This window comes from Gossypium hirsutum, chromosome D08 (genome assembly GCF_007990345.1).
Source record: "Gossypium hirsutum isolate 1008001.06 chromosome D08, Gossypium_hirsutum_v2.1, whole genome shotgun sequence".
NCBI lineage: Eukaryota > Viridiplantae > Streptophyta > Magnoliopsida > Malvales > Malvaceae > Gossypium > Gossypium hirsutum.
In genome coordinates, this window is record NC_053444.1 from 58324069 (window position 1) to 58385016 (window position 60948).

The 60948-nt window shown below is 33.0% G+C and overlaps 6 protein-coding genes, 1 long non-coding RNA gene and 1 pseudogene across 13 annotated transcripts in view; 6 read left to right on the forward strand and 2 right to left on the reverse strand.

The window, feature by feature from the left end:
- LOC107929331 (protein NONRESPONDING TO OXYLIPINS 2, mitochondrial) overlaps nt 1-2179 on the forward strand; it is a 3077-nt gene extending 898 nt beyond the window's left edge. Inside the window, exons 3-5 of one of the 5 annotated variants that reach the window (XR_005916921.1) lie at nt 751-815; nt 1417-1428; nt 1799-1925. Coding sequence is in view for 2 of the 5 variants with exons in the window: in XM_041098586.1 (XP_040954520.1) it covers nt 1417-1428; nt 1799-1824 (38 nt within the window). In the remaining 3 variants the exon portion in view is untranslated. Of the gene's footprint in view, nt 1-750; nt 816-1416; nt 1429-1747 lie in introns of those variants that run through there. The other 4 variants (XM_041098586.1, XM_016860726.2, XM_041098587.1 and 1 more) reach the window with 4 other exon arrangements.
- Nucleotides 2180-3418: 1239 nt separating this feature from the next.
- On the reverse strand, nt 3419-16458 carry LOC107929355 (S-norcoclaurine synthase 1-like; annotated as a pseudogene).
- Nucleotides 16459-33506: 17048 nt separating this feature from the next.
- On the forward strand, nt 33507-34499 carry LOC107929354 (uncharacterized). The gene is made up of 3 exons (XM_041100054.1): nt 33507-33980; nt 34069-34180; nt 34295-34499. The coding sequence occupies exons 1-3, from the start codon at nt 33605-33607 to the stop codon at nt 34497-34499; spliced, it is 693 nt and encodes a 230-aa protein (XP_040955988.1). The 5' UTR covers nt 33507-33604.
- A 68-nt stretch (nt 34500-34567) lies between these two features.
- On the forward strand, nt 34568-35220 carry LOC107929322 (protein RKD1-like). The gene is made up of 3 exons (XM_016860709.2): nt 34568-34644; nt 34752-34901; nt 35001-35220. The coding sequence occupies exons 1-3, from the start codon at nt 34579-34581 to the stop codon at nt 35151-35153; spliced, it is 369 nt and encodes a 122-aa protein (XP_016716198.2). The 5' UTR covers nt 34568-34578; the 3' UTR covers nt 35154-35220.
- Nucleotides 35221-35540: 320 nt separating this feature from the next.
- On the forward strand, nt 35541-37906 carry LOC107929321 (WAT1-related protein At5g47470). Its single transcript, XM_016860708.2, has 7 exons — nt 35541-36011; nt 36140-36205; nt 36440-36556; nt 36666-36897; nt 36988-37149; nt 37393-37544; nt 37628-37906. Exons 1-7 carry the CDS (start codon nt 35812-35814, stop codon nt 37755-37757), a joined length of 1059 nt encoding a protein of 352 aa, XP_016716197.2. The 5' UTR covers nt 35541-35811; the 3' UTR covers nt 37758-37906.
- A 6123-nt stretch (nt 37907-44029) lies between these two features.
- LOC107929334 (zinc finger protein ZAT1) lies at nt 44030-45475 on the forward strand. Its single transcript, XM_016860732.2, has one exon. The coding sequence runs from the start codon at nt 44206-44208 to the stop codon at nt 45112-45114; it is 909 nt and encodes a 302-aa protein (XP_016716221.2). The 5' UTR covers nt 44030-44205; the 3' UTR covers nt 45115-45475.
- A 6907-nt stretch (nt 45476-52382) lies between these two features.
- LOC107929389 (uncharacterized) lies at nt 52383-57687 on the forward strand. Of its 3 annotated transcripts, none has more exons than XR_001692803.2 (9): nt 52383-52484; nt 54108-54217; nt 54413-54533; nt 55043-55110; nt 55376-55418; nt 55544-55758; nt 55851-55933; nt 56718-57085; nt 57164-57609. It is a non-coding gene; the product is annotated as an uncharacterized lncRNA (long non-coding RNA). The 3 variants fall into 3 exon arrangements; XR_001692804.2 differs by having other exon boundaries at nt 57169-57609; XR_005916923.1 differs by having other exon boundaries at nt 54413-55418; nt 56718-57687.
- Nucleotides 57688-58020: 333 nt separating this feature from the next.
- On the reverse strand, nt 58021-60577 carry LOC107929353 (cytochrome P450 CYP72A219). The gene is made up of 5 exons (XM_041098590.1): nt 60446-60577; nt 59491-59711; nt 59132-59345; nt 58655-59036; nt 58021-58561 (listed from the first exon to the last, which is right to left on the reverse strand). The coding sequence occupies exons 3-5, from the start codon at nt 59305-59307 to the stop codon at nt 58406-58408; spliced, it is 714 nt and encodes a 237-aa protein (XP_040954524.1). The 5' UTR covers nt 59308-59345; nt 59491-59711; nt 60446-60577; the 3' UTR covers nt 58021-58405.
- Between the last annotated feature and the right edge of the window lie 371 nt (nt 60578-60948).

A 60948-nucleotide genomic window follows, 5' to 3' on the forward strand; every position in this document is an offset into this window, starting at 1 on the left:
AATTTCTAACTAACACTAACTCAAATTAATGTATTTGATCAATGCCATTTTTATTTTTGAATTCTTCATATTTCATACTTTTTGACAACGCTTTCCTTCATCCCTGTAGAAGTAAGAAGCGAGTAGCAATTCTCTATTTCTCTGTCTTTGAGCTGAGTATTTGCAGTAGACTGTAGACCATGCACTTATCAAAAACCAAGGAATATTATGATTTTTCTAGAAAGTGAGTTATGGGAAAGATGCATAAACTTGTATCTTCATAGCTGTTCATCGAGTTAGCCAGTTAGGCGTAGAGGTAGCTTTTCTTCTAGGGTATTTGACAAATACTCACCCTGAAATGGATAGGCAATTCATGTACCCTTATAAACATGTTTTTATCAAATTCAGGCTTATTAGTAAAAAAGAAGACTGCAAAGATTATATGGATATATTTTTAAGATGCAAGATTTCATGAATTGAATGATCTGGTCCCAGCTTATATCTTGGATGCTACTTGGATATCATATCACAAATGCTTTCTATCTCTGATCCTTATAGTAGTTGGTTGAGGTTAAAGGTGGCAGTTCCTATTGTAGATAACATAGCTAATTAGAAGTAAATTTCAAAACTTTTGTTGCTTAAAACTTGTGGAGGCTATCAGATCGTTGAACTTGCCTTATCTGAGCAAAACAAAATAGGGTCTATGAAATGGGGCTGGCACTTTCATAATGTATCTTAAAGATATCTGACCTGAATATTTGGTTCCTGCAGGCACATAAGTTCAATAAGAGAAATAAAGTGGGAATTTACAGTGACAGGCTCATCCTCATACTCAAGTACGAAATCATGAGTGCCTTTTTAGTGATCTTAAAAGTATTTAATTATGTCAGGATAGAGCCTTAGTCTTACGTTTGTGTTTTTATAATCTAAATCAGTTCCATTTTTTATACTCTTCCTATTTTCGCAAAGAAAAGCCTCTGTTAGACCTAACTCGTCGCTCTCTGTTGTCCTTGTGGGAATGGAACACTTCCTCTTGTTCCCACATTTGTGCTGTGATTGGATTGTTTCTTCCTGCCTTCCTGATAATTAGACTTGCTTATGCTATATAGGGAAAGATATAACATCAAGATTTTCAAGTAGCATCTGCCACCCCACCGACCTCTTCCATCCAGCTTTGTCCTACAATTGCTTCATTCTTTGCAAATTCTTCTTTTCCCTATCTGTTTAAACATCAGGGTGGATCATTAGCCTATCCTCAAGTGTCGTAGACACATTTAGACTGAGTGAATGCATTCTAAATATTTCTGTAATAGAGGTCAGGATATGGTTAAATCACCTTTGTAGAATCATATATTTTACTTAGATTTATTGCACTTAAAAGTGATTCATTATGAGTGATCTAGTCCATGATGGTAACATAGCTGCTCCTTTTCCCAGATGGAATTGATGGTACGTGAGACATGTAGCTGTTTTCGGTGGTGGACCTGTCATCTATTCTTCATTTGAGTTTTATAGATTGAACACTGTTGAAACTACTTTAGATGATCTATTCATAATAACTATTTGAAGTTTTGGTATATTTATAAGTTTGTACAAACCTTCTGGAAAGTGTCCTTAGCTATTCTATTAACATAAGTTCAAAACCAGATTTCATTAATGCCATTCATAAATATTATCTTATTTGTTGAGATTAGGTTGCTGCACTTGTTTGTTGGTTGGGATTAAGTGATATTATTATCATCATCTCTGCTTTATTTTCACATTGTAGAATGGTTTCTGCTGATAACATTCTGATTGAGTGCATTCTCTGTTGGCATAGAGTTTGGTCAATCGGTTCCGAGGTGACTTGTTAGGGATCATATGATAATGAGGAGTGTTCAAAATCAATATGATGGAAGCAGCCAGCAAGGACATGTAGATTGTTATTTGAAAACGAAGTGACACTTCTAACAGCAGAAAAGCTGATTTTGATTCTTACTAGTAATGAGATTGTTTTCTCTAAGGTCTGAAATAAGAATTTTATTGTTATTTAACTTTATTCTTATATGATCCCAACAGACATAACCATCACAATCATCTATCACTTTCCAATTTACTTGCTTCTTGTGATTCTTTCCCTCCTCTGCTGGCTGGCTGGCTGGTCACTGTGAAATTACAACATTTTGCTATTAATACATGTGATGGTCCGGGTGCTTCTTTACTTCGTATGACCACTGAGGTCATGTTTTTTTTTCTTTTTTTTCTATACAATATTGGGGCTGTGGGGATGGGGATGACATGATTTAAAACTCGAGTCAAACGGATGTGTGACAAGAGCATTAACCACTACTTGACAAGATCCGATGTCAAGTTTTCAGAAATTCAAATAATCAGTTTTCTGTCTGATAAAAGCAAAGCCGAATGTTGAAACATGCCAATCAACAACGTATATGCCGTTTTCAAGGTAGATTTGGAAACCACCAAAAGCTTGTCAAAGTTGTAGTTTAACGTAACTATTATAAAAGCATTGTAGTAAAATAAATTGTTGAATGGAATTTAAGGAAATCCAAACCAATTCTTTATTTTTTATAATACCATGGCCTTTCCTCCCTCTTTTAATATCTTCTCATATTTTCTTCACTGTTATTGTTTTTCATACAGAAAAAGAAAAGAAATTTTTACAACCCATTTTCTATCAGAAAGTTGTTTTTATTTGGGTTGTAAACTCGAGTTATTGGAATAATCTAATACGTAAGGATAAATCGGACACCAAATATCTTATTAAGTTGGTATCACGGATCAATCATGTCCAAATCAGTCATAAAATTATTAAAATACTCTTTCATATACAAATTCAATTATATATTTTATAAGGGAGTGTTTTTTTTTAATATAAATAATAAAATTTGAATAATTAACTTTATCATTATAATAAAAAAAATTATGTATCAATTTACATAATATTTTTCATCTATATCATAAATTTAATTGTTTTTATAAGGATTATAATCCACTTTGGATAAAGAATTGTTGAGCTTCAGTTTTCCAACGTTGTATTAAAGTAAAACTTGGATTGTATTCATAACCCCACTTTCTCGGTTTTTGACAACCTATAAATTTGGTTGGAATTATTAACGAAAATTAAAACTGACTTTAGTTCTTTTCATAATTTTCTTCTTCACTTACAACTTCGTTTTGTTTTCTTTTAGAAAGAGACAAAAAAAGTGAAGAACAACAAAAATGATAACAATCTTACATCAAAGCCTACTTTTATATTTTTCTATACCATTTCTTTTTTATTTTTAATTTAGTAATATCAATTTAGTTCAAGAAAGAAAAATATGGCTAGTGTTCACTTCTTGTGTAGCTTGACAAGTTTCCTAGAAACATACTTGATGTTTCTATACAATCTGGGATGGTTTTGGCATCTATCATTGTTTCAAGTGGACCAATTTCTTGCTCACCATCTGGAAACATGAACATCTTGCAGCAACAAAGTGAAACTTGTGCCATCTGAGTGAGGGCTAATCCCAAGAACAAGATGGGGCCTTGAACATGTTGGGTAATAATTCATTCTTATGCCCCGTTTAAGCTCCCCTTGTAAACTTTTCAACTCATCTCTTTTTAACCCCATTAATACTGAAAGGTTTGCTTGGATTTCCTCACCTATCTTTTGCATTTCTCTCGAGTATTCTTCCAGTGCTTCTCTACAATCCATAGGAAAATCAACACGACATAAGATATGTTACAAGTATATAATACTTGAAATGATACAGACACACGAATTATCAATCCTTTCGGGGATCTACATGGGATTGTTACATACTTGAAACCTGGTAAAGAGAGGGGCCAAAACTTGAAGTTCCTGTTTTGAGAAGAGAGAGTGATTAAATAAATCATGTCAGACCTGTAATAGGCCCAATTTTTTAGGGCCCAAAATCATAAATAAATAAAAACAAAAATAAAAAAAATGTCTAAAATTACAACCAAAATTTAACTTAGCCCACTAAACCTAAACAGACTCTAAACCCAGTTTTCTAGGCCCAAATTAGCCTAGCCCAAACTCGATTACAATAGAAGGGGAAACCCTAGCAGCAGCCTTCTGCCCTTGCGGCGCAACCAAACCAGATCCCCGCGCGTGCTGCGCCTTCGCGCCGAGTCCACGCGCCCCTTCTCCAGACCGTACCTGCACACAAACAAACAAGCAGGAACGAACGAAATAGTAGGAAAGAGATGGATTTTGATTTTTTTTCTTTTCTTTTCAATTCGGCTACATAAGGCCGATTCCAATGTTGTAAAAAAGGCTCCTTTTTTGGTTGGAGAGATAAGAAATAAAAAACAGAAGATTGGAGGGAGTTTTTTTTTCCGTTTTTCACTGTTTTCTTTCTTTTTTTTACTTCTTTGTTGCGAACACACACACATGCACACTAAAATACAGAAAAAGGAAGAAAAAAAAAACAAGTCAGATTTGAGAAGGTGATTTTGAGTTTTATTTTCCTCTCTCGTTTTTTTAGTTCTTTGAGTTATTTTATTTACTGCCTAAGAAGAAGAAAAGAAAGAAGAGTTAAAGGTTTTTACCTTTGTTGCGAAGCCGTACCCTCATCCTCTTTGCCGTGATCAGAGAAAGGGTGGGGGATCGGAAATCTTTTGCGCGGCTGGGGTTGAAGTGGCGCTGAGAGAGGGGGGCGTTTGTTTTTTATGTTTATTTATTTATTTATTTTTCGTTTTTTGAAAAATGAAGATGTGGCTGCAAATTTAGGGTTTTACTTTTGACCCTTGCATGATGTACGAAACGGCGCCGTTTGGAGTCTGATCAGTGTCTCCAAAACGGTGCCGTATTGGCCCTGTAACCCGCGTGTGTGACCCGACCCGGGGAGGATCTGCGTAATTTTATTAATTGGTCCATTTGCACCACTAGTCCCTCACTTTTATTGCGCGCTACAATCAAGTTCTTTTATTTCTTTTTTAAATTTAACCTCTTATTTCATTTTTGTTTCACTTTAGTCCTTCTCATAACGCAGCGTTCCGAGGTGTTGGGATTATTTCCCCTTTTGATCCCTCATGTTATTCGCGCGCTTCATTTTAGTCCTTTCTTTTTTATTTATTTCAGATTTATTCCTAGATTTCTGTTTTAATTCCAAATTAGTCCATTGTTTTATTAATTAGTTTAATATTAATTTATTATTATTATTTGTTGTTGTTATTAACATTATTGTCATACTTAGTTGCATTTTCGGTTACTTATTTTATATATATATATCACTTTATTATGCACTGTTATTTTTAAATTCTTTTATTTTATTATTATCATACATTATCATTTTAAGTTTGTGATGAACTATATGGTTGTTTAATCCAATACAATATATTTTAATAACTTCTATCTTATAATATATTTTTAAAAAAGCCACTTTTATATATTTCATCTTCAAAGATTTATATGATAGTATCCTTATTTAATATTTTTATATTTTCATGTATACAATTTATATTAAATTATTTTTACTATATATATATCATTGATTTCATACTATTCTAGTTACTACCTTTAAATTTCCCTTTGGATTTATTTATATATACACATACTTTATTTTTGTAAACCTTAAAATTATTACTTATATAGAGTATGTTTTATTAACTCTATTTGGAATCTAATACAAGTTCATATATGTTTCTTTTAAATTTCGATGTTCGTAATTTATTGATTATCATTTATTCTCTTGTTTTTTGGTACTGAAGGATTAATTGTCAATGTTATGGTTTTTTTAATGTTGATAATTATGTTTGCATGGTTTGAGATATGTGATTATGGAGGTTATGTACATTATATCATTTCGTTTATGTTGATAGATTACTCGAGTTCATTAGCATGCTTTTTAGGATTATGAGTTATCCTTTCGCGTTGTACATTATTATTCAGTCGTTTTTTTTTGTTCAAAATCGTTTTATTCAAAAAAAAACTTTCAAAATAAAGCAAATACTCGACATTTGGAATCTTCGAAAATTGAGCCCTAACGTATTGGGCTCCAATTGTCTTCGTCGAATCTAAATAATCAAGAATATGCTTTAATCAAAACACATAAATAAAAGCTTATTCTCGGGAATTTGACGCGTTGTGTCCTAACGCATTGAATATGACGTATTGTTTTCTTGAGACGAAGATTTTTATAACAAATAAAAATAAAGACAATATTCGATATTTAGGAATTTTGTGAAATCGAGCCCTAACTTACTGGGTCTTGATTTTCTCATTTAACCCAAATAATCGGATATCCTTCTCAAAATGCATAGGTTTTAAAATTTAAAAGATAAACTTAATTTTGAAGATTAAAAATATTACGCCCTAACTCACTGGGTGTGACATTTTATTTCTTTGAAATAAGAGTGTTTCATTATTCAATTTATTTAAGTTAAAAGAATCATATTTTAAAATCTTTTCAAAATTTCGACACTAAGACATTAAACAATCAATTCGGTACCAATTTTGGGCGTCACGAGGGTGCTAACCCTTCCTCGTGCGTAACTGACTCCCGAACCTGTTTTCTCAAAATTCGTAGACCTAAAATTATTTTCAAGGTGATCTGATCACACCACAATAAAAGATCGGTGGCGACTCCCGTTTTCATTTTAAAAGTCGATCCCCGTTTTTCAAACAGAAAATGGTTTCGACAGCTTGGCGACTTCGCTGGGGAGACATTTAGAGAGTCAAGCCGTAAAATTGATTGTTTCTTGTCTTATTATCGAAAATTGAAAATTTGATTTGAAAATTACGATCCTCTCTTTGCATTTGTTTGTATAATTATTGTTTTATACCTTGGCATCATATTAAATAAAGACTGTTAGTCTTTCCCTTTTAAGTGGGAGTGAGAAGCTACTCCTTCGTGAGGTTTTCACCTTCGTGCAGGATAGTTGATCACTTTCGGAGTACATCCGTACCTATGTCTTCGTGAGATTTTCATCTCCGTGCAGCCATAGGGAAATGTATTCCCCTGAGCCGAACTTGGTCTGTATGAGCCTATAATGGGTGAAGATCGATGAACCTGCTGGTTCGGGTACCTTATCTTTAGAACCAAAACTCATATAGTGGACTTTGGAACTTAACCTAGGTAGAGCCACTCCAAATCTCTAGTGGTCACCCGACTAGGTACTTTTGTTTTCCTTGCTTGTTTACATTTTCTACTAACCCCTCTTGTCGTGTTTTGATTGAGATTACATTGCATTTGCATCTTAGAAAGGAGATATTGATTCAAGTTTGATTACTAACTTAGAAAGTTTGTCATGGAATACGGGTTCTTTGATAAAGTGAAAAATAATACGGTTGCCTGACTATATTATGAGAAGCACAAGAAGAGCGATGGAACAGTTCGTGACCTTACTTCGTGGCCTAAGGATTCAAGACGATCGTATGAGAGCCTTCGACGTTCCAAAGAAGTTGACGAGCCTTAGGAAGACGGATAGATGGTGGATCGCGACCAAGATCAAGAAAAGGAGCTAGCAATGGCATATATTAGCGAGATTACCTCAAACGTGTGGATGAAGAAAAAGATCGATATTGTCTCTTGGAATATAAGAGCGAACCCGTACATGCCTCTGCTTTATGTAAAGGAATTTGCTTTCTAGAAAAGTTTTCTAAATGTAATTGAATCAGATTCAACTTCTCTTTAGGCATTCATTTCATGCATTTGCATTACATGCATGAAAATCCATTAAAAGAGTCTAATTGAATAAATTTATTTCACCTAAGCTGGAAAACCAACCAACCCAACACCCTTACGGTATCCAAGCAAAGGTTAAAGAAATAGAACAAAGGTTGGAAAAATTAGAGCTAATGCAGACACAGATGCAGGAGCAATTGACTGAATTTCAACAGGAGATGAGAGATCAGATGCTAGAATTACGGAGAACCATGATGAGCCAGTTCAACCGATTGCTAGCTAGAGAGTTAGAAAAAAGGAAAGACTCGGTAGTCCACTTTGGGGTTGATAATGAGGATCTTGCCAATTCCCTAGATTATACTCCGACAAGTGTCCAAGTCCAGCCAGATGGGCGTCCACAAGGGGCACTCTTTACTATCAGATCACAACAGTATCAGACTGGTACAGCAACACCCGTGGGTTGCTTGACAGACCCAAGGTCCAATTTGAGGAACAATTTTCTTGTTGCTCTCGATAACCCAGCTGAAGCAAAGCAGGCGAGGGTGGAGTACCTAGGTACTACAAAGGCCCCGAGGAAGAAGGGGAATAAATGGGATAATGCAGGCAGTTATAACAAGGGCCACTCAAAACCAATCACTGCAGGCCGACCAAAGACGAAACCACCAGCCATCAGAGCCCTTTAAAGCAAGAATCTGGAATGAAACCAGGTACTGAGAAGCTCCAATTCATACCAATTCCGATGTCATATAGTGAGTTATATCGAAGATTATTTGATGCATGTGTGGTGTCCCCCTTCTACTTAAAGCCTATAGAGCCCCCGTACCCCAAATGGTATGACGTGAACGCACAATGCGACTACCATGCGGGAATTATGGGGCATTCAATAGAGAATTGCATTGCCTTCAAGAAACTGGTTGAAAAACTCATTAACATAGGTGTTGTCAGATTTGATGATTCGTCTAGTGCAGAAAATCCACTACCCAATCATACTAATAATGGGGTAAACATGAGAGCAGGAAGGAGATTAGTTATCTCTGATTCAGGTGGAAACTATGAAAGACAAGACACCATTGTGAGTTCCATCACGAGAAGGGGTACGAGACCCAAGAGAGTGTAAAATTCAAGGCCTTGGTTCAGGGCATGATGGACGACAAGAAGATGAAGCTCTGTGAGGAAATTAAAGAGGAGAAAAACATACACACAATGTTTAGAGGTGTTCACACAAATGACATATATGAAGACACAAATGAAAAGGGACCTTGTTAGATATCTGCCCTTATAAATCTGGAATGTTCTAAGCAATTAGACTGCAGAAGAAAGCCCTGTAGTTTTTAGAACTTATTTAGAGTAATGTTCAGAACATTTTTGTTGTTTTTAGCCTAAAAATGATAGAAATTCCTTTGTGAAATAGGCTCATGTCTGAACGTTGTTATTTTAATGAAATACATCTTTGCAATTATTACTAAGCCAATATTTTCATTCTTTACAAACAATTCCAGATTCTTTCATTCTTTTAAATTTTCTTCTAAATTGTTATTCATTCATTCATAACCATATGGTACAAATAAGTATTCATGAATTTATGCATTCTTTTGTATATTCTTCGGTACTTATTATGGGTCCCCAGATATCAAATACGTGAATGACTCTGCTACAGACCGTGATTTTCCTTTTGAGCGGGGCATGTGCTAAGAGGGATCTCATGACTTTGAAAATGACAAAGATTGTAGCTTATCTCCTGACTTATTGAGGATGGTTGAACAGGAGGATAGACAGATCCTACCTCACAAGGAATCATCAGAAATTGTGAGCTTGGTGAAGATTAGAATTGATCTGACCGCAAAAATGAAGTGAGACCTCATTAAATTACCTCTAGAGTTCAAAGATATCTTTATAGGATCATACCAGGATATGCCCGGGTTAAGCACTGATAATGAAATCTGCACAACAGCACGATGTCAAAATTTGTATGAACGATGTAATTCTTTGCTGGGGTAATGCCTTTCTTGTTGACTCAGTATAACTTTGCCTGTTTGAAGTCGAGTTTCCATCTCTTCAAGTTTTGTTGGATTTTATCTTGATTGAAGAGGATGATCCAAAGTTTTCTATTGAAGTTTCGCCCCAGAAGGCTCTATGAAAGAAATCTGACACCAAAAGATCTCTTACAAGGTGAAAGTGGAAGATTTTATGTGTAAGACTTTATTTAGAAGCAATGGTTCTAATCAAAAGAGATACCATAGACTTGCTTAATCCCATGAGTTTAGATCCTTTAAAAAAAATCAAAAATCAAAATCAAAATAAAAAATGAGAGAAAAAGAAAGAAGAAAAAAGAATCTAGATGAAAAAATCAAAATAAAAAATAACAAAAAAGAGTAAAGGAGAGGCCAAAGCGAAAACCCGCAAAGGGCGCTTTGTGACCAAATGTGGTTTTGAGTTGAAAACCTAAAAAGGGCGACTCAAATTTTGAGTAAAATGGGGCATGGACATTACCATTATCGAAGACTCCTAATGGGCATTACTTCATTTTAGTGATCATTAGAGGCTGCTTCATACGCCAATGTCATCACATGCTTATCCCAGAGAAGATGGTATTGGAAAATGTATTAAACCTGGACAATAGCACGATAGCTGAGGTCTGAAATCAATTCAGAAGCAGACACCACGACTCGTCACTAAATTGCCTGAAGGTGAACATCGAAAATTGAAGAGAAATGACTGAGACTTACGAGGACTGACATGAGAAATCACCATTTGCCCTCCTTGCTTGCCGAACATCCATCAAATTTTCTATCAGAGAAACGTTGTTCTCTTTGGGTTACAGGATTGAGGTAGTTTTACCTATTGAAATCCCCTCTCTCTCCGGGTATTAGAGTGGGAAGGATTCAATCGCGATGTGATCAGTTGGACCTAGGAAAAGGGTTAAAAGTTATTCATCAGGGTCGGATGTACCAGAAACAAATTATACAAGCCCACAATGAATAGGGTCATCTCAGCGAATTCTATGAGAGGGCTAGATGTTGAAAAAGATCCTTCGAAAAGATTCTAGAGGGAAATGAATGCTAAGCCGGGGATGTCCTTGCGTTGTAAAGAAGACCTTTTTTAGAGGAGCACTAATTCTAAGCGAGATTGCTAATCTTATAAACTCGGATCCAGTCAAAAAATACTTCATTTAAAGAAGAAGAAAGGACCAATTCAAAAAAAATGGAGAGGCTAAGGGGAAAACCCGCAAGGGGTACCTTAGGCCAAAGGGGATTTTAGTTGAAAACCCGAAAAGGGCGGCTCAAATATTGATCGGAATGGGGCATGAGGTGATTTAAGCTGCTCAAATTTTGATTGGGGCATTTGATGATCCTGCTATACCTGAATTAACAGGAAAGGGTATGCGACATCTTGGAGTATTGATAAAGCACTGTAGATCTCCTAAACACATGCCAAACTCAGAATGGTCTTCAGAGAGTTTGTACAGAGAAGTTCAAGCTGCGATATCTGGGGCACCCAATTTTCATACTATTCATATTGAATTTGTTGTTCTTGGAATATTTCATTCTTTTCCAAGATACACATTCCTAATCAATTTCTTAGTCATCCTTCTTTACTATTTTCGATAATTTGTTCTTTCGAGCTATGCTCAGAACCAATTTTATTCTTATCCATTTTTATGACCTTTTTTGCAAACATGTTGTTTGGGATAATGATTAATGGACTAATAAAACTTTCACAAAGGACGTTTTGCATATTACTCTGAAAAGTTTCTAAATAATATAGGAGCCTGAAACAGGACTATTGTTTAGAATGCACCAGGTAAAGGTTGGAAATTTGAGAAGGAAGAATCTAAATTTGGATTTTCTCTTTGGATTTCGTTGTCAAATGCATTGGTTGAACAAAATGATAAGATGACGGGTTGATGACAAAGCTTAAATGAACAAGCAAGCAATGATCATCAGGCAATAGGAAGAGGTTACCTCGGAGAAGAGAACCTTCATCTGCCCATAAGTCTTTGGTACGACACCTTGGGAATGGTGTAAGGAACTAGAATGATTCGGATCCTGTATCCTTGAATTGTGATAAGGAATGATTGAGGAAAGGTCACATATTTCTACGCTTGGATTATAGTGGGAGAATGATGGTACAAATTTTGTGTCCCAGTGGATTTCACAGTGGGGGCAATCTGACTAAAGTCATTCTTTGAAGAAGTCGGTCAAGCGAGAATACGTTGTAGCACGTCAGCGTTAAAGCCTTGATAAACCTTGATTAATGACAACCTAAACGTGATCATTCTCGAAAAAAATAAAATTCTGCATTTATGCAAACACCATTTACACATGTCTAGTTAGGAGCATTTGATTTATTCTGATCATGACATCCTAATGACTAGGCATAATTAAGTTCATAAACGAATTATACAGGTCATGTTCCCTAGAGAACAGATCGGTGAAATCGCTAGCCTTATCTCTCTGAGCAGCAGTGGAGTAGGTGGGAAACTGCAGATCTTGTCTCCCTAAGCAGTAGTGGAGCATATCGAAGATGGCGAATCTTATCTTCAAGTGTAAGGAAGCAAATTTAAGCCAAAAGTCCTATGTCCCTGACCAGCAGTAGAATAGGTTGAAAATTACAGATATTGTCCCCCTAAGCAGTAGCGGAGCAGATCGAAGACGACGAATCTTATCTTCAAGTATAAGGAAGCAGATTTAGCCACAAGTCCTATGTCCCTGACCAGCAATGGAATAGGTTAGAAATTGCAGATCTTGTCTCCCTAAGCAGTAGCAGAGCAGATCGACGACAGTGAATCTTATCTTCAAGTGTAAAGAAGCAGATTTAAGCCACGAGTCATTTCTCTCTAAGGTTGCAGTGGAGCAGACTAAGTAAGCAGGTCTTATCCCGACTGAAGTTGCAGTAGGACAGATCGAAGACGGCGAATCTTATCTTCAAGCGTAAGGAAGCCGATTTAAGCTACAAATCCTATCTCCCTGAAGTTGTAGTGGAGCGGATTAAAACTACAGATCTTATCTCTTTGAAGTTACGGTAAAGTGGATCGCATCGGGTCTTATTTCCCTGAGGTTGCAGTGGAGCAGATTGAAGCCGATAATCCTATCTCCCAGAAGTTGTAGTGAAAGCGGATTAAAGTAATAGATCCTATCTCCCTGAAGTTGCAGTGGAGGAATCAAAATGATGGATCTCATCCCTCTGAAGTTTCAGTAGAGTAAATCACATCAGAATTATCTTTAAAGTTGCAGCAGAACAAGTTGAAGCTACAAGTCTTATCTCCCTGAAGTTGCAGTGGAGCAGACCAAGTATAACAAATTTTGTTTTTTGAAAAACAACAAGTTACAAATCTTATCACCCCGACATTGCGGTGGAATGGATCGAAGCACCCATACCTCTGAAGATACAGTGGAATGGAATGGAGCCACTTGAAGAAGAAGAGCACCAAAGTCCAAGCACGACTGGGCAAAATTGGTCATCTTTAATCTTTGCTCTATTCTCGTTACACGACAACGAGCAAAGAGGGGCAGCTGTAATAGACCCAATTTGCCCGAGCCTAAAATCACAAATAAATAAAAACAAAAATAAAAAATGTCCAAAATTACAACCAAAATTTAACCTAGCCCACTAAACCTAAACAGACCCTAAACCCAGTTTTCTAGGCCTAAATTAGCCTAGCCCAAACCCGATTACAATAGAAGGGGAAACCCTAGCAGTAGCCTTCTGCCCTTGCGCCACAACCAAACCAGATCCCCGCGCGTGCTGCGCCTTCGCGCCGAGTCCACGCACGCCTTCTCTAGACCGTACCTGCACACAAACAAACAAGCAGGAACGAACGAAATAGCAGGAAAGAGATGGATTTTGATTTTTTTCTTTTCTTTTCAATTCGGCTACATAAGGTCGATTCCAACGTTGTAAAAAAAGCTCCTTTTTTGGACGGAGAGATAAGAAATAAAAAACAGAAGACTGAAGGGAGTTTTTTTTCTTTTTTCACTGTTTTCTTTCTCTTTTTTTTTTACTTCTTTGTTGTGAACACACACACACGCACACTAAAATACAGAAAAAGGAAGAAAAGAAAAACAAGTCAGATTTGAGAAGGTGATTTTGAGTTTTATTTTCCTCTTATTTTTTTAGTTCTTTGAGTTATTTTATTTACTGCCTAAAAAGAAGAAATGAAAGAAGAGTTAAAGGTTTTTACCTTTGTTGCGAAGCCGTACCCTCATCCTCTTCGTCGTGATCGGAGAAAGCGTAGGGAATCGGAGATCTTTTGCGCGGCTGGGGTTGAAGCGGGGCTGAGAGAGGGGGCGTTTGTTCTTTATGTTTATTTTTTTTATTTTCATTTTTGAAAAATGAAGATGTGGCTGCCAATTTAGGGTTTTACTTTTGACCCTTGCCTGATGTACGAAATGACGCCTTTTGGAGCCTAATCAGTGGCTCCAAAACGGAGCCGTATTGGCCTTGTAACCCGCGTGTGTGACCCGACCCGGGGAGGATCCGCGTAATTTTATTAATTGGTCCATTTGCGCCACTAGTCCCTCGCTTTTATTGCGCGCTACAATCAAGTTCTTTTATTTCTTTTTTAAATTTAACCTCTTATTTCATTTTTGTTTCACTTTAGTCCTTCTCATAACGCAGCGTTCCGAGGTGTTGAGATTATTTCCCCTTTTGATCCCTCGTGTTATTCGCGCGCTTCATTTTAGTCCTTTCTTTTTTATTTATTTCAGATTTATTCCTAGATTTTTGTTTTAATTCCAAATTAGTCCATTGTTTTATTAATTATTTTAATATTAATTTATTATTATTTGTTGTTGTTATTAACATTATTGTCATACTTAGTTGCATTTTCGGTTACTTATTTTTTTATATATATATCACTTTATTATGCACTGTTATTTTTAAATTCTTTTATTTTATTATTATCATACATTATTATTTTAAGTTTGTGATGAATTATTTCGTTGTTTAATCCAATACAATATATTTTAACAACTTCTATCTTATAATATAGTTTAAAAAAAGCCACTTTTATATATTTCATCTTCAAAGATTTATATGATAGTATCCTTATTTAATATTTTTATATTTTCATGTATACAATTTATATTAAATTATTTTTATTATATATATCATTGATTTCATACTATTCTAGTTACTACCTTTAAATTTCCCTTTAGATTTATTTATATATACACATACTTTATTTTTGTAAACCTTAAAACTATTACTTATATAGAGTATGTTTTATTAACTCTATTTGGAATCTAATACAAGTTCATATATATTTCTTTTAAATTTCGATGTTCGTAATTTATTGATTATCATTTATTCTCTTGTTTTTTGGTACTTAAAGATTAATTGTCAATGTTATGGTTTTTTTAATGTTGGTAATTATGTTTGCATGGTTTGAGATATGTGATTATGGAGGTTATGTACATTATATCATTTCGTTTATGTTGATAGATTACTCGAGTTCATTAGCATGCTTTTTAGGATTGTGAGTTATCCTTTCGCGTTGTACATTATTATTCATCGTTTTTTTTTGTTCAAAAGATTACATCTAATTTCGTTTAAACATTAAAATCGTTTTATTCAAAAAAAACTTTCAAAATAAAGCAAATACTCGACATTTGGAATCTTCGAAAATTGAGCCCTAACATATTGGGTTCCAATTCTCTTCGTCGAATCTAAATAATCGAGAATATGCTTTAATTTGACGCGTTGTGTCCTAACGCATTGAATATGACGTATTGTTTTCTTGAGACGAGGATTTTTATAACAAATAAAAATAGGCAATATTCGATATTTAGGAATTTTGTGAAACCGAGCTCTAACTTACTAGGTCTTGATTTTCTCATTTATCCCAAATAATCGGATATCCTTCCCAAATTGCATAGGTTTTAAAAGTTAAAAGATAAACTTAATTTTGAAGATTAAAAATGTTGCGCCCTAACTTACTGGGTGTGACATTTTATTTCTTTGAAATAAGAGTGTTTCATTATTCAATTTATTCAAGTTAAAAGAATTGTACTTTAAAATCTTTTCAAAATTTCGACACTAAGACATTTAACAATCAATTCGGTACCAATTTTGGGCGTCACGAGGGTGCTAACCCTTCCTCGTGCGTAACCTACTCCCGAACCTATTTTCTCAAAATTCGCAGACCTAAAATTATTTTCAAGGTGATCCGATCACACCACAATAAAATATCGGTGGCGACTCCCGTTTTCATTTTAAAAGTCGATCCCCGTTTTTCAAACAGAAAATGGTTTCGACATACTTGAAACCTGGTAAAGAGAGGGGCCAAAACTTGAAGTTCCTGTTTTGAGAAGAGAGAGTGATTAAATAAATCATGTCAGACCAATCAAGCTTTTGGTGGTGAGAGACTACAAAGTTTTGCCCATATCCTTCAATTTCATTTTTTGCCTTGCCATATTTCTTTTTCTCTTCAATTGTCAGTTCAAAGAAAGCAGCTACTGCGGCTTTCATCTTCTTCAGGATCTCCCCTTTCACCCCATGATTTATTTTCTGTGTTAAAAATTACTTTCAGTTTGAATTGGAAACCCAAGTGGAAATAATATATATATGTAAATAGGGATATGGGATTTACTTGGAAAAAGCCCCAGTCCTCGCAAGCAAGGTGTAGTTTATGGACTTCATCTTCATCACCTTTGGCTAGAAAAGTGAAATCTATGACAGGAATTTGAAGTGAATTAGCCGAATCCTGAGAAACGATAGGACCATCCTTATTATTTTCATGAACGTATCTTTCAGGAACTGATTGAGAATCGCTTCTCACAATCTCTTGGACGCTTGGCACTGGCAATTATTTACCCCAACCCAAATTTTCAACTCTCCCATCCATTTTTTTTATAGATTCTAAATATTGGGGTTCAAGTACTTTATGAACAAAATAATCAAACCTCAATCTTGTTCTGAGTTTCTCATGCTTGCTATTAATTTCGACTTTTACTTGAATTTTAATTTAAATTTTTTGGGCAAAACTTTAAAAAAATCCCATTTTTTAAAAAATTTATCGAAATGGGCCCGGTAATAAATTAATTACCGAATTGGCCCAATTCCCCGAAAGCGCGTCCACGTCAGCGCGATATCAGGGGAAAGCGCGTCCACGTCAGCGCGATATCAGGGGATGTGGCAGGAAAACGCTTCGTCGAGGAAGCGCTTTGCCTACGTGGCAGTAAAGCACGCCCTCAAGGACGCGTTTTCCTGCCACGTAAGCGCTCCCCTAGGGACGCGTTTTGCCCGCGCGTGAACAGTAGCAACGGCTACTTTTTTGACCGTTGCTGACCCCCCCAACGGTAAAAAAAATATAAAACCCCCTTTCATTTTTTTCACAAATAAATCCTTTCTCTAATATTCTCTCAATATTCTCTCAATTTCCTCTCAATTTCCTCTAAAATTTCTCTTAAATCCCTATTTAAAAGAACTTTAATTTTTTTAATTATTTTTAAAAGAATTTAAAATTTTAATTTTTTGATTTTTTTTAAATCGTAAAAATTTGTACGAATTTAGCAATGGCCGGAGAATTGATTCGTTTTGATGACAAGCACATATCCGTCAAACAAATGAAAATGGTAAGTGTTAAATTTAATTTTTAAATATTATTTAAAAATTTTTTATTTATGAAATTTTAAATAATTATTAATTTATTATTTTTTATAAAAGTTTGTAGATCGGATATTACAATGCTATATCCGTAAGATGCATGGTCCTCCATCACCGTTGGTAGAGAATTACCTGCGGGAAGCAGGTTTTTGGCACGTGGTGACGGTAGGCTAGAGATGCAAGTTGGACCCGAAACTTATCAGTGCGTTGATTGAGAGGTGGAAACCGGAGACACATTCCATTTTCCATGTAGAGAGTGCACTATCACATTGGAAGATGTGAATCTACAATTGGGATTGCCGGTGGACGGGTACCCTGTCACCGGGTTTGTTCAATCTGGCGATTAGGGAGTGGTATGCTACAAGCATTTGGGCGCTATTCCGAAGAATATTAACGGAGGTCGGATCGAGATGGGCTGGTTACGAGACACATTCTCGGATCCGGATGATGATTCAACCGAACTAGAAAGGATCCGATATGCTCGGGCATACATTCTTAATATAATTGGAGGTTATCTGATGCCGGACTTGTCACGAAACCTCGTACATCTAAGATGGCTGCTGAAACTTATTGATTTTAGAGCAGCTGGTGAATTGAGTTGGGGATCTGCCATTTTGGCCACATTGTACCGGGAGATGTGTGGGGCGACGCGACCAAGTAAAGCGAAAATCGGAGGTTGCATGTCACTACTGCAGTCATGGGCACGGTTTTTCTTTCCACTTTTACGTCCTCGAGTGGACTACCCATATACATTCTCACTCATAACGAGGTAAATTTTATATTAGATTTTACAATTATTACATAGATTTAAAATATAATAGTATGCTAAAAATTTATTTAATTAGGTAGAATCATCCGGCAAGTTATGCTGGATTACCTAACTCTCTTGAAGATATACGGCTTCTATTAGACCAACAATCGAAAGCACAAGTAAGTATTAAATAAAATTGATATTTCCATCATGAGTTAGTCGATTGGTATTTAGTATTTAGTATTATGTATTATGTATATAACTAATATTTCCATCATGTTCATATAGTTTCAATGGACACCATATGAAGATCCGACAATTCGGGCAATAATTCTGTATGAGTACTTCCAAAATCCAAACGCTTGGCACGCGAAAGTCGCATTTGTCAACTATACGACCGTAGAGATGCACCAGTCAGACTGAGCATTATGGTAATTTGGATTCTGACAACCGATTCCCGTGGCACCTAAGGTGTTGGATGACTATCACAAAATCGACCTACGTCAACTGCATACAGATTGGCCGAGATTCTGGTCATACTACATCCAAATGTGGGAAGATCGGTATGATTATATACCAACTCTGGAACGATGATCGTTCTAGAGTTAGCGTGCGTTCTAGAATACATGTCATGGTTTAGGATCCATGGCAAGCCGTATATCTGCTTGGATTTAAACGGCAATTGCGTGTCCAAAGGGAATGACGTAGCCCTTTAAATCCAAGAAGAAGGGACGACGATGTAAGCCCATCAAGGAGGCCCAAACATTCACCCGGCCCATCATCAACGCCCATACAATTACCAGGCCCAGCAACAGCATCGACATAGTCACCCGACCCAGCAGTTCAATCGACGATACCCACGGCACAGCCTTTTCAGATGATGCCAAGTGTGTATCCTAGCCCTTTTATGTATCCTAACTCTTATATGTTTCCTTTTTCAATTCGTATGGTAGGTTGGAGTCCATGGCCCGGTTCATCTCCATTTTTTGTTACCTCGAGTGGACCGTCGATGTATCAGCCAGCGTTGCACGAGGGATCGCAAGAGGGGCCGTCGTGGAGCTTTTTTTTTACAAATTCCCGTCACCATATGAGTTTCAAACAGCTTCGCCGTTGGTGATGCAAACATCTCTACAGTCACTATTCTATCAGTGTGGCTCATCGTCCCAACACTGACAACCAAATACCCTACCGGAGGAACCATAATCCCCGCCGGAGAAACCACAACCCCCGCCAAAAATGGACAAAGGAGAAATCCAGCGCGTAACCGTCGACGGCCGCCATATGGCACTGAATCCGGCGGGCACGGAGATTGATTTTTATTTTAATATATTTGTACAAACATTTTGAATAATTTGATATTATTTGATGTAATAAAATAGAAATTCTTCTATGTTATTTCATGTACTAAAATAGAAATTTACTTTTACATTTTTAATATAATAGAAATTCCTTTAAATAAGGCAATATGTTGAATAGATTTTCTTTTAAATAAGTCAATATTCCGAATATTTGTACCAATTTTTGATTTAAAAAAAATTAATAATATAAAATTTTTACAATAACGTTCAATTATTACGATTTGAGCATGATCGGCTTATATGGCATGGGTTTCTACACCATCTGCACAATTTATGTTGACTGGCTATTTCTCGGATATCCATATTGTTACGTATTCTAGTCGAGCAAGGTCAACCTTATGGTTTGCGACGCAATTCTCTATCCAGTAACATCTTAAAGGGAGCAAGCGATACAAACGGCCACTTACGTTCATTTGGGATCGGTGGGAATACGTGTCTCCAGACGTTGTACATGTTTTCTAATTTGTACACTTCGTCGACATAGCCCATCAGATCCAGACGGAGATTCTGACAAGTTGCAATTACATGAGCGCATTGATAATGAAGTGCGTCAAACATCCCACAGTCGCAAGTCTTATTTTGCAAGTCTACCCGATATTGCCCGCTAATAACACCTTGGTGCGGTCTGTCTAACTCTGTCACGCGAAACTGTAAGTTGTCTCAGTTGTGACAGACTGTGTGCATGGTGTTCGTCCGCGCCTTTGCCTTGTTAATTTCTTACACTACCTTACTACACCATACATGGCCTCCTTGCATCTGGCCTGCATAACTCCCTGCTCGCTTTGAAAATAACGCCACTAAACGAAAATATGTCTCTCGCACAACCGATGTTATCGGTAGATGGCGCGTTCCTTTTAGAACAGAATTTATGCATTCAGCCAGGTTTGAGGTCATATGATCATGTCGTAGGCCGCCGTCGTAGGCCGCCGTCGTATGCTTATGCCTATTGTTCGAAAGGTATATTGCAAAGGTAATCCGCGCCTTCGCTGTTAATTAAATGCAAAACTGCCAACATCTCATGAAAACAATCTTTATTTATTTCATACCCTGCCAATATAAGTTCATAGAAAATATTACATACCACTCTTTCGATTAGAATAAATTTAAAATGACAAATAGAAATATATTAATAGAGACTAAATATCCATATTGGTCACTTTTCGTCGTTCACTCTTAGATGGATATTGCCTATAATAGTTGGAAGCAACATGCTTTAGGCAATACCGATGGTGTGTGGGCTGCCATAAGCTTGTCTGTCGATCAATTGTAGCTACTATGCCAGTACCCCGATCTGAAATAACACAGATATCAGGTTGGGGCCACACATGCCTCCTTAACCTAGATAGAAAGAAATCCTAGTCATCAGCTGACTCCCCCGGTGTTATTGCAAACGCAAGTGGAAGAATTCTCCTACTACCATCCTGTGCCACTGCTACCAATAGCCGATGGGTATATCTATCGAACATAAATGTACCATCAATTTGTACCAATAGCTTACAGTATGAAAATGCATCTCGGCATTGCTTAAAGGTCCAAAACAGGCGTTTGAACACTTGGCATCCACGTAGCAATCGGTCGTTGTAGTACGCATGTTCAATTTAAAGGTCTGTTATGCAACCTGGGACGTATCTCTCTAGCACTTGACACCACTATCATATTTCATTATATGAAGCGTCTCACCCACTATGCATCTTCTCCAACGCCTTCTGCTTAGCTATCCAAGCCTTGCGGTAACAGGGCGTGTACCTCATTTGGCTACGAATATTGGCAATTAACACCGGCACTGAAGTCCTAGGATCTGCCTTCACCGTGGGCAGTATCAAGCTAGCTAACATAGCTGAATCTATCTTGGGATGATCTTGTAAAATACCTATAAACGGAGTACATTAAATAATGCAACATTACATAATAACAGTATTATTCAGAAACCCTAAATACTGTACCTACAGCACATGTATTTGGACCTTTATACTTTTTAATCTCCCACAATCCTGTCATTTTCCTTAACGCAGCGTAGATTTTTCATTAACATGTACCATCTTGCACTGCACACTTTGCATCAAACTTATCAGTTTTGGACTTAACGACGTGGTAGTTAACACCGTTATTGATGCTATGTAGTTTCAAAGCACCAATAAAACTATCCTTGTTGGAAAAATGATTACCAACTTTAAATTCACCCGAATCCAGTACCGAACTTGTACGATTACGCAACCGGTGTAATAGGTCTTGAAACTCCAACGCATCATCTGTAGACAGATTGACATTGTGCATGTGGACTGGAGGTGAGTATGCCCTGAATCGTGGATCTTCTTCTTCATCTGAACCCCCTTCAACATCTTCAAGTTCGGTTGGAATAGGCTCCGGTTTAGAAAATAATCCAACTTCTGCACCACTGGGCCCGAGCTCCTGAAGTGGATCCACATCAGAGTCATCTTCTAACCCACAATCATCTGCAACGTACGAAGTCCCCTCACCGATGGATGTCGTAAAGAGTACATCGTCCCTTCTTCTAGACGTTTTATAACGTCTCCAATCGGATGTAGATTGCCAACTAGTAGAAGTTGATACCGTTCCCCAGTACATATTTCCAGTATCAAACATCGACCCACCGAGGTGCATGTCTCATCCACCGACAGAGTGTCATGCAGGGATTGTGTATTCCACACCGCTACTAAATATGGGCTGCTCCGTATTTTTTAACTCACTAACCGAGTGTCGAGCAGGGGTCGCGTATACATTTTGAACACCGGTCGCAAGTGCATCATTTGGCGATGTAAATTATACATATAACTCAATGTACGATGCTCCAGTAGCGAGACGAGTCTGCACCATTGCCTTCCAAGCTACGAGCACATTTTATGTCGAACGAGTCATTTGTCACCAGATTAACTGAAAAAGAAATCAATCCGTAATAGACAGAACTTTCATTGGTGTCTTTCCGAATATTTTACGCCTAATTCTTTTACGAAGTTCTGTCAAATATATGTTCTGGTTAAAAACCAGTCGCACTGTATTCTCCGATAAAAACACAACACCGTTCTCGGTGTGGCAAACCTCACAATCATAGTAAATAACAGCACTAATACGTTCACTCATATTTAATTTCTATCCTTCTTAACCTTTCTAATTTTTTTTGCTGTAAGTAACTTATGCAATCTGAGGGAAATTTTGCCTTATTTATATCCTCAGGCCATGCGCCACGTAGCAAAAGCGCATCCACGTGGGAGCTCTTTTCAGGAGCTACTATAGCAAAAATGCGTCCACGTGGGAGCTTCTTTCAGTACTTCTGCTAACAAAGCATCCTGCTTAAAGCGTTTTTGACACTATTTTCTAAAAAATGTCTACTCGAAATTATTTTTTCAGGAGCTACTGTAGCAAAAGCGCGTCCACGTGGGAGCTTCTTTCTGTACTTCTGCTGACAAAACATCCTGCTTAAAGTGTTTTTGACATTGTTTGCTCAGAAACGTCTACTCGAAATTATTTTTTCAGGAGCTACTGTAGCAAAAGCGCGTCCAACCCTAATATGATTTTTAAATAATTTTTAATTAAATTACTCAAGTAACCCTAAACCCTAATTTAATTGATTTTTTCTTAAAAAATAATAAACACAAAAACTAATCCAATTTTAAAAATTTTATAATTAATTTAATTGACAAACCCTAAACCTTAATACTTTATTTATTTAATTTTTTCTCTAAAATTCTAAACTTAAAAATACCAAAACCCTAACCCAATAACTCAAAACCCTACTGCAGGAGACACGGGCAAAAAGCGTCCTTGAGGATGCGTTTTTCCTACTTGGACATAAAGCGCGCCCTTAAGGGAGCGATTTCTGTCCACGTAGGCAAAATCTTCCTCAGGGACGCGTTTTCCTACCACGTCCCCTGACATCGCGCTGACGTGGACGCGCTTTCGGGGAAATAGAGCCATTCTGGTAAATAATTATTATAAAAATAGGCTTTTATATGTAATTTGCCCTAATTTTTTATTCATTTTAAATCTCAATTTTTTATTTTTATTCTAGTTGTTATTATTAGTATTTTAGTTACCACTAAGATTATTAGTAGGGTAAACTACATTATAAGTCACTCAACTATTGCCCATTTTCTTTTTTATCACCTAATTATCAATTCTTTTATTTGGTCACCCAATTATTTCCCTATTTCTTTTTTTTTTCACCCAACTTTATTTTTTTTAATTTAATCTCCCAACTAATCGAGGTTTTCTTTTGTCCATTTCGCGTTAAATCTTTGGCAGGAGGGTGACATGGTAGTTAAAAATCGATATAGTAACAAATTTAGTCCTCAATTTTTACATATCATATCGATTTATTCATAATTTTTAAAAATTAACCCTCAAAATTTACCTTCCTCTTCTGCTTCCCCCACCGTCACTACCATTGTTACCTACACACCCTTCTCTAAAGAAAAAAATTTATTATTTGTTTAATCTTTGTGTACAAGCCCATTTTGCTTGACCCAAAACCCAAAATTTTTACAGCCCAAATTCCCAAACTAACCTAACCCAAACCCAAAATAACAAGGCCCAAATGGCCCAAAATCCAAATTAGCCCTAGCCTAAAAATCAAACACAATTAGAGAAACCCTAGGGTTTCCCTAAACCTTCTGGCGCCGCATCCAACCCTGGTGTCGTACGTCTTCTGTTGCCACCCATGTGTAAGGGTGTTCATTCGGTTAACCGACCCGAAATAACATTAACCGAATTAACTGACCTTTCAAAATCTTTAACCGTTAACCGAACCGAAATTTTTTTCAAAAAAATTAACCGAACCGAAATTTTTCGGTTAATTCGGTCGGTTAACCGAATTAACCGAAAATTATATGTTTTTTTATTTTTGGTTAAAAATTAACCGAATTACCCGAATTAACCGAATTACCCGAATTACCCGAATTAACTGAATTACCCGAATTAACCGAATTAACCAAATTAACCAAATTGAATCACTACATAATTAAATTATTTTTAGACTTTTAGACTTTAGTTTTAGTCTTAGTTTTAAAATTTTATTTTTATTTATTAAATTATTTGTAATTTAATTTTATGATTGGGTTGGGTTGGGTAATTGGGTTGGGTTGGGTTGGGTTGAATACTTGGGTTTAGATTGGGTTTAGGTGAATAGTGGGCCTATTTATATATTATAATTTTATTTATTAATTTTTTCGGTTAACCGAAAAATTTGGTTAACCGACCGGTTTCGAACCGAATTAACCGTTAACCGAAAAATCAAAAAATAATTAACCGACCTCCGACCCAAAAAATTCGGTTAACCGACCGATTAACCGAATTCGGTCGGTTAACCGAAATTTTTCGGTTTTACCCGAATTTTGCACACCTCTACCCATGTGCGCCCTCGACGCGCACATCACCCGAAGCCTGGCAACCTTTCACCAAAATGACAAAAAGCCGCGAACTCCATCGATGCCTACGAGAAAAGAGAAAGAAAACGTAACAGCAACAATATAGTAGAAACAAACAGTAGCAAAAAAAGATGTATTTGGCTATATAAGCCCAAAAACCAAACAAATGTAAGGGAGGTTTTTCAGAAATAAAAATAGGAATAAATAAAAAATAGAGAACAAAGGTGATTACCTTTGATTTTGATTTAGGGTCTCTCGATTTTCTTATTTTATTATTATTTATTTATTTCCTTTTTCTTTTAAACACGGAAATAAAAGGAAAAATAGAAAGAGAAGGGTTACCTGAAATCAGCCCGAAGTATCGTCGTCGGTGGTTCCATCACCGTCATCGGATGCTGGCTCAAAAAGGGTAAAAGATCCTTTCTTCTTTGGTCTGCTGGGTCAAAAAAGGGGCTTTCGAACGGGATTTAAAAGTGGGTTAAAAAACCAAGCTTCTCGACTCCCCGCCGCCGTGCACGGCGGTGCCGGTGCGGTGGCGCTCGACCGGGCCATTGGCTGGACTCTATGACCAGGGGAGAGAGCCTGAGAGAGAATGAACATTTTTTCTGGAAAAAGAAGACGAAATGAGCATTTTTGAAAAAACAATTAGTTTTTATACTAGTAATGAAACGGCACCATTTCGTCCAGGAATATTTAGTGCCCGAACGGCGCCGTTTTGCACGACCCACGCGAGACCCGACCCGCTCCCAGGGATCCGCGTGTTTCCTTTTAAAGTGGGATAATTTCCATCTTGGTCCTCCCACATTTTACACCTGTTTCAATTCGATCCTTCTGATTACTTTTTTTAATTTCTTTTAATTAAGCCTAATAATTTTATTTTCATCACATTCTAGTCCCTAATGGAACGATGCGTTTTGGAGGAGAAGGGAAAATTTCCCTTTTAGTCCCTCCATGTTATGCGCGTGTTCAGAATAGTCTTCCCTTTTATTTTATTTGCAGATTTACCCCCAAAGCTCTGTTTTCAGTTCAAATTAATCTTTTTATATTTTTTAATTAATTTTGATGATGCTGTCATTATTTTTACCATTATTATTTTTAATATTGTTATTATCATGTTTGTTATTAGTTACTCATTCAGACCTTTTCAATTTTAGATTCAATTATATATATATACATGCATATCTTGGATTTATATATACATGCTTCTATACTTTTTACGTTTTATAATTTATATATTATACATGCGTTTTTATAACATATATATGCACATACACGTACATATTTTTATTACTTATTTATATATATACATATATGTTTTTATATACATTATAATTTATATACATAACGATATATATCTACATACACATTTTTCTTCCATAAATATATATATGCATATTTATATATCCTTTATATTTTAAAATATACCCTTTTTACATATATATTTTCTTATTTTTATAATTCATATACATATATATTTTTTATATATATTTTACAATTTATATATATACATATATATTTTTATATACTTTATAATTTCCATATGCATACATATATACATATTTATACTCTTGTATTTTTATAATTTTGTTCACGTTCCTTTTAATTATTTATTCACGTTTTCATCATTATTTTAAAAGAATGTTTTAACTTTACTTGCTTATTATACTTGTTATTTTGCATGTTATTAATTTGACCTTTTTATTTGTTCATTTTTGTTATTGCTCGTATTATTTTTACTTACATTATCATAATTGTTATTCCGTTATATATAATTTTTACCCAAATTCGTAAAAAATAGAAAATTTTGAAAATAAAGGCAATACTCGGTATTTGGGATCTTCGAGAGGATTGAGCCCTAACTTATTGGGTTCCAATTTTCTTCGTTGAATCTAAATAATCGAGAATGCTCTTTAATCAAAAAACATAAATAAAAAGCTCATTATCGGGAATTCAATACGTTGTGACCTAACGCATTGGATATGACACGTTGTTTTCTCGAGATGAGGATTTTTCTAAAAATAATAAAGGCAATATTCAATGTTTAGAATTTTGAGAAGTTGTGCCCTAACGTATTGGGCTGCGATTTTTTCATCTGACTTAAACAATTGAATATCCTTTTAAATTTTATTGCACGAGTTTTTGGATAAGCTCATTTTTTGAGGAGGTGAAATACTATGCCCTAACTCATTGGGTATGACATTTTCTCTCTCCGAAATGAGAGGGTTTTAACACCTACTTTGATTTATACAAGTTTTTTTAATACAAGAACCTTATTTTAAAATCTTTACACATTTTTTATATTAAGGCACTAATTAATCAACAATGTACCAATTTTGGGCGTGTCGAGGGTGCTAACCCTTTCTCGTGCGTAACCGACTCCCGAACCCGTCTTCTGGATTTTATAAGACCAAAATTATCATTTTAATAAATTTAAATTTTTATTAAAATGATTTAATTATAAGGTGATCCGATCACACCTAAGTAAAAAAGATTGGTTGCGACTCCCATTTTTTTTATTTTTAAAATTCAAGTCGACCTCGTTTTATCAAAAAAAAATGGTGTCAACACTTTGAATTTGAAATTGTAGGATGCCATGGCATGAGAAAGGACAAGTTGAAGTTCTTTTTGGAGAAAGGTGAAGGAGGAGATGGAAGGGACGATGGTAGTGGAGGTGGGGAACCAGAAGAGGAACATAAATTTGCGGATCAAATTGAAATCATTTATAAAATTTAAAGATTAATTTTTTAAAATTATAATTAAATAAATATATATAAAAATTAAGAATTAAATTTATTATTATATCAATTTTTTAATTATCATATCACCCTCCCATCAAAATTTAATGGGAAACGGACCCAAAAAAAAACTCCATTTGAAGATGGGATCTCCCACCCTTCATTGAATGATGGCTGCCTCAACTTTCAAAGGGAAGCAACCAAAGGACAACAATTAAATGCCCATGGAAAATGGCTACAATACGTGCCAACAAATAACAAATGAACACGACAAAAAAGAAAACAGAGAAAAGGTACAAAAATTAAAGGCTTAATTCTTAGTATTTAAACTATACTAATTTCTCATCTTGGTATTTAATTTTTTTTTGTAAGAGTAGTACTTAAACTATTTTTTCCCAATTTAATACCTCTATTACTCCAACCATTAGTTAAACTGTTCAATCTTTTTTAAAAGCAATGGTTATATAAAAATTTCCTATATTTATTTATTATGTATTTGTTACTTATTTTATTTGGTACCATATTAGTGACGTTTTTAAAGTTTTTCACGGTGTTTATAAACGCTGCTAAAAAATATAACGGTGAAATTTGAATCGCCGCCATAACAATCATTGCAAAAAATAACGACGTTTGTCCAAAAACGCCACTATAGGTAAAGTCATTCTACAAAGTTTGCCATTGAAAATGCCGCTAATTGTAGAACATTCAGTATAAAACGTTGCTGAGTAGAGGAACTTTTTTGAGGTGCTTGGATGTACAAATGATGCTTAATGCAGGACTTTTTGTGGCATTTTTAAATGAAAGCGCCGCTAAATGTATCTTATTTTGACACTAGAATTTTTTTAAAATTTATGGTATATTTCACATTATTATATAAAATAATTATAATTTATAAATTGCAAATATTACATATACAAATTCTTGAAATATACAAGTTGTAATAAATCAAATATAACATACAATTAAAATTTTATCCAAAAATTTCACTCCAAATTCAATGCAAAACAAAGTTAACAAGGGCATCCCTATTACAACCACAATCAAGTTAAGAAAGAAGATACGTTGTGTTTAGGGTGGTGATCAGTTTTTGGATGCTTGAGCTTCATTGGGGGCGGGTTCATCTTCGCATAGCTTTGCTATGTTCTCTTTTACGTTTCAGATTTATTTTGCTATTTCTTTAGAGTGGAGGTTGGTAGGGGATGTATTAGTTTTCTAATTTTAATATCATCTTCTTCCTTTGCTTTGAAATACCTACCTGAGTGAGAACACCATCAAATTTCTTTATTCGAAATAATTATTAATATTTTCTTTTAAGAAAATAACGATTCGAAGCACAAGCAGAAAGCACCCTATACTTGAAACAAATTCAAACATATGTCCTACCATTCAACTTAAATAATGGCCTCTTGCAAGTCATACATAGCAAAGAATGAGATCTTGTAAGGGTCAAATTTTAATGCCTATAAAAACCCCACTGGACTTCCAATTTCAAATTATGACTACTTTTTATATTATGAAAACACCAAATTTTATTATTATTATCTACATTTTTCATTTACATCTTAATAATTAAAATTTTATTCAAATGTTGATTTAACAACATCTTTTCTATAAATGTTGTAAACTTCTTCTGTCATTGTATCCCTTTTTTGCTATAGCAATGAGAAAAATTATAAAACTAATTTTTATATTAATACCTATATATTTTTATATATTTTATAAATAGTGAAACAAATCATTTAGATGGAATAAGCCAAATAAGACCTGGGCCTAAGTTTTTTTTAAAAGAATTGAGCTCTGACTCAAACTAACTTAACCCATCAACATCTTTAAACAAAACTCATGACAAGCCATTAACACCTTACCCCTCAAAGCTTCTTTTGTTTTGTTTTTTTTTTTCTTTTTTGAAAAAGGAATGGTTGGATTATTGTTAAAAATTAAAACAAGGCCTACTTCTTTAAAACATGTAAACTATCAAAATAATCACTTTTGTTTGGCTCAGGTTACATTTTAGTCACTTATGTTTGAAATGTTACGTTTTAGTCATTTATGTTATCACGTTGTAACATTTTAGTCACTGAGCCGTTAGTTTTTATTAACGGTGTAACGGTAAACTGATGTAGCACATTAAATCATCATTTCAAACAAAAATTCTAAGTTAATTTATACAATCGATCCCCATATTTTTTCGTTTGGAGCAATTTAATTTTTTTCTTTTATGTTTTTTTAACTTTCTTTCTTTTCCATTCTCTTATGCTTCTCCCTTTGTTTTCCTCCCTTCTCCATTTCTTTCAACGTAGTTTTTCTATGTTTTATTTTTTTGAACAATATAATTTTTTCGAATGAGGCGAGCTTGTAGACTAGTTACAAATGGAAAACATAGAAAAACTATGTTAAAAGAAATGAAGAATGGAGGAAAATAGAGGGAGAAGCATAAGAGAATGGAAAAAAAAGTTAGAAGAACATATATAAAAGAAAAATTTTAAATCGTTGAAAATGAAAAAAATATAGGGACCAATTGTAGAATTTAACCTAAAATTTTTGTTTGAAATGATGATTTAACATGCCACATCAACTTACTATTACACCATTGTCGACAATTAACGACTCAGTGACTAAAATGTTACAACACGATAACGTAAGTGACTAAAACGTAACGTTTCAAACATAAGTGACTAAAATGTAACCTAAGGCAAACAAAAGTGACTATTTTGATAGTTTACCCTCTTTAAAACCCATGCACTATCAAAACAAAAGAAACTACAACAGACAACCCAAAAAAACGTAAAGAAACAAAGTCCCTTCAGGTTCCTTTTCTTCTTGGAAAACCACCGAGTGTCCTGCTTTTGTTCATGTCGATTCGTCTAAAAGAAGAAAAATTCTCTTCAAATTTACCCAAAATTTTCTATCTTGCCTTTGCTCCGATCACAAACCTAAAGCCGAAACCGTGAATCAACCTATAAGTATCTTCTGATTTTAGTTTTGCTTGCCAAAGGTGAGAGTTGCCATCAATTACCGTTTTTAACCAGCTAGATTCCGATCTGAAGGAAAGAAACCTAACCCAACTGTCGATAATCCTCGTCAACTACCTCTTTTGCAAAGGAAGGAACCTCACCGATCAAATTAGATTCTTCATCTCTTTTTAAACCTTCTACAACCAATAAATGTGCTACACCATTTGCGTGTCTCAACGCGTGCTTAAAAATGCAAGCTTGATATCTTTCACTAATAGCTCTAGCGTTTAAGATGTAAGCACTTATTACTGACCTTTAAATTCATTTTGTTTGCAGCTTCTGAATCACCAATAAGGCGTCCCATTCTATCTCCACCATCGTAAGTCCAACATGTAGCCACATCTCTGTAATACCCCTTATCCATTCCAGTCGTTGAACTTGAGTAATAAGATGCTACGAACAAATACTAGACAATTACATACAAATTATTTATCAAAATCTCAATTAATCATCATCATATCACATATAATCAAATACATCATGTAATTCAATTTATTTTGGTTTTATATTGAGCATATGGAAGCTTAAAAACAATTTAGTATCAATCGGGATCAAATTGAAGCAAAACAGAAAAATAGGAAAATTGTGCAAACATGGGACACACACCCGTGTCTCCTAGTCTTGTGGAAAGATCGAGGCCGTTTGGGTAAATTACAAGGTTTTATGGGCAAACCGTGCAACAACTTGATGCCATGTGATATTGGAGACACACAATCGTGCAAACAATCGTGTACCCTCATCTAGGCCATGTGAGTCAAAAGTGCAAATAATCAAAAACATGTCACACAGCTGTGTCGTTGGGCCGTGTAACAAATTGTGGTCGTGTGCTCCAAAAATCGACCAAAACTTACAAGCCACACAATTGTGCCTTTCACCGTGTAAGGCACACGATCGTGTGCCAGGCCGTGTATACCTAGAAATTACCTTCTAAAATAAGCTATTAAAACTAAATCACTTATACTACAAATTATCATTTAAGCCACATCTCACCCAAATCAAATCTCATCAAAATCATACCAACATCATCATTTTAATACATAGGTATACCAACATCATCATTTTAATAATTGTTTAACCAATATGCTACAATTGACATCTCAATCAACAATTCAAAACTAATCAAGTAACCAAATTTAATCATACCAATATATAATCAAAGGCACCTCAAAATAACTAGCCAACATATATGCATTCAACCATTCAACCATATCACCTTTGGTTTCATATTAGTCTTATAACCTAAATTCTAGGACAATCAAATTTTCTTCAAGTAATACATAGGTATAAACATAAAACTTACCAAATCATTTCTAAGGCATAACTTAAGCATACCCTTTCAAGCACTAACCAAGACACGTCGCATGGTATATTATTTTCTCTTGCACTAATTCATTAGGCATATAAACCAAACCACCTATCATGACAACATCAACATAGATTTTACCATTCCATACATATATACATATACTTATATACATAATTTTCCAAATTGTCAGCAAAATACAAAAAGATAATTAAAAAAACACATAAGACTTCTTAAGTACATGCCAAGACCAAAATGAGCATATCACTAACTCGAGTTCGGGATTACCATTAGATACTAAAGTTAACAATCGAGTTAAAATGTACTTAACCTGCGCACGTAAACAAAACCTTATGCTGAGTATACTCAGTAGTATTCCTATAATCCGAATATTAATATCTAACCTAAACATAATGATGCACAAGTTAGAATAAGAATTGAGATGTAATACAACATGAATGAATGATGACTTAAACGCAATAAATTAAAAATAACAAGGGTTGGTTATTGAACTTGTATGCTTTGAAAATCAATAATTAAAATTGGGCTAAAACAAACTTATTGTAAAAGGCTTTGATGTAGATATGGACGAAATACAGTATTTACGCCGCATAAACAATATTTTCTGTGTTTTTTTATTCTTTCCGTTTCCTTTTACTCAAAAAATAAGTGTCACGAAAGGTAATATTTTCTGGGTGTTTTTTTTTTACTTTTTGTAATGTTTAAAACTATCACCAATAAATCACTTTTTGTGATATTTTCAAAAGGTCAAAATTATTGCTTGTTGTTGTAACACCCAAATTGCGTCATTGTGCCTGGCCTATGAGGGCTCTCAACCACATGGATAGTTCAATGTAGTCATCAGTGCTTGACCCTGAGATGGGGATCATCCAAGGCACATTAGTATAGCATGCTTCTCCTATTCGAACCAGGGTTTGAAACTAAACTTCTCATCAGGAGGATAGATGGGGCGATTCAGGTGAGATCCAATGTAGATCCAACTTTCTATTCGCTCGTAGGATCTGGGAGGTCCGGGGGGGACCACCACGGCTTCTCTCTTCTCGATAATCCATACATCCTTTACAAGTTTATGGATAGTTATCTCTCGAGCACAGGTTTAGGTTCGACCTCAATGGGAAAATAAAATAGAGCATCTAACAACGTATCTTCACAGACCAAGAACTACGAGATCGCCCCTTTCATTCTGGGGTGATGGAGGGATCGTACCATTCGAGCCTTTTTTTTCATGATTTTTCCAAAGGTCTAGAGAAAGCTGCAATCAATAGGATTTTCCTAATCCTCCCTTCCCGAAAGGAAGAGCATGAAATTAATTTTCCCTAATTTGTATCATATTGGGGATCAAGCTAGTTAGGTTCCTGAGAATGACCAAAGTAATAGTTGTACTTTTATTTTGTTAATTAAATGTGACAGAAGAAAATCACCGAGATCGAACAGTAAAAATGGTTTATAGACTAAATTGTAAGGGAAAGTATTGTGAGAAGTCAAATGTGAGAATAGAGAACTGAAATAAATAGAAAGGAAAAGGGACCAAAGGAGAGGTTGGCCCAAGCCCCTGATAGTAATCACTAGACACCCAGTGTTATTTTTCCCACAACGGTTATTAACTGTCTTTTTTTCTTTCTATTATAAAACTTTGAGATTTTAATTAAATCACAAAATCTAAAGTTCAGTTTTCACACTCTCTTCTCTCAATTCTCAAGCACCCATAGTATCATTTCGCGGTGCTTGACTTGAGAAAGGACGAGTCTGTTCATCGTTTTCTTAACATAAATTGGGATTTTCATATATATTATAGTTACAGTAACACTGCCATTTTTTAGGCATGGCAGATCCAAGTTCCAATGCTCCCTATGACCCCCACTGCATGGATGATGTTTTGAAGTTCCTCGAGATTGAGAATCCTACGCTTGACGACTTCACCAATCCGGAGAAACCCTTTTTACACCCCTCCTCTCCAATGCCTCACTGCACCACCGATCAAATCGATGGTAATACCATTGACCCTTTGGAGGATCCATTCATTAGGGATTTCTATAACAATGACCCCCACAATTCTCAACTGGCTTATGGGAATCAAAGTGAAACAGTTTGTGGGAATGATGTGAATAATTCAAGGCCACTTTCACTTTGGCCAACTGATCCCATCCCATATCATTGCAGTTGTTGCCAGTCATTGAGAGAAATCCTTCATACTAATGGTTCGTTAATTCGTTTCATGTTAATGATTCTAATTGGTTTCATTGATACATTGTTTTTAAGATACCTTTCTTTCTTTTGTAATTGAAGGTTTTGATGTTACGAAACTAGAGATTCATGGAAGACTTGGGATGATCTGTCATGCTGTTCTTACTGTTGAACCAGGTAGTAATACCCCAGGCCCTCAATATCAAATGTTTGAGTAAGTTTTCATATACTTTTTCCCCCTCTCCTTTCTTCTTTTTGTTCTTTAATTATTTGATTATATAACTTTTGGTTATGAAAGAAAAACTCATTTTGATGCACTTCCCAATAGTTTCTGTAAAAAGAGCATAGAGGACGTGAAGCAGTTTCTGACCCAATATTGCATAGATCGAAGCCAAGCCGGATTTACAATGATCAAGGATCCGCTCTCCGTTTTCTACCAAACCTTATGCGTCGGGTTCCCCCGGGATGAAAATTTGTACAACGTCCAACCATCGTCGATTTCAGGCATGTGTTTGATTAATTACCTTATATAATCATCTTTAAAAGTTGGCATACGATTTTGACAAATTAGTGCAACTTTTTTTTTTAATGTTGGTTGCAGGCGGCAATCAAATGGATCAAGCAGGGAACAGTAATAATAATCAAGAGAAACCTGCTAAGCCCTCCTTGGCCGTACAGGTTGTAGCTATCCTGATAATAAAGGCTTCCCAAACTTGAAGCTTAATAATTAGTGTATACACTCTGAGATATTGAGTAACATGGGTTATATTAATTGTGGTATGCAGAGAGAGAGAACGAGAAACCTGACATTGAAAGAGATTGAAAACTATTTTCATCTGCCAATAGAGAAGGCAGCCAAGAAGATGGAATTTTCTGCAACTGTAGTGAAGAAGATATGCCGCAAATATGGTCTTTCAAGATGGCCCCATAGAAAGGTCTGTTTATCAGCCCTATCTCTTTCTTTTTCTCAGTACATTACATACAGATTATGTGAAACTGAAGGTAGTGCATGTTGTTGTGTATATATGAAACAGATTCAAAGCATGGAGAAGAAGATATCGAATTGGGTGGAAAGTTTAAGTTCAAATGATCCAAAAGAAAGGGCTCGTGCTAAAAAAGAAATCGAGAACCTGCAACGAGAGATTGCCAAATTTGGTGAGGGATCCAGCAAGCTAGGTGATGATTGATTGCTTCTAACTATTACTAAGATATGTTATTATAATTGTAATCTTTTCGAAATAAAAGATAAGTGAGTCCACGCAATTTCTTTAGAGTTTTTTGTTTCGAATATCATTTGATATAAGTTGGAATTATATTATCTCATAAAAAAAAATTACCCAACCATAAACAATTTACAACAATTACACCTAACCATAAAGAGAAATTATGAATCATACCAAAATGTATGTTGCATTAACTGTAAACTAGAAATCATGAGAGGGTAATAAAATAATATTTTATTGTGTACCTATTTTAGAAGTAGAAACTTTTAATGTACGTAACGTAAACAAAGCTATAGAAAAGCGAGAGAAGAAAGACATGATCTAACGTCAATCTCTTGGCGAATAACCTGGAGAAGACTGTTAGGAGAAGCCTCTTGAACGTTAGCTAAGAACGACAAATAAACAAAAATGGTTGCTTTGGCTTACAAATAACATGAAAAAAAAAAAGAGAAGTCAAATGGTTTGACATTGAATTTGAAAAGAAAAGAGGGAGAAAAAGAAGAAGAAGAGAGTTTGATAATCTGATTGTTTCAGAGCAAAAATAAAGAAGGTTGTATACAATATATAATATAACCTTCCGGGCTCTTTTTTCCTTTTTCTGTTTGGATAGAAGGAAAGTAAGATGATGGTATACAAAAAGAGAGAGGCGGTTGAAGAAGTGGCAATATATGGAGGATTGATAGGGGTGCAATTTGTTTATGCAGGCAACTCAATTTTACTTGGTTATCTTATGTCCCTTGGCCTTAGCCCTTTCACCATTGTTATTTTCTTCACTTTTGCCACCTTCATTATTGTCTCTCCTTTTGCTCTTTATTTCGAGAGGTAACCCCCCCAACACAAAGAAAAAAAAAACTAATTAACCTCCTGTATTCTTCTTCTTCTTCATCTTTTGTTTTCCCAGGAGAATCCAAATTCCAAAGTTTGGTGAAGGTTTGATTTTGATTTTGTAGGAGCAATTGGCCTAAGCAATTAACCCTGAAATTAATAATTCAGCTGCTTTTGATCTCCTTTGGAGGGTAACTAAGATGAATCAACCCTTTTCTTCTTTTTTTTTTTATTCTTTTTCAAAATGGATAATCTCTGTCCCGTATTACTCTTTCATTAGATTTTTTTCCCCTTCCTCTTTAGTGGCATATTGCATCTAACATGGAATAAACTTTCACAGGTTTTCATGATATAAAATTAATTTTTTAGTCCATATTGCATCTAACATGGAATAATCATTATATTGGGATTAATCTTTGTTACAGCGTAACTCTTTTCCAATCCCTATTCCTCAAAGGAATTAATCTAACTTCACCAGCAGTGGCAACAGCCATGCCAAATCTTGCTCCAGGGCTTATCTTTATAATTGCATGGGCTTGCAGGTTTCAATATTTTCAATTCCTTTTTCTTCTTTCCTCTTAAACCAGACTTATAATCAAATTACAGTGCGTGAAAATCCAATGGTGTATTTTGACTGCAATGCTGATGCAGGTTAGAAAAAGTTGATTTAAGTTGCCTATACAGTAAAGTAAAGATCGGTGGTACATTGTTGTGTGTCTTAGGTGCCCTTACAATGAGCCTAATGCATAGCTCTGTATCACCGGAAAGCGCAAGAATGTTCGCTGCCCCGACCAGTGATTTCGTTTTCAATAAAGATAAGATCATCGGTTGCATGTACCTCATGGCTGCGGTCCTAGTTTTGTCGAGCAATGTGGTATTGCAGGTACCCTTGACTTGAACCACATATATATAGAAAGGCAAAGTATGAATTTTATTGTTTCTTTTCGTTTCCCTAAGATATTACGATTCACAGGCGACAACTTTGGGCGACTTTCCTGCTCCGATGTCCTTGTGCGCGATAACATCCTTGATCGGAGTGATTATAACGGCACTGGTTCAGTTGGTCGAAAATCATGTTTTCCAATGGAGTTGGCCCCTTGTTGATGTTAGGGAGCTACTTGGCTTTTCTCTGCTGGTATGCAACTCCTTTATTCAATGATCTTAATAGTCTGAATTTCAAAAGCTCCAATTAACTGTGAAGCTGTTGCTTTCATACCCCAAATGCCTAGCCATCTTAGCTTTATACATATTTGCCTTGAAGCAAAAGCGGGTTTCGAGGTGAAATGAAAGCGAAACCATTTTCGAGGCGAGGAAGTAAATAGCCATGGTCATTCATGCATTGAAAAGCCTGAACTAATGCAGCTCTTTTTCACTGCAGGGAGGTGCTGTGGGTGGAGCATGTCTAAGCTTCAATGGATGGGCAATGAAGAAGAGGGGACCGGTTCTAGTCTCAATGTTTAGCCCCATTGGAACAGTGATCACAGTCCTCCTCTCTTTTATTACTTTAGGGGAGACCATTTCAATGGGAAGGTAAATCACATACATAAATATTCACCAATCTATATGTGCATATTCCAAAACAAAATTTTAATTGCAGTGTTGTATAAATGCAGCCTTGCTGGAATGTTACTCATGTTCAGCGGTCTCTACATCGTCTTATGGGCTAAAGAAAAAGAAGAAGATTGCTCCGATGGGGAGGGCTCGGAAAGTGAGTTCGAGTCGGAGAAGCTTCTATTAAGTTAACATTGCTATCATCTAGTAGGCCACCTTTAGCTTTTGGAAGTTTACTTGTGCTGAAAAACCAATAATTGATGCAAAGCAGTATATATATATGAAGTATGATTGAAGCTTTGAATGGCAATAAATAATATAAATGGTGCTATAGTTTTCTACTGTGTTTTGCAGAAACATGATAAACCCGCAGGGCTGTAAAGTAGGTTGGGGAAGAGAAACTCAGGAGTTTCCACCAATGTTATTAGTTTTGTTTTGTTTAGAAATTGTCTTCAAATGATTTTTTAATCTCTGATTAATCTCATCATAATCAATAAAAAACTACCTGTCTGTGATATTAGCACTGTTTATAAGATTTTTTTAAAATGCTTAATTTTGGGCATTATAGGACCAATTTACTTAATCTAATATAGAAATATTTTTCTGGGTAATCCATGTGAGGAAGAGCAAGACACCTATTTCACCAAATCTTCTTTACTTAAATTCATTACTCATGCACTTTAACTTAAAAATGCTTTGCTTTGCATCCTTCCATCAATTACGCACTGATTTTGATGATAGAGAAAAGTAAACAATAAATTTAAATTAAGAAAAAAGGTTTCCTTAATTAACTCTTTTTTGCAGTTCAATTTTGGTGTATTGCAGTCCTTAAACTTGTTTTTTGTGATGATATGGATGGAATCGCCTTTCGCCTTTCGCCTTTCGCCTTTTGCCTTTTGCCTTTTGCTACAGCCTTACTGTTTTCTCTCTAAATTTAAATTTTATGAAATTTAATAATCAAACTCAAAATAAAAACTTAATTTTATATTTCACCCTACTGTCCACCGCGTAATCGGTTCCACCTTTTAGCCATGCACCCTTTTTTATAAAAATAATAATAATAATAAGTCGAGTAAAATTTAATTTAATTCAAAAATATTTAAAGAAAAGATTCAATTTTGAATTAATAGAATTGAGTTATTCGAGTTTGAATCAAGTTTAATCTTACAATTTAAATAATTTGAGTAACAATTTAATGTAAATACTCTTTTGGTCCTTATTAAATTTGAAAATGAGTAAATTGGTCTATTTCTCAATAAAAATTATGAAAAAATTAAAATATTAAAAAGTTATAAACAATGTTAAAAAAATTATAAAATTTTTAGAATAATAATTTTGGAACCTAAAAAAAGTTAATTAATAATTTAAGTTTATCATACTAAAGTATTTTTTTTTATTATTTTGCTTTAAAAAAGTTTTCAAATATATATAGCGTCAATTTGATATGCTCTGACATGGAATTTTTATAATGTAACAAGACTTTAATTTAACTCGAATAATTTCACTCGACTTAAGATGATAAAAAAGAATTCGTTAATTCGAAATTCAATAGAGCGTTAGCCTCTAAAAAATTTTTGACCAAACACCCAAATCTTTCCTCAAAATGCTCATTACCCATATTAATTGTCTCTTCAAAGACACTTTTTGAGAATCTTTTTAAAAATTAATATATTATTTATGAAATGTTTTTATGTTTAGAGGAAAAGAAACAGATAGTTGAAGGCTGAATGATTATGAAAAGCATACCTTGAGATTTGGTAAAAAAGCCTAATTAGGAAGGAGCTTTGCACTAATACCTAAGCTTAACCTTACTCCACTTCACCTTTGACCCATTTTTCTTAATCCAAGTTAAATGGATTTTAATATGATATTTTTTTTGATTCAAGTGAATAATTATATTATAATGAACTTTGGATCTCAAACCAATCAATTCAAAACTGGTACAAGTTTACCTAATGCAATGATTGATTGACATATTTGATAATTATCTTATATTTGAGAAAAGTATTCGTAAGTTTGTTTTTAATTTTTTTTATCAACAATAAATATATTATATTTTGTTTTGTGTTTTTCTTTTTTTTTTTAAATATTTGTTAAACAAATACATGTTAGATATTTAGAACTTAATTTTAATTTAATTATAGTTTCTTTTTTTTTTAATAAATTATTTTTTAAAAATCTTAAATTGATTTTACTTACAAATAACTTAATAAATCATCTCAATATTAATATATATAATTGAATTAAATATAAATGTAAAATAATTAATTTTCATTAAACTCGAATATATCTTTTATGAAACAAGTGAAATAATTTAATTTTATATTACTCTAAAATGTAAATAAATTTCTTTATTTTGTAATTAAAATAATAAAATAAATAATACATATTTAAACAAATAACAATGGTATAGTTATATTTTTATTTTAAATTCAGGGTCTGTTTGTTTACATGTAAAATGTTTTACAGAAAATATTTTCTGTATTTTCCTGTATTTGTTTCGCAGAAAACAGCTTGGTCAACAGAAAATGACTTACAGGTCAACGTAAAATAAGCCATTTTTCCTGTAAAATGACTTACCCTTTTGAAAAGCGTAAGTCATTTTCCAGAAAAGAGCTTATTTTATTTTTATATAAAAATTAACTTAAATCAAGCTTAATATTATTATATTAAGAATAATTTTTATTTTTATTTTTATTTTTAAAATTATTAAATATTTTATTTTTCAATATTATTAATCATACCTATTTAATTATTTATATTTAGTCATGTAATAATTATTAGTATTCAATATTTCATTTAATAATAAATTTTAAAAATAATAATTTTAAATAATATTATTCACATATTATTGAAAATATTCAATATTAATATTTTAATAAAAAATATTTATTACATTATAAATATATTAATAATAGATGTTTTGTAGTATAAAGGTTAAAATATGTTGTAAGTTTATGTACACTTCACAGATTTGCAATTTAGTCTTTGTACTTTTATTTTTAAGAATTTAGTCCCTTTATTTTTCAAATTTGAAAATGAAGTCCAATTGTTGACATCATTAAATTTTTTTTGTCAATTTTGTTGATGTCACATTTTTAAATAAATAAATATTCACTTGATAGTCATATAATTAAAAAATGGCGTTATAATGAACCTGAATTTAACATACTATTTTTAATATATGCAAAAACAATGTAAACTATAAAATTATAAATAAAAATAAACAATGAAAAATAAGAAAATCTCATATGTATGTTTGTTTCATTGAAAACAACTTTTATGAAATATTTTAAGAAATCTACTAAAAAACAAAAAATATTTTACACAGATTCATCTAAACACAAAAAAATATTAAATTTTCCATAAAAATAAATCATTTTTTAGAAATCTTTTTCAGTAAAACAAACCAACCTTACTTGCTAAATAGATTTAAACTAAATTGTAAATAAGTAATTTTCAAATTATAGGAAATGTAGATTAGTCTAAAGATAAGGGTAAACTTTTTTTAACCTTAAAATAAATTACTATATTTATATCATATGAAAGAAATAAAAAAACGTTAAGCAAGTAGGAAAAAGTTAGGTGCGTATGTTGTTACACGCGCATAAGTTAGAGAGTGGGAGTTGTTGTCCATTAAAAGCACCTGCCGGCTGCAGTTACATTGCCAATTTGGCGCAAAAAGGTAACAGAATCTTAAAATTTCTCCTTTACAAAACTGAATGAATTAAATTAAACAATAAACCATTTATTGTATTAAAAAATAAAACGATTAATTTAACTTTTAATATTTATTTATTAATATCGACCAAAAATTTATATTAACTGTATTAATATGATAATTAACACGAGAATTCATGTACATTTCATAAAATTTAAAAAAATCATAAAAAATATAGAAAAATATTCATAAATTATTATGCCTAAAATTTTAATAAATTTAGTTTTTTTTGTAAAAAAATAATTAAACTAAAATTTAAAAATAAAAAAATTAAAATCAAAGTGATAAAATTGAAGTTTGCTGAGAATAAAAGTAGTCAGGGATGGATATATGAAATAATTAAGGGTCAGATTTATTAGTTTATAAAAATTGTATAAAATAGGGATCCGGCTGGTTTGGCACTTCTCTTGGCCACGTGGATTTCTCGTATGGCTGTTATCCTCATTTCCCCCCAATCATTTTGCAACTATCAATCATAATTTAACATCATCAATTTCTTTTTATTAATAAAACCCACACCTTTTCTTATTTTGATATTTAATTTTTTTGGTCTAATTTAATAATCAAACTCAACACTTTTTCCTAATTTGATACCTTAGCTTGGCACTTAATCTTTTTGAGGTTCAATTTGGCATCTGAACTTGACTATTTTTTCCTAATTTTTTTTGTTCGATTTGGTACTTGAACTTGTCAAAAATTTTACAAATTACTCTAATATGCTAATAATGTTATTTTTTTATGAGATAGTAAAAATAATCAATGTATGACCCACATGTGACAAATGATATTATATATTTTTTATTTTATATGTTCAATTAATTTTAGTTTTATTTAATTAATTAAATATTTTCTTAATTGAAAATGATGAATTTCTTTTAATTTAAGTTTTTATAACTCTTTTTTCTTATTTAATATTAATTTTATTAAGCATAGCTTAATACCTATTCTTTTAACATGAATTTCCTCTAATATTGACATATTTTTGTAGCATAACAAAAAAAAATAACACTGTAAAAAAAACTAAGGTACCAATTTGGACTCCAAAAAAATTTAAGTACTAAATTAGAAAAAGATGTCAAATTTAAGTACCAAATGTTATATTAAGTCAAAATTAAAATATTGTTTGTAACAACAGTATATCATATTAAATGTGATAATTTAATTTTGTAGTGTTTTAAGTATATATAATTAATTTTTTTATATGTAAGTAATGCAAATTTTGAATATAAATTAATAAGGTAAGGATGAGTAATAAATGGGCAGAAATAGAAGTTGGGGAATTGACAGGACACTGGCCCGCCATTTTTCGTGCGTAAAATTGTTGAATTCAATAAATTCATATGCATCAAACATATGGCATTCCCAATTAAGTGACAATTTGATAACAGTATTTTATTTATATAAAAAAATCCCTTACAATTTCATGTATTTTTAAAGCTTATTGTTCTTAACAATGTTATCTTTTTTTAAACATATATATTTCAACTTAATTTACTTTAAAAGATAAATATTTGTATAAATGCATTTGGCTTACACGAGTTAATTTATTAAAATATATTTATTTGAAGTAAATTTCATTGAAATTTTATCAAGATTTATTGGATAGATCAAATTTATTGTTTTTTTTTCTAAACCAACACTAAAAAATTTAAAATATCATTCTGATTTGACTTCAAATTTAATCAGAATTCAACTGATTTCAAAATAATAGTTATTAACGGGTGTTGGACAAATATTATTAAATTTTGATTGATTGTACCTACAAATGGTCGGAAAAATTAGAAGTGCACTTATTTCCTACGAATTTAGACCAAAATTAAGTTTTGGAGTTGTCATTATGGGTGTAATCGAGCTGAGCTGAGTTTGCATACTGCCAAGATCGAGCTCGATATTTGGCTCGACCTTATTGAACATTTATTTTTAAGCTTGAGATATAATCGAATTACTTGAGCTCAAGCTTGATTAAGCTCGCCTATCGATTTTGTACTCAAGTTTGAAATCTAGCTAGAGCTTAACTCAATAATTAAACATAAAAATATGAAAAGCTCGATAAGACTCGTGAGTGTCAAGTATTACTAAGCTAGAAATTACTAAATTGAGTTCAAATATTTAGTTTCCAAACACTAATATCTCATTTACATCCCTAATTATCATTGTTGAGAATCTAAATTTCACCTTTGACCTGAACAAAACTAGTTTCATACTGTAAAATGAACAAAGACACTCGTGATTATATAATAATAAACTTTTATCGATTGTTATTATTTTATTCTTTTGGTTTACATTTAAAAATTATTTAATTATCATTATATTCATCAAATACAAATAATGAGCAAACAAGTTGTATAATTGCCTAACTGAGTACCAAATTACCAATTTATGGTTTATTACCCAAATGGGCAAAGTTTGAATGTTTACTTCTTTTCCAATCTCCATTGGAATAATAATACATTTTTCTATTTTTTTTTCTATTCTTAAATAAATGTAATCACAATGTAAAATTTTTATTTAGGGTGAAATTGAATAGGTGGTAGTGCTTTGTGCATTTAGTTCATTTTTTTTATCTTATGTTATAGTATCGTTACAATATATAATCTCACTGTAATCACTATTTTTATATTAATACAAATAAACGTGATACCCATTCAAACTTAACCTTAGTTACTATATTAGAATTGGTTTTTCTTTTACATTTATAAAATATTTTATAAATAATTAAAAAAAAAGTTGATAATTTTGGGTTGGGTTGTGTGTCTTTTGGTGGAGGAATGCTTGTCACGTACTCCTTTTTAAGTTCCAAATCTTTCTTTCATTTACTTTCTCACACTTTTTACAAAGAGAAATAGGGATTTTGAGAGAAAAAATAAAAATAAAAATAAAGGTTTGATCTTCGCTTTGCTTTGCTTGTGTTTTGCGACAATGGAGAAGCACAAATGCAAACTCTGTGCTCGAACGTTCTCTAATGGCAGAGCTTTAGGAGGTCACATGAAAGGTCACTTAGCAAACCATCCACTGCCCCCTAAAACAACCCACCACCAACTCAGTAACCGCACCGACTCAGCTTCTTCCTCGTCCTCTTCATCTGGCGATGATGAGCAAGAGAAAAGCAGGGAAACACTACTCGAAGACAAATCTTTGGTTTATGGGTTAAGAGAGAATCCCAAGAAGAGTTTCAGGTTCGCAGATCCTGAATTCTCATTCGCCGGTGATTCCGCCTCCGTCGTCCAAGACAGAGAGAGCGAGACTGAGTCCAGGAACCCAACTCGGAGACGATCCAAGAGAAAACCCAAGGTGGGTACTGCTAATGCAACAACAGCAACTGACGAAATCAAGAAACCGAAGCTGTTGACGAGTTTCCCCAGTTTGATCGACTCACCGGCGGAGCCTGAACCGTTGAGCTCAGTCTCCGATACCTCGCCTGAAGAGGATGTGGCGGTGTGCCTTATGTTGCTGTCGAGAGATGTTTGGAAAAGGAACAATGTGGAACAAAGATCAGAAAAACCAATGGAGTCAAGCAAGAAGAAGATGAATGGGAAACATCGATGTGGGAAATGTAAGAAAGCATTTGGATCTTATAACACGTTGGAAGAACATAAAAGGGTTTGCCTTTCATCAGCTGCTGACAGCAAGAGATTTGAGTGTCCATTTTGTTACAGAGTGTTCGGGTCAGGACAAGCACTCGGAGGTCACAAGAGATCTCATTTACTTGCTTCAGCTTCTTCATCCAACACTGCTGCAAAATTTACTAAATTCGACAACAATTTCATAGATCTAAACTTGCCAGCTCCCTTGGAAGATGATGAGTTTAGTGTGGTATCCGATGCATAAACCAGCAGTTAAAGCAATTCACGTGGATCTGATGCTATTCCATTCAATGTTTTTCAGTTTTTTACTTGGCTAGTATTCTTTCTATTATTCAATCTAATCTCCATTGTTGCTGACCCACAATTCATTTTCTTGAATACTCCGCAAATGTTGTTGCTCTTTTAGAACTGAAACAGACAACTACTGTTTTGTTGTTGTTTTTTTGTCATTGTACTAGTGACATTAATGTATGGTGAAACTGTTGATTAACTGAAGCAGACAGCCATTGTTGAGGAACCAGAATAGCAATGACTTGGATCAATGTTTCACTTAAAGTGTACCCCATGTCAGATTTAAAAAAAAAAAAAGAGAAAAGAGTAAAGCATTTTCTTTGCTTGCTTGTGGACCAAGCACTGGTTTCTCTCTCTCTATCTGCAACTGCAGCATGTACCGAAGGTGTTGAATTCTGTTAGTATGTCCTGTTTCTTGTTTTTTCAAGCTGTTTATTATTTATACCCTTTTGAAAGCTTGTGTTTTTTCTGTGTCGATGCTACAATGTGGAGGATCAAATGGATGATTGGAACAATAGTGGAACATTGGAGTTAACAGTTGAATTTTGATATGATTTTTGGTATATTGAATGGTAGTGATGGGCAGTGAAGGGGGCGGGGGGGGGGGGTCCAAAGTCCCTTGAAATTCTGCATGAAAAGATAATATAAAGGGTTTTTGTATGCCTTGAAACGAACGAAATATCCGGGCAAAAAGAAGGTTCTACCACCCACGCTTTCGGCTATTCTTATGGAGGAATCAGTCAGATTTATTTATTTCATTTTTACTTAAAACTTTTTTAAAAATTTACGAATTAAAATAAAATATCATAAAACCTTCCATTCTGGATTTGATTTTTTTTTTCAAAAATTGTTGGATTACTTGAATAATTTGTGTGTGTGGGTGTGTGATGGAATTAGAGAAGTGGGTAACTAAAATGCAAAATTGGGTTAATTTATGCTAATTGGTATAATAGCATATTTAGTCCTCAATACTTACATGTTCTATTAATTTAATCCTAATTTTAAATAATTCAATAAATTAACCATTCTCATTTACAAACTCTATTAAATTGATCCTCAGACTTCCTAATCAAAGCACCCTTTTTATTTATATTTTTAAGAAGCTGGTGTTAAAAATTAACTTAACACCATTAAAAATAATAGAAAATATAAATTTTAAAAATATAATATATAATAAAATTATATAAATAATTTAATATTTGTAAAAGATAATTTTCACTTTGACCAGCATAATTTCAGAAATATGTTTTAACAAGTTGGATCTAGAACCTATTGGGTACTTATTCGGACTAAAAAATTCATTGAATTGATGATTAAACCAATTTTCTCTATTTTTCCTTTAAAATTAATTATGCTAGTCAAAGTGAAAATTATCTTTTACAAATATTAAATTATTTACATAATTTTATTATATATTATATTTTTAAAATTTATGTTTTCTATTATTTTTAATGGTGTTTAGTTAATTTCTAACACTAGCTTCTTAAAAATATAAACAAAAAGGGTTATGTACCGAATTTGATAATTTCAACCATAAATAAAACAATTAATAGATGTGGAATGCCTCTATCTTAAAAGCTAAAAGCTTTGGTTAGGAAGTCTGAGGATCAATTTGATAGAGTTTGTAAATGAGAAGGGTTAAATTTATTAAATTATTTAAAATTAGGATCAGATTAATAGAATATGTAAATATTGAGGACTAAATGTATTATTATACTAGTTAGAAAAAAGCTTTTCGTTATCAAATTAATGAAGGGTGACCAAATAGGAATGAATTCAAACATTAGTGCCAAGTTGAAATTTTTTAAAGTTGGGTAACCAAAACAACAACACTCGTAGTTGGGTAACCATTTGTATAGTTTACCCATTATATTATCAATTTATAGGAGGGCAAAAGAGTAAATTAAAAGTTGGGCCAGCGTGAGGTGTTGCCACTCTTTTATGGAAACTGGGAGCAAAGAAATGAACTGAGGACGAAGTGGCAGTCCCTTTTGGGTCAACTCTTAATATCTTCTGCTTTGTCCTCGTAGAAATTGCTGTGGACCCCATGGGATCTTACTTTATTATTTAGGCATAATTATATATTTTGCCCTCCAATTTTATAAAAAAGTTATTTTAGCTCTATATTCAATTTTTCGTATTTTTTAGCCTTTAAATTTTTTTTATCAAATCATCTCAAAATAGATTTACTGATGTGAGATACACGTGGATTGTCATGTGGATGATATGTAAGCATTTAATTAATTTTTTAATTTTTTAAAATTTAATTAAATGATGACATGTCATCCATGTGTATGCCACTCAACAAAGTTAACAAACATTAACTTTCTCATTTATTTAAGGTGATTTGACAAAAAATACAAATTTAAGGGCTAAAAGAGATTAAAAATTAAATGGAAGGCTAAAATGACTTTTTTGTAAGTTGGAGGGCCAAAAAAATTATTATGCCTATTATTTATTATACTATATAAGAAAAAAAATTACTATAGATAATTAATAGTTTTTTACCCGTGTAATGCACAAACTGATAGTATGTATTAATTAAAATAATATAATTAAAAATATAAAAACATTATAATATAAAATGTTCAATTTTACAATAAATTCATCAAATTAATAATTAATATTTTTTTTACCATGAATGGATTCATTTTGTTTATTTTTTAAAGAAATTGATAAATCTTTTTTTATATATATTGTTATATCATTACCGCAATTAGGACCCGGTTGGACCCTCCATTAGGCCCTCACCCCTCCTATAAATACCCCAAGATATTACTTAGTAGAAGGACCCTTCTCCACACAAAATCCTAATATGCTAATCATTCATCATGAGCCCCTCTATCTGTCCAGACTATTGTTATATCCCTACCCTAATTTGGATCTAATTGGGCCCTCACCCCTCCTATAAATACCACAGGAAATCACTTAGTAGAGGGGCTTTTCTCCACACAAAACTCTAATATGTTAAGCATTCATCTCGAGTCCATCTACTTATTCGACTTTTAGCCCTAGAATGAGTGAACTGGCCTTCTTCGACATTACCCTCTCTTTTTTTTCTCCACCTCCGTTGATACTGTATATCAATATATATAATAGATTTGTACGTAATATAAATCAATAATTAAAATAATAATTGATAACTGAAATACATAACAAATAAAAAGACTATTTCAATTTAATATTTGAAATTTTAGTCATTATTGTATAAATTAAAGTTAGTTGATAGACATAAAAGTAAATGAATATGAATTTATTAGATATAGATTTTAATTATATATAATTTTTATTTTTATTATTTAGAAGTTTTAAGCTTTATAAATTTTTTAAAAGAAGAGGGGCTAAGCCATAATTATTACAAAATGAAATTAAGTAGCACAGTTCCTAGCATACGTAACTCTCATTCTATCACCAAGAAGGATGTCGCTCAACCCCAAAGGAGTCTCTGAATTTTCATACAAAATAAAATGGGATAAATCTCCAAATTTCTGATAAACTTTAATTTAATATATAATTTTATATATGATTTTGATTTTGTATAATTTTATATGAGAAATTTTGATTTGATACAAATCTCACAAATTATTAACACAATTTTTGATATAGCATGATTTTATGTTTATATATTGAATACACAAATAATTATATTTATCTAATATAAAAATAATTTGTATCAACTTGTAAACTTGTTCTGCTGCAAATATGATTCCCTAAACACATAATGGATCTTCCCTTCTCAACACGAATACTTTGATTTTTTTGATCAATCTCATCTCATTATAAGTTCTGATCATATATGTTTTCTTTTGATACAATGCCTAGAACTATCCATAGCCCCTTCTCAACTTTTAAATATGAGGATAATGCACTTCAGCGTACTCGATCCCACGTTCTCCTGTACTTGCAACAATGCCTATGCCAATCGAGCTAAGCTAAGACTCAATTGACTATTTTGTATTTTTTTTTTAAAGTGTTATAAAGAATATGACAATATGGTAATTATTTAAATAATTTAATTGAATTTTACTTTTGTTTATAAGGAGACTAAATTCCATCTATATTTAAATGTAATTTAATAATTTTGGGAAGATTGAAAGCGGCCAAAGAAAGTGTTTATAATGTGGAGGGTTTGTTTGGTTTGTAAATGAATAAATATTTGTTCAGCAACAAAAACACTGTAGTTGTTATTGCTGACTTTAACGGCCATTCTTGCACGCAGTATGTCCCTTTTTTTTTTTGTAGTGAGGGTGGAAAATTTTAAATGGGCGGAGGAGGTTAAAAGCATGATTGACGGCACAAAATGACATGATGTGGTGCCCCATTTTGTGGTTACAAATAGAGATTTGGCTGACCACTGCCACTCCAGGGTGGCTCTCACATGTCCAACCACCTCAACCCAACCCCCATCATTCCCCTCTATCTACTGCTACATCAAGATTGGGTTGTTTTTAATTACCATTCGTGGATTTTAAGAGTGAATTATAGGACCATGCACGTATACTTAAAAGAAGTCTATTATTGCAAGGTGGGAAAATTAGATGTTAAATTGATGACTTTTGCGCTTGCAATTCCATTAATGAAGTACAAACATTTATGCACTTCTATTTCTTCTCACCTTTTAATTATACAATACAACCATATACTTTTTTTAATTATATTTGATTGTTGATTTTTACGCAGATAACATATATATTTATTTAATTACTTGATTGCTACAATATGATTTTAATTTTTTTAAATATTTCTCCATTATTTTTTATCTTTATAATAGAGAATGTTAATTACATTTACTTAATTTACCTAATGTATATCTACTTGTTATTAGACTTGATTATGTGTTAGATCATTTGGCCCAAAGGTCTATTCGAAAAATGGGAGGATTTGAGCAAAAAAATAAAACCCGTTTATAGGCTTGGTCCGGCCCGAATTTGTAAAAAAAATTTGTTGTTGTTTGCTGTATTTTCACTGTTATATTACTATTATTTTGTTGTTACTGCTTGGATATTATATAACTTTTAATTTATTGTAACTATTTTAGAGGCATTTACTTATTAAATTACACCTATTTTAATATTATTCAAGTATAAAAACTATTTTAATGAAATTGTTGAGAAATTATCTTTCATATGTCACTTAAAGCTTGATTATTACACAATTTCATGATTTAATTCAAGTTTATTTTAAACTCTAGAAATGTCATTAATTTGTATAACAAATAATAATTAACACGATCTCTTTTTCTTTTTAATACTCATAATACTATAACCAATAATTAAGGTAAATTAAAAAAAAACACAAATAATAAGTTTTTTTTTCAAATCCACGATATAATTTTATAAAAAAATCATTTGAAATTTCAATGTATTAATGATTTTTTTTACTTAATTTTAATTATTTTGTTTATTGAAATAAAGCTAACAACTAATGTATAGAGGTACTCATGGGTCGGATCGGGCATAACAAAAAATTTAGACCCTTTTTCTAGGCCTAGGCTTGGCCCAAAAAATGAGCATACAATTTACCTAATCCCGGCCCGAATAAAATACTAAAACATGGGCTCAGCCCGGATCAACTCGACCCAGCTGTATTAATTTTTATATAATTTTTAAATATATATAATACATAAAAAATACTAAAAACATTAAAATAAATATTTCCTAACAAATTGAAAATAAATTTAAAAAAATATGTATACTTAAATAATATTAAGATAGATGTAATTTAACAAGCAAATGCCTCTAAAATAACAAAAAAAATTAACAATAAAACAAGTGTTATATAATATCCAAACAATAATAACAAAATAGTAGTAACATAATAGTAAAATGGTAGAAAAATAGGGAGAAAACAAGAAAATAGCACTAAAACAACAAAAAAATTGTAGATTTTTTTTTGTTCTTTTGTGAATTCAAGTTGGGCCGAGCCTGGGCAAAAAATGCCTTCCCTGAGGGCTGGCCAATTTTTTAGACAAGTTTTATTTTTTCTCAAGCCCATTTTTAGGTGACCCGGCCCATGAGCAAATCTACTAATGTGATTGAAGTGTATATACTATAATTAAATTTAATTGTTCTTATTATTATAACTTACATTTTTTAAGTAAATTACATCACTTAAAAGGGTTAACGTATTTTTTTAAGGCAGTTTAACATCATTTTTTAAAAAGCTAAATAATATTGAAGCTATTTTTTTTACGTTAGAGTACATATTAATAAATACATGCTAATAATAAGTAAATCAGATTTTATTCTACTATATTATTTTTTTTGGGGGGAAAATGATTAAACTAAATGATCCAATACTTATTTTTATTTATAAAAAATAAAGTAAATATAAAAAATCAATTATACAATTTTAATATTTTAATATTTTTTATTTAAAGTTATTAAAATTTAAAAATTATTTGAAAATTTTGAGTTAATCGAGTTGACGAGTTCTATTTTATTATCCTAACTCGATTTGAATTTTTTTCAAATCGAGTCGAGTGAAATGAAATTCAAATCGACTCGAATTGAGTGAAATTGTTCGAGTTAAATTAAAAAAATTAAACATGTCAAATTTAAATCTGGTTACAGTATAATTAATTTCATGTTAGAGCACATAAATTTAAAACCATATATATTTGAAAACTTTTTCAAAGCAAAATAATAATAAAAATACTTTAGTATGATAAACTTAAATTATTAATTAACTTATTTAGATTCCAAAATTATTGTTCTAGAATTTTTTTAAATTTTTTAACTTTCTTTATATATTTTTTAGATTTTTTTAGAATTTTTATAAATATTTAAAAATTTAAAAATTAGTTTGAACTTTTGAAAATTATTTTAAATTTTTTTTAAAATTTTTGTTGAGAGAGAGATCAATTTGTTCATTTTCAAGCTTGACAGTGACCAAAAGCGTATTTATACTAGTCTCAGAGTCTGTTATTCTAATTATTCAAGTTATTTGAAGTATAAAATCCAACTCGAATCGAATTCAAAACTCGAATTATTTATTCGAGTTTACTCAAATAATTTGAATAACTCGAAATTCGAATTGTTTTTTTATTTTTTCGAATCGAATCGAGTTTTGTTCACTCTTACTTTTAAGCAATGCCTATTGACCCAAATGGAGAAGCTAGTTGTTGGCTTTGGTTGTTTAAGGGAGAAGAAAAATACAATTTTACCCTTATTAATTTACTCTTATCTACTCAAGTACAAAGTGAAGTAATGTAAGGCTTTATTAAAGCATAGTTTTGGGGTGTATTTGCAAAATATCAATTGTTGTTAAGCCATTTTTTCAGACCTCTGTTTCAATAAAAAATTGCAGAGCAAGTTGCTGAAGGTATGCCCAGTTCTTTAATGAATTATTTCTGGTTTCTTTTTTGGGTTTTAATCATATTAAAGTAAGCTATAATCTATATATCATCTATTTTTTTAATTACGCATTTGTTATTCTTATGGTATTGTTGCAGATTTTAGTGTGTTTTATTTCTAAAGAAATGTATACTAGTAAATTGTGGAATGTTAAAATAGAAAAGACCGCGATGAGCTCCATTATCACACCAAAATTTCTAAAATATGAGCTTAGAAATTTTGGTAAATCTTAAAATTTTTGGTGTGAGGGATAAGCCATTTAGAATATCTTACATGGGGAAATTCTAAGGTGAGCTCCAAGCTCCAAGCTCACATCAAAAATTTCAAGTTCATACCAAAATATTCAATATTCAATTTCTAGAATACATGCAATTTTAATTTATTTTTTTTGTTTTTATTTATGACTCCTTGAAGCAATTCGAGATTAAAGACTCAAATTTCCACACCCACCGGATAGTAATTATTTCATTCATTTATTTATATATAAAAAAGTATAAGTTCTTTAATTGAATGATTATCATCTTATGGCATGGAAGAAATATTATATTGTTGATCCTGGATATCTCCAAATGAAGGTTCCTTCGACCATCTAGAGGAGAGCGGTATCATTTACTTGATTTTTGTAGAGGTACATATGGTAAAGAAGTATTCAATCATGCCCATTCACCATTACAGATTGAATGGACCTTTGGTGTACTTAAAAAAATGGACCATTTTTGGGATATGCCAAATTATAGTTTTGAAAAGCAAAAGTTGATTGTTGTTGTTACAATGCAATACACAATTTAATTTGAAAACATGAAGGTCTAGATGATGTGAATTTATGGAAGTTGAAACTAATGATAGAATATATGAAAACATTATTTAGCTAGAAGATATGCATGATGGAAAAAGTGAGTGAATTTGACAATTCATATGGTTTTGAAATGGAAGCTACAAGGGATGTCATTGGTTGTAACTTAATGAGTTCACTTTAACTTGGATACAATATGTTGTATTATTTTTGTAATATTAAAAATGCATAGGTGCATAGATTTGATGGTAATTGTTATTATCAAACTAATAGGAATTATTATTATTTTACGTTTCCCAACCGTTGCTTTTTAAAAGAACTTTGAGTTGTTCCCCTCTCTAAACTCCCCCTATATAAGGATAAATATTAGATTAAATTTAATATTAAAATAATTAAGTTTAATTATAGTTCAACTCTCTAAACTCATTGTGAAATTATCTCACTGGTTGAAGCGGAGAAAACTACTAGGTTGAAGGTTCATTCTAGACGAATTGAAAAAAAAAACAATTTTAATTAAGTGTTTGGAGGTGGAGGAAGTCACAACACTCTCACTCGCACTCTCATTCCCATTCTCACTTCCAGTCAGAAAGTTAGAAACCTTGTGCCCTAGTTGTCATGGCTTATTTGGAAAATGGCACCGGAACTACCTAGACCAAGTCTCTACCCAAGGATACCAAGAAGAAAGATGTTAACAAGGAGGAGGCTCTAATGAGTCCCCGTTTTGAGTTTATGCTTTAGTTATCTTTATCCATTTGTTTTTATTTTGTTTTATAACTTAGGTGGTTTTTGTTTTCTTAGCATGCACAATCGGAAGAAGACTTGGCTTTGAAGCAACAGTTGGAGTTATACGTAGAGAGAATTTATGATGTTGATCCTGAAGTCCAGAAAGTAGCTCTTGAAAGCATGAGGTAATCCGTTATATGCGAATTTGAAGTTAAAAAATGTAGAGGAAATAAGAGTTTATTTTACTCTTCACGGTTTTCATTGAATGCTTTATACTTTATTAACATTTGACTAGGCTGATGCGTTTTACTGTTTGTGGGAGTAATTCCAATACCGAAATACAACATCATTTTTACAGTTTGGTTTTATATCCTTTTTAGGCAAGAAGTCCGCACCTCAATCAGCTCCATGACTTATGTTCCAAAGCTATTGAAGTTTCTCCGACCCCATTACGGAACCCTAAAGGCATTTTATGAGACTATGCTTGATTCAGATTTGAAGGTATTACTTGTTTTGCTTTAATGATCTTTCATTATATCTTTTGTAAATGTAATTTGGCTAAGCAATGCAGGGAAGGATGATTATGATGGAGCCATTATTTAATATTGGGACTTTGTTGGTAATATACATGAAATTATTGCTTTATATATGAAATTTAAGGTATTGAATTATTGGTTTCAGTAGTTTTGTTTGTTTGTTAATTAGGTTAATAAATTCATCTTCCAACTAACTATATTCTACAAATCAAGAACTTCCTTTTATTTTAAGAATTTTCTTCTCTAGTTATATCTTTTTTCTTCATACGTCCTACATTATAAAATTACTTTCATTTGTTTGCAAAAATACCTAGTTGATATATTGTCTGTGTTGGCATTGACCATGTCTGCAGAGGTCAAGCGCGTAGCCCTCAATTTTTTATCATACTTACATAAGTTTTGCTTTATCTTTTCAATCCCCTTTTGCTTTTGCTCCAAATTTTCTATCATTTCTTTTATTTGAAAATCAAACAGGAGAGTTTAAAGTACAGATTGTTGGGTTCAGAAGGCGACATTTGTTCATGGGGCCATGGATATGTGAGGTGAGCATTTATTTGGTCTGATAAGTTATTATATTTTACTCCTTTGCTACTGGAAAATTTGTATAATAAGTGCTTCATTCGCTATTGCTGGCTGAACTTGTTTAGATCATAATAATAGTTTACGTTTATCTGTCTTGCTAATCCAACTTTCATTTCTTAGAATTCATATCCAAAGTATGACTTATGTGAATATTTTCCTTCTCATATTGATGGATAACCTAGCAGAGACCTTTTTGGCCTTGCTTGTTAATTTATTTGTTGTCAGGATCTTAGCAGGAGAAATTTTGTAGGAGTATCTAATGCGACAGGTTAGAACTCTAACGATCTATAGACATCTAGTAGTCTTATGAGTGATGTACTTCAAAACAATTGTCTCTATAGGTTTCTCCTAAATTGTGAGATATTTTATTTACTTGCTTTTCCTCCAATACAGATTGAAGATGCCCCAGTTGACGATCTAATGGAGCTTGTGGAACAAATTGTTGCTTTTCACATGAAGGATTAGCTATATTATCATATCAACAAGAAAATGATGTATCGCAGAAGAATTTTTTTTCCCAACACTTGCCATGCTTTCTAATTTCTGACATATTTGTTCTCTCTGTACAACACACTGCTGAATCTGAAACCGTTGATCTCTTGATGGAGGTATTCATCAACTTTTTTTTCCTCTAATTTTTTATTTGAGGACCCTCCTGCTTTTATAGAGCTTGAAACATATGATTTACATCCAATTGTAGGTTGACGATCTTGACCCTTTAACTGATCATGTTGATATTACAAAATTCAGGAAAACTTGTCTATACCTCACCAGTGCTGCGAGGTAACTAGAAATTAAAGCTTGTGAACAACTCGTTTATCAGACAATTTATAGGAAGTGTTATTTGTTGTTCTCCTACTGTATGCTTCTTTGGTGAATTCTAATCGAGTATTCTCCATCAATCATCTTCGAAATTTATTATGTTTTAAGTTCTGAACTAAAAGTTTTCAACTGGATATTTGATTTAGTGTTATGCATAAATGCTACAGTTCCTCTTTCTCTCCTCATGTTGACATTTTATACGACAATACACTGTAAATATCTTCCGGATCCAGATGACATTTTATTTATGGATATTGCATACTCAATATATCTTATGTTTTACAAATTTGCAAGTGCACTTCAGCTTGCACTTTTCCTTGACAACCTAGAGGTTTGTTTGTGTTATGTTCCTCTGATTCATGCGATGTAGCATTATTGAGAAACTCCTTTCTCAGGATGTCAGTATGAGTTTCATTTGCGAATTTACTAATTCTCCCTAACAATTTAGAATGTGCTCTTACAACATGTTTACGATGTGTTCATTTCTTGTGATGATCTACTGATGAAAAAGCAATTTTGCTACATTCTTACTCGACAAAGTAAGTTCTACGTTTGATTTGCCTCGATTCTTTGTGCTCACTATATTTGAATTATTTTTTGCCGAGTATGTGAAGCAATTCCTAGTTTCTTCTAATTATGGCTGATTATTTTCTCATGTTTAAATTTGGGTTTTTTTAATTCAAATTTCTTTAGAATTGTTAGTCACGTAAGAGAGTAGGGGTATTAATTTATTTACTTTTTGCAGGGAATTAATTTTGAACTTGATGATGATATCGTTGAGGATAATGAAGATAGAGAACAATCACAGGATATCATCAACAATGTTAAATTAAGTAAAGGTTAACTCACCCTTGCTCGTGATATTTAGGTTATGGAGCCTAAATGTCTAGAAGACGTCTATAAGGTCTGGACTTCAACACTCAGTTAAGATTTATTTACATTGACTTTGTTCGTGTTGGCAATTTTTTGGCTTCATCAAATTGATGACTGGCACATACGGTTTGTTAGACTCATTTGCTTGATGGTCATGCTATTGCTAGTGCAAATGTTGATTCAGCTAGAAATTTGGCTGGTACATTTGTCAATGCTTTTGTTAATGCAGGTTTTGGCAAGGTATGGTTTGCAAAACCTAAAAGTATGAAAGCATAGGAGCTTAGTTATTTTCTATCAGTTAATACGTTTCCCCTGCAGGATAGGTTAATGACAGGCCCGGCTGACTCTTTAGGTGATGGTTCATCTGGAAATTAGCTTTTCAAAAACAAAGAACATGCGAAGATCAATGTTGTAGCAAGTTTGGTGTGTTTATTGAAATACAAAATTTGCATCCATATAGGCATGTATAAACTGTTACTCAGTTTCCTGTTAGGAATTCTGTTAAAATATTAAGATTTCCAAATAACAGGGCATGGTTTTATTGTGGGATGTCGACTCTGGGCTTGCTCAGATTGACAAGTATTTACATATCGATGATAAATACGTGATTGCTGGAGCATTATTAGGAGCTAGGCTTGTCAACTGTAGTGTTACTAATGATTATAATTCTGTGAGTTTATTTCTACTCTTTATCTCTTGGTTTGTGCAGAGAGTACGACTTAGGTGTTACATTCTTAATTTCTTTCTAGTTAACAGTTTGTTTCTATGCCCTGTAGTAGAATTGTTGAATGGGGGTGGACAAGAATTATTGAACTTATTAAAACAACCTAGTATTGATTGAAGTGGAATGGTAACCAATAAATGTATCGCTCATTCCTTCATCCCCATACTATTTGTATTTGGTTGGCTTCAGTTAATGAGGATACTAATTTGGTTATTCTTTTCAGAATGATACAAGTAAAAAAAAAGACATGTAACATTAGTTCTTCTAATTCCATTCAAGACTCAGAAAAACACTTTATGTTTAAGTATCAGAAACGAGTTTTTTTTTAAAATCTGAGCAATCAAAGAGTACATAATTGGATAGATAAGTAGTTTTAAGTTTTAACTGAATTAAGGCAAACCTCAATTATTGATTTTTTTCTTTTAATGTTTTACAAGTAGCTAGAGAAAAACTAAAAATTATATATGTATAAGATCATAAAAGCTTGAGCTTTTTCATATGATATTGTTGCATGCAGCTGTAGTGTTAGATAGAGAGAATAGAAAAGCTAGCATGCTTCACGCACATTCTCCTAGTTTATATAGTATGACTTGAGCACCATAACGAGGTTGAAGTGTGACAGCAGCATGTGGGGCGTGAGTATAAGTTGGAGATAGTTGAAATGAGAAGTTCTGCAAGATTTTGGCAATGGCCTATTTGGATTCAAGCATCACAAAGTTTTTTCCCAACGCATATTCTAGGGCCCCATCCGAAAGAAAGTTGGATACTTTATCATCCGTTGCCTTAAACATCCCTTCTGAAAATCTCTCTGGCTTGAACTTCATCACGTCTTCTCCCTATTGTTCTTTATCTCTATGCACAAGATGCAATGGCATGAACAGTTGCACCTTTTCTGGAAGACTCATGTTTCCCAGCTTCGTCTCTCTTTTCGTGCATCGAATCAAGGACGTTGAGGGATATAGTCTCATCACTTCTAACAGTATCATGTTTACCTAGTAACACTTAAACAAATATCAATATTAAATCATCGAAATTAAGCAAGAAAGACTATACATGCTCAAATAATATATATTAATCAAACTTACTATCTTCAAGCCATTCAAGTCATCATAATCGGGTTGATTGTTCCCAGAAACTTGAAGCACCTCTTCCCTGGCTCTCTCCTGCCACTCATTATGCATGTTCAACACAATCATGCTCAATGTCAACAAATTAGTTGTAATTTCTTGACCAGTGAAGTAAACCAATTTGCACTCTTCAATCACATCTGCCATGCTCATCCCTGCACCCGAATTCTTGTTTACTTCCACTTCATTGAGATTAGACTTGAGGAACAAGCTCAGCAAATTGTCCTTGTGATCTCCTGCTCTTATAAATTTCTCTCTTTTTTCTATTATTCTCGTCGGTAAGGATCCCACTTCTCTATTTATGTGCTTCATTCTCTTGTTTACTTTGGTTGGAAGAAACCTGACGGAGAAGCAATGAAAATTGATATCCATTTTAATGATGTTTAAAAATAGTGAATAAGTCAGCAAATTGCATATGTGGGGTAAAAGGTGCACCTTAACAATGGGAAATTGATTTTCATCTGAGACTGTAAAAACAGCCGCCCTTGTTCTTTTTGCAGAAGGAATATCAACCTCCCTTCATCGAAATTGCTGCCAAAAGCTGCTCTGGATATAACATCCCCGGTTAAATTTTGAAATTCAACCGACATATCCACTTCGCTTGACCCCATGAAGTTCACCAACTTTCTTCACTTGGAAATCATTTCGTCTGTACAAACAACAAATGCAGGCAACATATGTTAACCACCCAAAATACCTCAAATAAGTCTCCAATATATATTACTGGAATTAAAACATGCTAAATAAAGCAAGCAAGTATAAAATAATATAAAGCTATAAAAGCAAATAATAACCTTCAACTTCTCTACATGGAAGGCAGGATTAACGATTTTCCTGTGTTTGGCCCATTTATCTCCATTATAGCTGGCAAGACTAGTCACGAACAGCTGAGTGAAAGAATTTATTTCTGGCTTTGGGAAACCACTAGTTTTGTTGTTCAGAACCTCTTTTATCAAATTTGGCTCTATGATTGCCACTCGAGGAGTTGTTCCATACCAAATGACAAACGATTTCTCTGCATCCATGGTTAAAACATATAAAGCAATATGATGTGATGTTTTTACTTTCAAGGGATTCCAACGTCAGACCCGAATGCAATGCATTTAAAATGTTTTAAGAAATATTGAACACTGATGCAAGCACACACTGGACTGGACAATCTCGACTGAGATCATAGCAAATTGTGTTGTGTTCGTCTTAAAGTACAAGCAAGAGCCCAATACCCTTATTTGTTTAACAAATCCAGAACGTTAGATACCTAAACGTCAAACTAGAAAATTAAACAAAGGATTATGTAATGAACTTGTCTTTTAGTATGAGAAGAACTTCATTTGTATGCTGATTCAACCTAGAATATATCAATATGAAACTGCTATATGCTCTATTTGTCACTTTCGGCTGTCCACGTACAACTGAATATCCCATATGATATATATGGCAAAAGTCACAATCATAATAGGTTTCTAGGTTTTTCTGGTTTCGATTGCAAAGATCTATATGATTTATTTTTTCAAAATGGTTGTCAACATAAAAAAAAAACAACAACTGATATCAGTAATGACATGACATACTGTGAGTAGTGGCAAGATAATGAAGTAAAGGATTGATATATACGAGGTACGATGTCGTGCGGCTGGAATTTTGGAAGCATGGCAGGCTACGTTAGCTTCTATTTTTTCTTTACAACTACCCTCGGTACTTATAATCGCAAATTGCTATTTCTTTCTTGTGAACAACTTGTTTCTATACCTTATAGTAGAATTGTTGAATGGGTGTGGACGGGAATTACTGAACTTCTTTTTAAACCATGTACATTCTCTTGAGCACCATATCGGGGTTGAAGTGTGATAACAGCATTTGGGGCGTGAGTATATTATCAAAATTGCATATGTTTTATAAGTTGCCCAATCAATCTATTAATTATCCTGTTTGACTATTTGAAAATATATAATAAAATATACTCAGTAAAGTTATTTTTGTTAAAAGTGATTAAATTTAATCATATTTGAACTCTTTAAACTTTGCTTATATAAAGATAAATATTAGATTAAATTTAACATTAAAGCAATTAAATTTAATCATAGTTGAACTCTCTAAACTCTCCATATATTAGATTAAATTTAATATTCAACAATTAAGTTTAATCATAATTGAACTCTCTAAACTCTCCATATATAAACATTAAATTTAATATTAAAGTAATTAAGTTTAATTATAGTTGAACTCTCTAAACTCACCTATATAAAGAGTCT

Coding starts and splice junctions, on each gene's coding strand:
- LOC107929354 (XM_041100054.1), top strand. CDS start 33,605: ATGGCAGATCCAAGTTCCAATGCTCCCTATGACCCCCACTGCATGGAT. Junction 33,981..34,068: donor AGAAATCCTTCATACTAATG/GTTCGTTAATTC, acceptor TTGTAATTGAAG/GTTTTGATGTTACGAAACTA. Junction 34,181..34,294: donor CCTCAATATCAAATGTTTGA/GTAAGTTTTCAT, acceptor ACTTCCCAATAG/TTTCTGTAAAAAGAGCATAG.
- LOC107929322 (XM_016860709.2), top strand. CDS start 34,579: ATGGATCAAGCAGGGAACAGTAATAATAATCAAGAGAAACCTGCTAAG. Junction 34,645..34,751: donor AGCCCTCCTTGGCCGTACAG/GTTGTAGCTATC, acceptor TGTGGTATGCAG/AGAGAGAGAACGAGAAACCT. Junction 34,902..35,000: donor CAAGATGGCCCCATAGAAAG/GTCTGTTTATCA, acceptor TATATGAAACAG/ATTCAAAGCATGGAGAAGAA.
- LOC107929321 (XM_016860708.2), top strand. CDS start 35,812: ATGATGGTATACAAAAAGAGAGAGGCGGTTGAAGAAGTGGCAATATAT. Junction 36,206..36,439: donor CTTTTGATCTCCTTTGGAGG/GTAACTAAGATG, acceptor TCTTTGTTACAG/CGTAACTCTTTTCCAATCCC. Junction 36,557..36,665: donor ATAATTGCATGGGCTTGCAG/GTTTCAATATTT, acceptor ATGCTGATGCAG/GTTAGAAAAAGTTGATTTAA.
- LOC107929334 (XM_016860732.2), top strand. CDS start 44,206: ATGGAGAAGCACAAATGCAAACTCTGTGCTCGAACGTTCTCTAATGGC.
- LOC107929353 (XM_041098590.1), bottom strand. CDS start 59,307: ATGGGGTCAAGCGAAGTGGATATGTCGGTTGAATTTCAAAATTTAACC. Junction 59,037..59,131: donor ATCAATTTCCCATTGTTAAG/GTGCACCTTTTA, acceptor CTTCTCCGTCAG/GTTTCTTCCAACCAAAGTAA. Junction 58,562..58,654: donor ACTTGAATGGCTTGAAGATA/GTAAGTTTGATT, acceptor AAGTGTTACTAG/GTAAACATGATACTGTTAGA.